This window comes from Haliotis rubra, unplaced genomic scaffold, assembly GCF_003918875.1.
Source record: "Haliotis rubra isolate DU_JTF1 unplaced genomic scaffold, ASM391887v1 Scf1060, whole genome shotgun sequence".
NCBI lineage: Eukaryota > Metazoa > Mollusca > Gastropoda > Lepetellida > Haliotidae > Haliotis > Haliotis rubra.
Genome location: NW_025764960.1, coordinates 234,167 through 306,255, shown reverse-complemented (window position 1 = coordinate 306,255; position 72,089 = coordinate 234,167). Strand labels below are relative to the sequence as shown.

Here is a 72,089-nt window from a genome sequence, read left to right as displayed (position 1 = left end):
GAGTATGGTCTATATGCTTTGTCAAAAACTTTCATTTCAAGTGGGTTATCACTGATTATTTTCTTTAAAATATTTATCTTATCAACGTGGTATGTATTGAATCCCGGTCTTCGTGATAAGAACTAACTTACATGCACCTAGACATTTTATGTGTGGATTCGTTTTGTAAGTACAGCTTTGCATTGTGGTAATTTTGTGGTTAATCAAACCTTCTCAGTAACAGACATACTTGCAACTTCCCCATGTATATGTATATAAACACATATGTTAGAGTATTTGGAATCCGTCCAATTATACAGAGTGCAAATGCTGGATATAACGTAACCATTATCTTAAATGAATATAACAACAGGACCCTGATACTAAACTGTAGCGTTCCTTTGTAATTAAGTGCACAAGATGAATTACACATTAATGGACATTCTGTCGACTTAATAGAGTAGAAACAAATAGCCTTGCACATAATACTTGTGAGTTGACAAGCCGATGTCTCACTCAACCTTTTATACAGTGTAATAATAAGGCACATTCATCCGTAACATGATAAAATGTGAATCGGTTTTATTAAGAAATCCGAATACAGTTTCCATTATGGAAAAAATAATATGAAAATAAATCTCCTTTATACGAATACAAGCTGCTACCATTCAAACATCCCTCTGTAATTCGAAAGGATATTTAGTGCCAGGTTGTTAAACAACAATCACTTCCAGCCAGACTGTAGATTTGGTTTGCGACATCTCGTTGACAAACATGTAGTTGTTTCTTGTGATGGTTCTGAGTAAGTACTAAGACTTTTGCATATATGTGTACAGTGCAGTGCCTAGTACAATGGTATCATTGTGCGATACGCATATATTTGATTTAGTCTGTTGGCCTTTGCAGCAGATTTGAGGGGCGGTGGGTAGCCTAATGGTTAAAGCGTTGGTTCGTCACGCCGAAAGACCCGGGTTCGAATCCCACATGGGTACAATGTGTGAAGCCCCATTTCTGGTGTCCCCTGCCGTGATGTTGCTTGGAATATTGCTAAAAGCGGCGTAAAACCAAACTCAGTCAGTCAGTCAGTCAGTCAGTGCAGCAGATTTGAGCATGTCATGACAATAGAAATTATCCGTCATAGGGTCCAAACCGAACAACTGAAGGAAGCAACTGATTTAACAAAAAATCAATTTCACATTCTCAAATCAAACGTTTGCAGATGCTACTGTTGATCATGATCACGATGGTTAATGCCTTATATCTCTATCTCCTCGTAGGTGTATATATTCTCTGTTTAGTGCCAGCCATTTGCGATTCCATGCCGCAAGATAAGGGGAAGTGTACACGAAAAAATAACTCCTTTTCCTGTGTGAAAACAAAGGGAATTTTAAAATTACATGTAATTACTATCAATGTTAGAAGCTATACACTGACATGTTGAAATACGCTGACGTGTTGAAATGTTATGCCATTATGAAGCTTTTGCTTTCAGAGCTAAAAAGGTCAGAGTTACCCAACTTAGATTATGACGTAATTGGTCCCAAATGATTCAGATTGGTCTCGTGCCTAGTTCCAATGCCAGAGAAATACATAGTGAAACTAATAGCATGAAAATATGTGTAAAATAGAGCTTTGAATCGATATAATGTAGAAACTAAATTTGTTACTTATGATATCTATACTCTTTTGGCTTTGAACCCACGAAAAGAATGCTTTTACTGTTGACAAAATGAAGTCAAAATGGTATATGTTCGTGTAAACTTGCCCTTTAAAATGTAAACCCCACTCAGACACACAGAGACTTTTTATACTCCAAGGCGTCCCCTTCTCTTGTTTCACAGAGTTAAATGAACGCAAGGTACTCGGAAACACTAGGGCACTATTGCTGAATTTACAGCCAAGCCCAACATCCGTGGCACACGCATTTGCAATGGATGATCACTTCGTGTGCAACCCCGTGAGCACGCGTATCACATACGTTTTCATGCGTTCTCAACACGTGCATGGTAACTTTAAGGCAGTAGTATACTAGGTGTATTTGGGTGTAACGTGATTGACAGAAGCGGCCGTGACACAGGCGCTTAGTATTGAACTGCAGTATTTAGTATCGCTTATAGGCTTGATATTGTTCAATTTCAGTCGGCCTGTTGACCGCTCAATCTGTCACTGCACGAGGGAGACATGGCAGAACGGAACGGCCTGGTAAGCGACACTGAAAATCTCTGGCTAATAAGGCTAGCATCGTTCACTTCTTCCCAATCGTCGGATTGGCCCATCCTCTGATAGAATTCCCAACCATCTGTTTAAGATTTCCACAGCCACTATCAAACATTTCTCAAGCGCTTCCACTCCCAGTATCTCCTAACATCTGTCTAGCCCTGCCACTACTGTTAACCCTTCCACTTTATGTATTACGAATCACCTGTCTCTGCCCTTCCACTACCAGTATTCCAAACTGTCTCTAACCCTTCCGGTACCTGTATTTCAAATCATCTGTCAACCCTTCCACTACCAGTATTCTAGTCATCATCTGTCAACCCTTCCACTACCAGTATTCTGTCATCATCTGTCTAGCCCTTCCACTACCAGTATATTCTGTCATCATCTGTCAACCCTTCCACTACCAGTATTCTGTCATCATCTGTCTAGCCCTTCCACTACCAGTATTCTGTCATCATCTGTCTAGCCCCTTCCACTACCAGTATTCTGTCATCATCTGTCAACCCTTCCACTACCAGTATTCTGTCAACCCCTTCCACTACCAGTATTCCTCCTGTCAACCCCTTCCACTACCAGTATTCTGTCATCATCTGTCAACCCCTTCCACTACCAGTATTCTGTCATCATCTGTCAACCCTTCCACTACCAGTATTCTGTCATCATCTGTCAACCCTTCCACTACCAGTATTCTGTCATCATGTCTAGCTCCTTCCACTACCAGTATTCTGTCATCATCTGTCTAGCCCTTCCACTACCAGTAGTATTCTGTCATCATCTGTCTAACCCTTCCACTACCAGTATTCTGTCATCATCTGTCTAGCCCTTCCACTACCAGTATTCTGTCATCATCTGTCTAACCCTTCCACTACAAGTATTCTTGTCATCATCTGTCTAGCTCCTTTCCACTACCAGTATTCTGTCATCATCTGTCTAGCCCTTCCACTACCAGTATTCTGTCATCATCTGTCTAACCCTTCCACTACCAGTATTCTGTCATCATCTGTCTAGCTCCCTTCCACTACCAGTATTCTGTCATCATCTGTCTAGCCCCTTCCACTACCAGTATTCTGTCATCATCTGTCTAACCTCTTCCACTACCAGTATTCTGTCATCATCTGTCTAGCCCTTCCACTACCAGTATTCTTGTCATCATCTGTCTAGCCCTTCCACTACCAGTATTCTGTCATCATCTGTCTAACCCTGCCACTACCAGTATTCCGTCATCATCTGTCTAGCTCCTTCCACTACCAGTATTCTGTCATCATCTGTCTAACCCTTCCACTACCAGTATTCTGTCATCATCTGTCTAACCCTTCCACTACCAGTATTCTGTCATCATCTGTCTAGCCTCCTTCCACTACCAGTATTCTGGTCATCATCTGTCTTAGCCCCTTCCACTACCAGTGTTTCCATGGTCATCATCTGTCTAGCCCTTCCACTACCAGTATTCCTGTCATCATCCGTCTAACCCTTCCACTACCAGTATTTACATCATCTGTCAATCAGTTCCACTTCTTAATCAGCTTGTGCCATTACGTTTGGTTGACGTTGTGTACCCTTTGTGTAATGGCTAATTTTTCAGCATTTTTCAAACAATCTAACCTGGTGCAATGGCAACGGCCAAATTGGCCAGTGAACAATTTTAACATGTCTGACTACTTCTACCAGATAAATTCTGTAATCTTTACCTATCCGGATGGCATACGTTTGCGTCCTTCCAACGGCGCCTGTTCATGACGGAAATCTAAATAAAGTCCGAATGACGAATCGACGTCTGTGAACGGTCAGGAATGTCGCAGCGTCAATGTCGGCGTTCAATACGCGCATGAAAATGCGTTCCAACGTTTTCGCAAGGGCGCAGGATCACAGCCAGATTCCAGTTCGGAAATCGAATATTATGTCGCGAAGATCCTTCCGCTTTCGCGATGGTTAACGGATATTTTATCTCCGGTTCCCGCAGTTCCATCGTATTCGTCTTTCCTTCTGCCCATTTCGGCGATGCATATGGCGCACGAGCAGCGAACACGCAGGTATCCGGATGGTTACGGTATTACGCGGTGCTTCCGTGTCGGCGACGTACCGAGAACCATCCGAGCGACGCACGCGTCCAGTTTGAAGTATCCATGTCTTAGTCGGTATCCAGATGCATTAAATCATAGGCCCATAGTTTCTAATGTAGCACCACGGCTTGTTCATTGAATATCAGCGTCTATTCAATCTGAGCGCAACATGGAAAATATTCTATCATTATCTCCATCTACAACTTTGATGACCCATGTTTGTTGTCGGCCCATACCATCCGGCCTTGTCATCGTCTTCAGGCATTCCCAACATGAATGGAATAAGAAATATATTATTCCCGGCATCGAGTTCTCAGTCACCCAATGAGCAAGATACTTTCATGCTGTCTTATCGCTCCATTCTTATCACTGTTGTTGAGAAGGAAAAATGGGAGGAGCTGTACTTGCATGAAAGGGAATGATGAGAAGACGGCGAGAGAAACATGCGCAGAACAACAGATCGTCTAATTCAAATGTAAAAGCAAATACAATGTGGGAATAAATCCTTTTCTCTTCTGCTAGCCTGGTTGTGATACTCGGCTAAAACACTTAATTGATTACACAATGCCATTTTGAAAGTCATCAAATGTAAAATCTGTTACAGATTATAGTAATTTTGTTGGGTTGAGACCCATCCGGGATTCGAACTCACACCCTCTGGCACCTAATCGCCAGCACACAAAGTCAGTCGCCTAACCCGTTCAGCTACAGCGACTTTTGCATTAAACAAAATGTTCCAGATGTTAAAACTGATGTTACCGTGAATAGAATCAATTTTACAATACTGAATACGTAAACGCGAGAGTGATATATGTAGATATAGTTGGAACCTGAAGAGCGTTATAAGTGGCCACCTATGTCATATCGGGATGTATATATATATATATATATATATATAGTTAATGTATATATTCATCTAGATAAAGTGGAAACAAGCAGGAGGGAAATCCGTGTCGTTGCCGCAATTTTGCGGGTTTGTGTAAATATTTTGTGTAAATACTACTACTACTACTACTACTACTACTACTACTACTACTACTACTACTACGTAAGAGGCGGCTAACGGGATCGGGTAGTCAGGCTCGATTACTAGATTGACACACGTCATCGTATCCCAGTTTCGTAGATCGATTCTTATGTTGTTGATCATTAGATTGTTTGGTCCAGACTCAATTACTTACAGACCGCCGCCATATAGCTGAAATATTGCGGAGTGCGGTATAAAACTAAACTCATTCACTCACTCACTCACTATGAAAACACTTGTCTGTGTTGGCGTGTAACGTGGAGCACGTGAAATTAATCCCTAACGGGTATTCGTCGCCCTTTGTGTATTTTTTCAAATTTGAATGTTTTAGTGACGCGATTGTAACGGTTGTCTTCACTGAATATTGCCTAGTGCAGGTACGCGCTCGCTCACTCACTCACTCACTCACCACTCACCACCACTCACCACTCACCACCACTCACTCACTCACTCACTCACTCACTCACTCACTCACTCACCTCACTCACTCACTCACCTCACTCACTCACTCACCACTCACTCACTCACTCACCTCACTCACTCACTCACTCACTCACTCACTCACCTCACTCACTCACTCACTCACCTCACTCACTCACTCACTCACTCACTCACTCACCACTCCCACTCACTCACCTTCACTCACTCACTCACGGCATACTCGTATATGGTGCTGCCCTGGAATCCAGATCCTCGTGAGTAACTAGCATTAACCTACAATGTAATGCTGTTTATGCATAGTTATTTTTGTACTCATGTGCAAAACAAAGCATACAGCATTGTCTACTTCACAAATAACATGTGACATAGTCACATTAGAAGGTGGAAAGGGTTTTGTCTCTATAAATGATTCTGATATAAATGATATAATCTCGCACCAATAAAGGGATTGATTGGGTGGGCGCCTCTTGAGATCCTCCCAGTCTCATCGGTATGCTATAAACGTCGTATGTAGCGAACCCTGATCTTTGTGATATAAGCCATGCTTCCTGCACAGCTGCTAGACAGTTTAGATTTCCCGTGTAAGTAAAGTCTTGTTTGTAAGTAGATTGTGGTAATTTGTTAATGTTACCTTCGAAATTTTAGAAACACTACGACTTCCCCATATAAATGTCGTTCCGAATCACAGATGTTAGAATATTTTGACTCCAATCATATAGACCGTAAATACTTGATACAACATGGTAACTAATCGTACATGAATATAACAAAAGGACCCTATTTCCTTCATCTGTTACGTCTTTGTAATTCCGTGAAGCCCACTTCTGATGTCCCCGCCGTGATGTTGCTGGAATATTGCTTAAAGCGGCGTAAAACCAAACTCAGTCAGTCAGTCAATCTTTGTAATTCCGTGCACTTGAATCGCACATTAATCGACTTGTCACACAAAAAGGCAGCCTTGCACGTATTGCTCGTGTTGTGATCCAATGTCTCACCCAACCTTATCATACACTGTAATCATAAAGGATATTTATTTTATGTAATATAATCAAATGCCATTTGTTTTATTAAGAAACCCGAATACATTTTTCATTATGGAAAAAATAATATGAAAATTAAACTCCTTTATATGAATACCAGCTGCTACCATTTAAACATCATCTGTAATTGGAAAGGATATTTAGTGCGTGCTTGTTAAACAACAATCACTTCCAGCCAGACTGTAGATTTGGCTTGCGACATCTCGTTGACAAGCATGAAGTTGTTTCTTGTGATGGTTCTTAGTAAGTACTAAGACATTTGTATATACATGTACAGTGTAGCGCTTAGTACAGTGGTATCATTGTACAATACGCATTCATTTCCTTTAGTCTGTGAGCCTTTGCACAGATTTGAAAATGTCGTGACATTTGAAGTAAATAGTAACAGCGTCCAAACTAAGCAACTGAATTAACACATTCGGTTCAAACATTCAATTTCACATTCTCAAATCAAACGTTTGCAGAGGCAACTGTTGATTAAGATCACAACGATAGTAAATGCTGTATATCCCATCTCTCGCAAATATATAGATTTTCTGTAAAATCTAGTGGAGGAGGATATGTGAAATAGATAATATCAATGCCAAAAACTTAGCACTCATTTTTCTCACATTGAAAGTAACACGCTCAATATAAGTGTTGAAACGTTATGCCATTATGAAGCCTTAGTTTTCAGAGCTAAACAGGCCGAAGTTACCCCTTAGATTATGACGTAATTAGTGCCAATTGATTCAGACTGTCCTCTGTCTAGTCCTAATGCCAGAGATATACATAGCGCGGTGAAATTAATCGCTTGAAAATGTGTCCCTAAAAATGAAAGATCCAAGAAGAAAGGTTTGATAGCGTGCATTTTCCTCAATAAACCACTCACCTCTTAATGAAAACACCAAATATACTCTCCCACGAAAACCCAAACGCATCATGAACAGAGCAAAATTTCATCACTAGCAAATGAATTAAAACGTGATTCATTTGATACAAAAGGTTTTGCTCTGTATATGAGTCCTATGGTGTTTATGTTTTGAAACTTTACACATCACAACAAAACGCACCATCCGTAAAATAAAATAATCCGAATTCAACAGCATGATTTTCAATTTCGGCGTGTAGTGTCACAGAATACACAATTCACACGCAATGCACGTGAAAGTTGGGGATCAGATAGTCTCAATGATGGGTATAAAAGGTTGATCGCTGTCTGTCGATTATTCACTGTATTTGGAATATTGTTGACGAACGCAAAATGCCACGTCTAAGTGAAGCCAACCGTCATATCGCCATTGGTTTGCTTGAAGCTGGCCAGTCTCAACGTGCAGTTGCCCGACGCATGAATGTTCACCAAAAAGCACCATTTCACGGCTCTGGGAGAGATATCGCCGGCAGAATGCGGTAGCAGATGCCCCTCGTAGTGGGCGACCTCGAGCGACCACTGCGGCGCAGCATCGCTACATCCGGGTACATCACCTGCGTCATCGAACAGCTACGGCGACCAGTACCGCTCGACAAATACCCGGATTGAGGAGGCTTTCTGCACAGACCGTCAGGAACAGGTTGAGAGGCTGGTTTACGTGCCAGAGGACCTTATTTTGGCCCTGTGCTTCGACAACAACATCGTCGACATCGAGTTCAATGGTGCACCAACGTTCAGGCCTGGAACCTACCGAATTGGCGTAGAATCTGGTTCAGTGATGAATCACGATTTCTATTGGAACGACGCGATGGAAGAATGCGGGTGTGCAGACGTCGACGTGAACGTCTCCCCGACGCTTGCGTTCCCCAGGTGGACAGATTCGGCCGGGACAGTGTTATGATGTGGGGAGCGATCACCTGCCGTAGGAGAAGTGATTTGGTGATGATCCAGGGCAACCTGACAGCTCAATGGTACTGTGACGAAATCCTACGCCCACACCTCCTTCCAATCATTGATCGCCAGAGGGAGTTGTTTCAACAGGACAATGCCAGGCCCCACACAGCACGTCACACTAGAGACTTCCTCCAGAACCACAACATCAATGTGCTCCCCTGGCCCTCAAGATCATCGGACTTAAACCCGATCGAACATCTGTGGGATGCCCTGGACAGACGGGTGCGACGCCGTAACCCTCAGCCCCAGACACTTCAGCAACTCGCACAGGCACTACAGGCAGAGTGGGCTGCGATTGGGCAACACTAGATTCTGACGTCACCACATCGTCTCCATGTGACACTCAAACTGACTTTCCCTCGAGTTGGTGCCAAAGATGTATAAGTCTGAATTCCCAACCATCTGTTCAGCTATCCACAATCACTATCAAACATTTCTCAAGCGCTTCCACACCCAGTATTCCCAAACAAATGTCTAATCCTACCGCTACCAGTATATACAATCATCTGTCTATCCCTTTCACTACTAGTATCACTAATCATCTGTCTCGCCCATTCACTATCAATATTCCCAGCCATATGTCTATCCTTTTCGCTACCATATTATTAAATCATCTGCCTATACCTCCCACTATCAGTATTACTAACCATCTGTGTACCCCTTCCAATATGAATGTTACTAACCATCTGTCTATCCTTCCGCTACCAGTATTACTAACCATTAGTCTATCCCTTCCACTATCAGTATTAATAATCATCTGTTTTCTACCCCTTCCGCTACCAGTATTACTAACAATCTGTCTACCCCTTCCGCTACCAGTATTATTAACCATCTGCCTATCCCTTCCACTATCAGTATTAATAACCATCTGTCTACCCCTTCCGCTATCAGTATTACTAACCATCTGTGTACCCCTTCCACTATGAGTGTAACCACCCATCTATCTATCCTTCCGCTACCAATATAACTAACCATCAGTCTATCCCTTCCACTATCAGTTTTAATAATCATCTGTTTTCTACCTCTTCCGCTACCAGTATTACTAACCATCCGCCTATCCCTTCCACTATCAGTTACTAACCATCTGCCTATCCCTTCCGCTACCAGTATTACAAACATCTGTCTCGCCCTTACACTACCAGTATTAGTATTCCTAATCATCTCTCGCGGCCCGTTATTACCAGTATTCCCAATCATCTGTCTCGACCTTTCTTTAGCAGTATTCCGAATCTCCTGTCAACCCCTTACTAAAGTAGTATTCGTGATTATCAGTCTATGCATTCCACTATCAGTATTACTAACCATCTGTCTTTCCCTTCCACTATCTGTATTACTAACCATCTGTCTACCCCTTCCACTATCAGTACTACTAACCATCTGCCTATCCCTTCCACTATCGGTATTACTAACCATCTGTCTACCCCTTTCACCATCAGCATTGCTAACCATCTGTTTACCTTTCCGACTATCAGTATTACTAACCATCTGTCTACCCCTTCAACAATCAGTATTACTAACCGTCTGTCTATCCCTTCCACTACCAGTATTACTAATCATCTGTCTACCCCTTTCACTATCAGCATTATTAACCATCTGTCTACCCCTTCCGCTACGAGTATAACTAGCCATCTGCCTATACCCCCCACTACCAGTATTACTAACCATCTGTCTACCCCTTCCACTATCAGTATTACTAACCATCTGTCTATCCCTTCAACTACCAGTATTACTAACCATCTGCCTATACCTCCCACTACCAGTATTACTAACCATCTGTCTACCCCTTCCACTATCAGTATTACTAACCATCTGCCTATACCTCCCACTACCAGTATTACTAACAATCTGTCTACCCCTTCCACTATCAGTATTACTAACCATCTGTCTACCCCTTCCGCTGCCAGTATTTACAAACATCTGTGTCGTCCTTACACTACCACTATTACTATTCCCAATCATCTCTCTAGGCCAGTCATTACCAGTATTCCCAATCATTTGTCTCGACCTTTCATTACCAGTATTCCCAATTCTCCTGTCAACCCCTTCCTAAAGTAGTATTCCTGATCATCTATTTAGCCCATCCACTATCAGTATTCAAAATTATCTGTCTCGCCCTTTACGGCCTGTTTATCTGTCATATGTGCAAGGGGTACTACTCCTCGCCTCATCACAATCCATGTCCATTCCTTAAAGCTATCTGCTGGCCTTGTTTCCTTTACGCCTAGCATCGTGTTGTGTTTAGAGAGTCTGCTCTTGGGAAAGGTGATGGACACAATTGGCATCACAGTTCCTGAGTATATATTGCACAACGTGAAAATAATAAAACAACGCAAGCACCATAAGCAGAATAATTCCTAGACATCACAAACACAACAGTTTCCATCTCAGACATGCATGTTGGCTCAATTTCCGGTCGTTTCCTTCAAGTACCGCATTCTGATCGGGGGAGCAACAGGCTATCTAAATACGTACAAAGGTACATTTTATATAGGTACACGTTCACCTTAAATATTCAAATGGCTCAATTAAGGGGTATGAATTAAGAACATACTGGATAAGAATTAAGCACAAGCATTGGATTGCGATCCCTTGCTCGTTAGCATATAATCAGGCCTGGGAATTTAATTTACAAGAAAAAGCTGTCACTGAAGAGAATTCATTTGAATCAAACCTAAATCATAGGACATAACATAAATATATCAACAGTTGGGAATATGTGTTCTGTTAATAAGGAAAGTAAAAAAGTCTTGAAGTCACACAGTTATATTTGTAGAGGTCAGTAGCATCCCGTGCCAGAGACTCCCTAGCCCAAAACATATATATTTCAATTCCTATTTGTGTACAAATGTTATTTACAATCATACAGGATTGATTCACAAAGTTGATTGATTTTGTTTCCCACGAACAAACTACACACGCACGAGTCTTCACGCATTCTAATGGTTACATTATTATATATTTTCAAATTACGGTACTCGTTTGCAGTTGTCATCAACACTTTACAGACATATATTCACAAATTTGTTTAAAACAACAAATTTGCACGAATAAACGTTCACTTAATCCATAATCTAGTTGGGTTCGACTAGGCACTTTACGGTGGTATATTCAAAATAAACATTTGCAAGTCCTTCCTGTCTGACGAAGACGAAACTCCAAAATCTATCATACAGGGTAAAATTTCTGAAATTTTATGCCGCTTCACACGCGTAGGAAAATGCCTCTTGTAGTTTTTCTTGCTTTGTATATATAATGTATTTATTATAATGTACATAAAGGGCGGATGTAAAAATCTTTTTAGCTTCTTATGTTTAAATTTGACTGTGGTTTTATTGTTGCCATGATCATGCACTAGTGGGTGGACACTGACACCTATGAAGATGGACATCGGATCAAAGCCACATGAAAGTAAAAAACCCGAACCAAGCATCATGTCAATGTACTGGCCTGTGCCAACGCTGGGCATCCGTTCTCGAGGTGTTGGACAGTCTCATTAAATTCATAACACAATCGGCAATTCATATTTACATTCTGACGTAAAATCACACACTGACGGTTATGAGTGGGAAGTGACTGGTCCTGAGCAGCAAGCAGAAAGCCTTCTGTTTCACTTTTCTTGAACTCGTGGAATTTCAGGACATGCAACCGTTTCCATGCCGGTTTCATTGAATCTTCCCATTTGTTAACCAGTTTTAATTACTCCTAATGTGACCATGAATGGATTCCGCATACACTGATCTGTATAAGTTGCCTAGTTGGTTGGTTTGTTGTTTAAAGCCGCACTCAGCAATATTCCAGCTGTATGGCGGCCGTTTGTAAATAATCGAATCTGGACCAGACAATCCAGTGATCAACAGCATGAGCATCGATCTACGCAATTGGGATACCATGGCATGTGTCAACCATCTCAGCAACCCTGACCACCCGATCCCGTTAGTCGGCTCTTACGACAAGCATGTGTTGCTGAATACCAATTCTAACCCGGATCTTCACAGATATGATCTGTATAAGACGTTGTGAATATGTTATATAGCGACTCTTTAATTCTATTTTGTATCATATTTAATCTGTTAAGCCAGATACTTTCATTGATGTCAACGTCTTATTCTAGTATGATCCAACAGCCATCATACGTAATGTTGCCTTCATTATTCTAAACCGGCAAGCAAAACGATTATATCTAATCTTTGGTTTATTATATAGTGCCGTTTCTTTCGGAATGTACCTAATTTAACAATGTTGTTATAGATGAAATCACTTTTGATGATGCATGACATGTAATTATGAAAAGTAATAATTTAGTCGCTTAACAGCTTACAGACTTTCATATTGCTTTTATATGACACACAGCAGGAATTAGAGGGTTACGAAGGTTATCAAGATCAAAGTTGGATTATCGGCCGCCGACGGGATTTGGTGGCGGTCTCTCACGGATGTTGTTAAAGAAAAATGGATGAGATGTAATCATATGACGGAATGATGAGGAGACGCCGAGAGAAACATGCGCACAACGACAGAACGTCTTTCTTATTCAAATGTGCAACAAACATGATGTGGGCAATAAATCTTTTACGCTCTGCTACCCTGGTAAAAATAACTATTTTGATTCAAACCTCTGTAAAAACACATAGTCCTTGAATATAATCGTACACACACATCAAATATGTCGTGAGTGAGTGAGTTTAGTTTTACGCCGCACTCAGCAATATTTTAGCTATATGGTGGCGGTCTGTAAAGAATCGAGTCTGGACCATGCAATCCAGTGATCAACAGCATGATCTGCGCAATTGGGAACCCATGACATGTGTCAACCAAGTCAGCGAGCCTGACCACCCGAACCCGTTATTCGCCTCTTACGACAAGCATAGTCGCCTTTTGTGGCAGGCATGTATTGCTGAAGACCTATTCTATCCCGGATCTTCACAGGCAAAATTTGTCGTGAAGGAACATGCGACTCGTGGAAGCCTGATTCTACTTGTGGAACATTGAATAACTAAAGCGAAAAAGCAAAAGCATCAGACTGAAAGGCACTGTTTGAAGTGCGATAAGCCACTATCAATCTAACCAATGTATCCATGCATAATCCCAGGAATGTGGAACATTTACCAATAAAACATGCTCCAATTTTAAATGCTGATGTTAACATGAACAGAACCATATCCCAATAGACAATGTAACAATAATGAAAACGTAATCGGCAGAGTCGTAACTTAAAACAGATATATGTACTAAATCTACAGAATTCATGGTATCGAAATGTAAACGTGAAAAATGTGGAATTTATTATGTATAGTTGGGGCCCGAAGAGCCCATGTGTGGCCGCCTATGTTATATCTGGACTCTCTCTCTCTATATATATAATATAGCTAATGTTTATGCACTTATATTCAGGGACATAAACTGGAAACAAGCAGGGGTACTATTGTGGGCTGCCCTCCCTCATTATAGCTTTTGGATGGTAGATACAAAGAAATATATGTTGAAACAGAATCACAAAATTATGTACACGTATATAATTCCACAAGCAGGAAGCATGCTTTAAACAACAATGAAACAAAACTCACTCATAGGTTACCATACCGGCTGAAGCAATCGTATAATGCCTTCTATAATTCAAAGTTAGAGCAAAGCCATTCACTTTGTAGCTTAACATTGAGTCCCTTTAAAAGTTAGAGATATTCGTTCAAACGCAACTGCTGTTACAATTACTGCCTTACATTTATGATCGCATGACACCTCTAAATGACCATAGACATTAGCGTCATTACTAACGTCAGAAGTGGTTTTATGATTACAAAAAAAACGTTCACACGTTAATCGCAGGTATACGACCGATGTCAAGGCAATAGTTGATAGCAGTCCTTGTTTTACACATTTATAACTTACAAGTTGCTGCTCATTTAATTTATTCATGCCTACAAATTTGATGGGCCCGTTTTATCACTAATGAAAATGCACAAGCATTTCTCTCCCGGCTGAACAGGACAAACAGCCCAAACACGAGGCACACATAAAAGAAGTTTGCTTGACATTGTCTCTAAGTAGATGACAGTGGGATGTCCATGTTAAACTGCGGCATGGGCTAGAACTGACATTGGTCGGGACAAGACCAAACATCCATGCAAATACGTTGACTGCTTGACTTTTCCCAGGACGACATGGGTCATCGGTAATAGAAAGAGATTATGTTTCATGTAAAACGTCACCAAATGCACGCAGACAACGCAGCATTGTAATTGTAACCAGCCATTCTTAAGCTTGGTCTAGATGTTCACCAGTTAGTGTACATTGGTACACAGACACACATTTGATAAGGAGGGGCAAAAATGTTAAATGATATAAGTTACTGGTAATCTGGTCGACGTCTTATGTACATTACAATAACTTGATGGCATGGAAATGTTCGAGTCTAGACCAGGCAGCCAGTGGTTGATGGCTGTCATTCATGCACATTGGCATAGAGATGCATAATCTGTCGCTGTAACCAGTTGTATCATGACTGATTCTGATTCTGAGTTTAGTTTTATGCTACAGTCAGCAATATTCCAGCTATATGGCTGCGGTCTGTAAATAACCGAGTCACAAAATGGCTTGATTCTGCTTCGTTAATGAAGTAAACCTTTCCTCGCTGATGCGTCTATAAAATTTAACCTTTTCGCACAAAACAGGACCGAGGAAGTGGCGATCTTTGGACAACCTACATAACGGTGGATATGACAGTTGGTGCCGATAACCCATCAGAATGTTGGATACATTCTAAAGAAACGCTTACAGAAAACGCACAGAAAAATGAAATAAAATGAATTGAATAACTTCTATCTCAGTCATAATACAACAGCTGACTACATAATTTCATGTTAACGAACAGTCGTGCAACGAGTGCTGCGGTGAATCCATTTTTGACGAGCGTTTTGTAGACACAAACCCATCCCATGTGCGTCTTTATAAAATTACAATCTGGACAGACTGAGTGGGTCTTATCTCGCACATCGTGAGAAAGGTTTCTTGCACACCCATGGGATCAAACATTCGTGAGATCAATTTCTCATGCAGTCATTGCCTACTCCAAGGTGATGACCTAGGGTCAGGTTATTTGGGACTACTTCCTTGATTAAAATTGATTGATAGGTTACTCGTGCTTCAAACGATCAGAAACCTGTTACTAGTGCAACACCTTAACACCTACCTGTTATTTTCGCAATTGCAATATAAACAGGTATTTATACAATAAAACACAATCAGAATAAATATGGCACGAATGTAGTTATTTTCGTGTAATTCCGTGTGTTAGTCCGTGTGTCGAACCACACAACAGCCAGCCTTTATATATACTGACACAGATTCTCGAACTTTCCAGCAAAGCATGGCTGTATCATTAACCACTTTCTCAAAATCGCTTGGAGACTCTGCAACATGACGATGTCAACACATAAACATCCGGTCAAGGGAGGTAACTAGTGGAGGGTCACCTTGGGGATGAATACTGATTACGAAGCCAAGTAATTCATAAACGTTGGATTGCGTATTATTGCGCAGCTACGATGAGACGATATGGAAATTATATCTATTCGATCATAAAATGGTGCGACTTTATTGTGTGTAAGAAACAGATTACTATACTCGAAACGGTCAGATACCATGTATGTTACAAGTCGTTGTTTCAAAACGTATTTAACAAGCTTTCACTCATTAAATATATTTTGAAACAACTCGGGTAATATGAGTGGTATCTGACAGAAACTCGTTTAGTAATGTCTATGTATACAACTGAACGTCATTCAACAAACGTCCTTTCACAGGTTCAGTGCAGTTGTTAAATTTTATGGCTTTCTACTGAAAGGATACCACTACTGAAAAAACCACTATCGTTATCGGGAGTGTTTTCATTGCGCAAGAGCTTTGTCCTAGCTGTAACGCTGAACACACAGACGACATTATAACAGTCTCGTACTTGACGGATTCTCATTATGCAAAGGCTTCGTGCTAGCTATAACACGGAACACAACACGCCACAATCGTGTACTTGACGGATTCTCATTGTGCAAAGGCTTTGTGCTAGCTATAACACGGATCACATCACGTCACAATCATGTATTTGACGGATTCCCTGGGAACACCTTCTCCGGAAGAATATGCTCGTATGTCACCACCACCAGCGCCGACTATATGTGAATATGGGACGTTAGTACAAACGTATGATATAACATAGACACTCCCATTCCCCGAGAATACATTCTTCTCCCGAAGGCTATATCCACCAAAAGAAATAAGGAGGTGTTTTGTGGTTCGTTGGGCAAAACAACAATTTAACATGAGGAGCGAATTTCGTCTTATGAAACATTATTGCTGTAGTTATGCAAACAAACTGAGATATAAAATAGTACGATTTGAATCGACCTACAAATAAATGCTTGAGCTAACAATATAGGAACAAAAGACCTGTAGGTACCTATTTTCAGATATCTATTCAAATATAAACGTTAAGTAAAATCGGTATGCACTGAGTGTTTATTGAATACAGATCAGTATCCATGATGACATTGCCACGACCACAGCTTAAAATTAAAGTTATTGGATGACGAAGGCCTTTGTAATTAACAATGTTTTCAGTGAGAATCTTGTCAGTGAGATGACTTCACGTCAGATGTGTCGCACCTAAGCCCATGCTTGCTTGTAATGCGGGATCTCGGGAACATAGCTTATTGTTAAAAAATGATACTTTTCAAAGGTGTTCAGACTAATTTAATATCATATTATATCATGGAATATACACACCAGAATCAAAACTATCAGTAACTGTGTTTGAAACTTAAACATTTTTAGTTAAGAACCAAAAGGAACATGTGGACAATAATTTAATTATTCTTGTGTTGAATTCAGCACATGAGGATGATAGAAGGGTTATGCACAAGGACATTACTTTCGTTGACATGAACTTTAAAGAATTATTCAAAAAGTCGAAACGGGAAACGCCTTCTGTGTTCAGAAGGAAATGATATCAAATGTGAGGGCACACAAACTGTGACGCTTTGACATTTTTAACTGTTTATTGGCTTATGTGTTTCATAAAATATTTATAAGAGGACGTTTTTCAATACATTAATATTATGAAGTAGTAAACATGGAGATAGTCATGTTGGTAATATGACTAAAGTCAGCAGGAAATTTGAAACAGTCTCTTGAAAATAAAAGTGTCTTTGGATACATAATTTGTCATAGATTCGTCAGTCATACAGAGTCTTCCCGTTCACGTAGTGCAGGAGCTGACCAATCGATTCTTCTCGATAAATTGCTACATTTGCTCTTCCTCTTCCTATAAAATTGATGTATAAACATTGTAGTGGGGGGATATGATATTATAGTTGTATCATAACTGTATATGTGTCATGTTAGTGAACGTTTGCACATATTGTTTCAAATAAACCCCACACGGTTGTATTAAATAGAAGTTGAAAATGCTATTAGTCCTGAAGGTTTTGTATGACATGCCGACCCTTCATAATGGCCAGGTATGGAAATAGCACATTAAAGTAACGCGGTGCAAAATAACAAATCCAGGATGTATACTGACCAGCGAAAGAAAAGGGATTCAAGAAATCAGAACAATTGTGTTGAAGTATCAAATCCAAACTCATGCTGAAATATATAATTTTCATGAATTCTGAGTTGCGTTTTTATTGCTTGTAAGTATAATATTTGATTGCGAAAGTGCTGTATATATTTTCAGCATGCATCAAAGTACCTCTTCATAAGAGAGTGAGTGTGATCTAACGCCACTTTTGGCAACATTCCAGCAGCATCACGGAAGCGACACAAGAAATGGGCGTCATACATTGTACCCATTAATGTTGGGAATCGATGAAGAGCCTTTGTCTTTACGAGGGAATCACTGAACTACCGCGCCCACAGTCATGCACCACCATCAAGAATACATGTGTTCACACAGATGAAAACAACAAGATAAAACGACTGCACAATGCAATCCCAGAGATACCCGTTTCACACCACTCAAACACAACTGAGACTGTCCTATGACTGTCCTGTAAACACTTGTTTATGGATACACTTGCTAACATATTGTATCATTAATACCTACCTGTAGCTGGAATCGTACAAAAGACTCTTTAAGCTCATACCTTTGATGTTTATGAAAAGAATGTGAATATGTGATTTTCAATCTGTTGAAAGCTTTGAATTACTTTGATGCAAAGAAACAAGTTTCTTTGAACCGTCATTTTTTACTGCTGGTTGTTTGGTCATATCCATTGCACATGATCTCTTAAACATTATTCGGCCCATGTTTGACTTCATTCAGACACTCATGGGCGCACATGCACGATAGAGTCATTATTATCACTTATACTGGGATCCGATTGTAGGCTGATATGCTTGGGCAAACTACATAGTTACTATATGTGGTAACGCGTTCTCTGTGGTAGTTCAACACGACTCCATGTCCGGGTCGTCTTGTTCCCTATTCACACCAATTGATATGTTAAAAATGCTTTACCTTTGTACCCCAAAACATTCTAAGCCGGAGGACCGTATATGGCTAAATCGGGACAAATGGTGAAAAGTTCTATTGAATAAAAAATCCAGTTGAAATTTTATTAAGGCTTCGAATTCGATTCAGTGCTATTGGAGCTATTGATTTGGAACTATTTTTTCAGTGGTTGAACCGCCAGACATGCATATTTTCCTATGCATGTTTAACATCAATAATGCATGGTTTTCCTGGATTTCAACAATGAAACCGATAACATTTAACTTTTTTGTTAGACGAACCTGACTCAAATTCAGTTATTACCGGGAGCATACTCCTTGTTTGAAATGTAAAAGTACTTCACATGGTTGAGTTTAGATATTCGTATTATAATTTCATTTGATTTAATAATACCCACTTCAAATATGTACAGTGGCGCTAAGGACAAAGTAGTATCCCTGATAATCCAAGTTGCCTTTGAAGACACTCCGTATACAATTGAGAAGGGCTCTGAGAGGTCACTACTGAGTCTGACTAGACCACGCGGACGATGGATGACCATGCTGAGGAACTTAGGGACAGCCGAGATGTTCCATGATTTTCCACAGGCCTTGTCAGATCACAGTGTCGAACGTTTTGGACAGGACACGTTACATACAGTCCTTTGTTCTGCTCCCGGCACTTCTCTTAAAGCTGCCTGAGGACGAACACCATGTCTATAGTGCCCCTGTGCGCTTTGAAACCACGCTGGCTCTCTGGGAGGTGGTCTCAAGCGATGGTTGGTACATTATGTTCAGGAGCACCCGTGCAAGGATTTTTCCTGCGATAGAGAACAGGGTTATCCCCTAGCAGTTGGAGCATTTCGACTTTGCGACTGTGTTCTGTACAAGGTTACGATGACTGCACCACAGAGATCGTGAAAAAATGCTAACATTATTGAAAATCATTGCAAGAGGGAAACGAAGTAGGACTTTTACGTGGGCGCGTTCCCAGCACAGCTGTCACAACGCGCTGTTTATGTCTTTCTATTGACCAGAGAGTTACATTATCGACGTGAGCACCTTTTCATTGCTCAGGGATATGTCCTATTTGAATGTGTATTCGTCGCCATTTGTGAATGTCTTCCAATTTTAATTTTATGTCTTTACTTCCAGAGTATTGCATTACCTTAAGCAACACTCGAACACATGAACAAACATGCCATATTACACATGTACACACACACGCACGCACGCACACACCAAAACACACACACGATAATACACACACTATGAAACTATGCAGATGAGAAACAGTGATTACGTTCAGCCCATCCACGTCGACTGACCCACGAGGAAACCGACCACCCCTCTCATTGTTATCGATTGCGTGTATTATGCGGATCCAAGGTTTCATATGTCAGGGTATAACGCCAGCAGTTTAATGCCTACAGTCACGTTTGACAGCACACACATTTCCCGGGAACACATACTTCTCTCCCGAGGAATACACGCACCAGAAGAAATGCTGAGGTGCTTTGGTTCATTGACAACACTTAAACATCAGGGCCGAATATGCCTTCTTACAACGCGAGGTTTATAACACTAACTACACTACTGCGTTTGTGACTTTAGGGGACCAAAAGAATCTATCTTCACTGAAAACACTTGTCTGTGTTGTCGGGTAACATTGGAACACCCGATACTACTTGACGTACTTCATCGCCCTTTGGGTATTTGTTCAAATGTGAATGTTTTAGTAACGCAAAATTGTCTTTAATGTCAATGTATTACATTAACAAGGACAAACGATCAAAGTAAGGGATGTGAAGAAGAAATGTCTGTAACTAACATTGTTTTCAATGGGAATGGTTTATATAGGATGGTATTACCTCTGGTTTCACACACACAAAACAAATGCTTGCTTGGTATACGAGATGTTGCGAAAATATCGTATTGTAAAGCAATAAAATACTCTTATCTCTTATTATTCACATGGAATAAATACATCATATGCAATAGTCATAGTCTGCTTACATGCTCAATCAATATTTGTGTGTTTGAAACTAAAACTGCAGTTATAAACCAAAAGGAAATTGTGTGAAGACCTAAATTATTTGAATACTCTACACCATGCTTAATTCAACACTGAGGGACGAAATATAGCACAAGGAAACTGATTAGTGTCCCTGAACTTTAAACAAATATTAACAAAGGGAAACGGGAAACAAATTTCGGCGTTAAGATGGAAATTATATCAAATGTGAGGGCACACAAACCTTGACCTTTGTAACTGTTTACTAGCTGATATATGTTCATTAAACGTTTATGAGCGGATGTTTCTAGCACATTAACTGATATTATAAAGAAGAAACTTCTATATGCATTTATCTGAGAACGCAAGTTAGACAAGTTGACAGACAATAATTTACATGCACATCCAATTTTCATACTTCTATATACAAATATGCATAATAACCTTGACTTGCTCAAATCACAGAAGTATAGTATGGTGGTTACAAACATCGAAAGGTTGACTTGTATTTCGTACACTTTTCAAATGGACATATTTTGTAAAACTTATGAGTGATAGAGTCGGTTTTGGTATCTATTACAGAACGGACATAATTGCCGGCATAGATTTATTATACCATATCTGCTGAAATGAGTTTCATTTTCCGAAAATAATTTGTGCACTTTCGGGTAAGACATGCATATATTGACGCAAGTATTTATCAGTGATTCGCTCTTAGTCATTTTCAATTGTTAGTTTCAAGGCAAGACCAGAGGCTGAACTTTCGGTATTATGTGTTAACTATTTCTTTTCCCTCTATCACCACTTTAGTCAGGAGGAAACGGGAAATAGTTTCTAGGAAATAACAGTGTTTTTGGATTCGAATTTGCTATATATTCACCAGTCCAACAGTTTCATGAGCTTTCCGATCACGTGGCACTGCAGTGACGTATCGATTCTGCTCCTTATAAATTGAATATTACTGCTACATTAGCTGTGCACATCTGTTCCTTTAGATACCATTTTATATTTTTTTTGTATTTTCAAGGTTTACATGAATGAAACTGAACGTTTACATATGGTATTTCAAATCGACGTAGCAAGATTGTATTAATTAACACTCGAATAAGCTATCAATCATTCAGGGGTTTTGGTATGGGAATACCACAGAAAAGTAACATGACTTAAAATAAACAAAACCAATGTATATTGTATGAGTTGCCGAGCTGGAGTATAGGTTTTATGCAAAAGCACAGTACGACTTCATGAGAGAATGAAGTTTTAGCAATATCCAGCCACATCACGGCAGGGACACCAGAAACGGGCGTCATACATTGCACCCATCAATGTCGGGAATCGAACACGAGCCATTGGCTTGACGAGGGAAAACTTTTATCACTGTTTCTACCGCACCCAAAGTCAAGCAACACCGCCAAGAATACATGTATTCACAAAGATGAAAACAACGATAATATAAAACGCTTGCACAACGTGATTCGAGTGATACCTGAAAACCTCTTCTGCGAACTGACCCGTGAAGATACGGGTTAGAATTGATCTTCAGTAACCCGTGCTTGTCGTAAGAGGGACCGGATGGTCAGGCTTATTGACTTGGCTAACATATGCCATCGTATCCCGTAGATCGATGATCATGCTGTTAATCACTGGGATATCTGGTCCAGGCGCGATTATTTACAGACCTCCGCCGTATAGCTAGAATACTGCTGAGTGCGGCGTAAAACTTAACTCATTTACTCACTCTTCTGCAGACTGTTCCTAACCCCCAAAACACATTTGAGGCTGTTCCACAAATACACTTGTTTATAGTTACGCTTGCCAACACCTTGTGTCATCAATACTTGACATTGATTCGTAAACACATACTTGTAGCTGGAATACGGGAATGAAAAAGCAGATACCCGTGATGGTTATGGAAAGATTTTGTCATTTAAATTTGTGAAGTTTAAGGCTGAATTACTTTTTCCTTTTTTCCTGAGATTTCCTTTGAACCCTCATTTTGTATTGTGCATGATGTCTTAAATATTAATCCGGCGATATTATTAATTTTGTTTCGCCTTTTCCAGAGCTGAATGACTTCACATTTACGTTTACGCCTAGATGTGTTGGTATAATGGGACCTGACTGCAGGCTGACATACTTAGCTTGTGAGCTATATTTACGCAAGGTTGTCACATGTGCGTTTGTGTTCGTACAATACGACTTCATGTTTTATTCGGTCGTATTGCTCCCTATTCACACACTGAGTTGTGTTACGAACAGCATTAACTTTTTATTCATATCCACTCTAAACGCGTCCATCGAATATTGTTGTGAACTTTGTATATAATTTCAAGAGCTGTGTTTGTATAATGGCTTTGAATTCGAGTTTATTCTTTTGTGGCCATTCGTTTGTAACGACACGCCTTGATCGTTTATATGCATACTCGTCTTTACTACATTGATTGGTCTTTGCATCAGATATACACATTGAGATACACTGCCAACACCGGCATGTATGTATGTCTGTCTGTCTGTATGTATGTCTGTGTGTGTGTGCGTGTGTTTGTATTTGTGTGTGAGTTAAGATTTAAAGTCACCTCGGCAATATTTCAGCCATATCGAGACTAGAAACAAGTAACAATTTTAGCATAAATAAAGGAAAATTTAGAAAAAAACCGTCAGCGAAAGACAGTTGTGAGTGAGTGAGTTAAAATTAAACGTCACTTCGACTAAACAGAAAAACGACATAATTACATTAAATGTATTTACGAGTGTTAATTTCCACACAGGCATTTATCATAGCTCCGTCATTAAAAGCAAAGTCCACAAGTCTGATGTCGTCCGGACTACACATATTCATGACACACAAATCATTGTCAATAAAGCAGACAGGTGGTTCAACAGCCAGTAGCACATCATGTAAACAGTGATATTGAACACAGCTACAGTGCAACCATTGCATTATAGAGATAAAGGTTCACAAATACTCGTTTCAGAAAATAATAATAATGGCAGGAAAGTTGCCACAGCAATTTTTATTCATTCTCAATAATTATTTATTTGTTGTAAGCCCATTCGTCAGTATTTAGGTTGTGACTAATAAGAACGACACTCATGCTTAGTCTCACGCGAAATACGAGGTAGATTAACCTGGATAACCGAATTAGTTTGCTGACAATGCTGACAAAACAACAATTATGCCCTTTTAATGCAAAACGACAATAACATGATTTGTGGTAATTCTGTAATCACTGTTTAACTGTTGACGGGATAATATCGAAATCTGTATGATTTGACTCTAGGCATCGTGACACTCCCTTGAAGAGATGTGATGTCAAAAGTCCGTTCACCAATTCAGTAACGTTGGTGTCCACCATTGGCGTTGATGCAGGATTGACAATGACGGCGCATATACGACACAAAGTGATTGAAGAAAACTTCGGGAATATTGTTGCAGACGGTTCCGTACATTCCTGGAACTGACTGGACGTAAGCCAGAAATGGTCCGAACAGTCAAAGTGGCAGCCTGGAATCGACCCCTTAGGTGAACCAGCCGAATGTGGTTGTGCTGCTGACGTGACGTCACGCGTGGACGGCCTGTCCGAGGCAAATCTCTCGTGTTCCGATTATGTTGAAACGTCTCCACAGAGATGAGATGTGTTTCCGTGGACATCAAAATGTCTGGCCATATTGGGTCATTTGAGTCTCCAGCATACCCACGTTCGCGCAGTTTAGGTCGAAATTGACGTGTTTTCCACAATATTCAGGGCCTAGAAAAAAAAATCAGCCGTTCTTGAACTTTCAATATCATGTGTTTGTACTTCAGGTGTCACAAAAGCATGCAAAAGATGAGAAAGGTCCCTGTGCACAAAGTGCACATGCCATGCGCGATACGTGATATCATGATTTTCATACAGCAATAAGTGTTATATTTCGAACTTTTCAAATAACTGTATCTTATGCAATTTTATGTTATTCACAGTTACTTTTTTTCCGTTAGTATATCAACAATACTATTTCCTGTGATCAATTCTAAGAATCACATATACTCGGACATTGTACGCCATAATACCCATCATTATGTCGGCCACAGTATAGATAAGAGCGATTTTCTTTTGTCGGTTATATTTTCAAAACCTGGCTGCTCTCGTGTTGCAGTAAAGAACTATGCTTTTTAAATTCCCTTAACATTCGTCGGAGATGCCTAATAACAACTGGATTCTCCCACGCTTGTGACCGACTTGTATTATCTACATCGAAACGTCGTATCTATTGCAATAAAGGACGTGTCAGTCTAATAAATAAATCTGTTCCGATTCAAAAAGTATCTTTCCGTAAAAGATATTTATGCACATGCTCTGGAGTACATAAGCGAGAGATTCACAACTGAATTATCGAACCGAGTTAATTGTTGTACAGCTGGGTACAGAGGCAGGGAAACAACAACTAACACCTTTTACTATCTCCTGGTACACGATCTATTCCCTAAACCACTGAGGCGTGCTGCACCATAGGACAGTACTCGATCAAATCTTATTCCTACTGTTCCCGATGAAGCACTGCTACTGTCTTAGAAAAGTCAAATAACACATCAGCGTGCGTATATGCTTAACGCTTCGCGCAAACGGCACTTCAACTTTCAACAAATACACATTCTTGTCCATACATTGTGGAAGTTTGAAGTCACCGCACTGAAGCGGAAGCATTTCTGAAAACATCTGAAATGGGGGTTAAGGTTTTGTTCCGATTTTGTTCTTTTTCGCCAGAAATTTTTTCACTTGAATATTTACGAACAGCTCGTAATGAATACGAAATAACAGGACATTATTCGCAAACACTTTCAGCTTCCCAGCGAAGAGGAAAATGTCTTACGAAGTATGAAAGTCTTTGGTGACCTAAGTGTAGCAACAGCCTCCCAAAATAACATTATTAGCAACAAAAAACGTGTATTGCTGTTTAGACATGTATTACTCAGAACACTGTTCTCCCCTTATTACTGTAGTGCGTCTAATATTATTCACAGCAGAGCACATCATCTTAAATCCTTCAATAAATGTGTTGTATTCATTAACTTATAATTTGTTATGTTCGTCAAAAAAGAAAAGAACTGCACGGGCTTTAGTTTTAGTGAAAAATACTGCAAAAGGACAATAGTGATTAGTACAGTGACATTTACGATGAAGTTGTTGTAGTTAACTGTACCAAAATGAATGGGGCACACTTTCGTCCCACACTGGCGGCTGGTTATAGAGGAATCTATTTGCAGCATGACGTGTGAAGGACAGCTTCAGTAAGGGAACACAATATGAAACTTGCACGGCACAAATATCCATTTTTGACTGCCTAATATTTAACATATGTTATATTTGGGATTGCACTTTCTTTTTGTTCCATTTTTATTTCAGTACACCAGGGTTCGTACAGCAGTATACAAAATGATATGTTGTATATGACGTGTTCGTACAGTAGCTGACAAGTTCATACAGTTCCTATAAGGTAATTATACCGACGGACAGAGTGCAGTGTGTATTTTAGTAAAGAACATGGTCATACAGTAGTATATAAAGCAAACACTGTATATGGCACAGTAGCATACAAGTTCATACGGTTCATACCGGGTAGTTTTACTAATGGACAGAGTGTAATGTTTGCTTTAATAAAGAACGTGTTAATACAATGCTTTAATAATGGCACATAAGTTCATACAATTCATACAAGGCAGCTATGCACTTCATACAAGGCAGTTGTACTGATGGGCTGTACTGATGGACAGGGGTGTAAATGTTTGCAAACTTACATAGGTTGATAGCAAGTCATAGTTCCAGTATTATTACAATTGTGCATATACATATTCCCGTTAAAATGCTTTTCCAATACAGAGGGAGAAAGCATTCACGAGCAATACAAATTTAGGTGTCAGGGAGTGATATATCAATTTCTAGGAGAAATGATACCGTTGTGCCATTACGAAGTACATTCATGTTACTTTGTAGATACAAAGAGAAGGATTAGTCACATTGAAAAAAAATATCACACATGACAAGTAATCAATAGTTTCAAAAGTTAACTATTAATGGTTAACTGATGAATTTATAGTATTTTTCAAGTGCAAGAGAAGAAGGTCAGATTGTAGCAAACATCTCATAAGACAATCAGAGGCAGCTGGTGTACCAGTGTTTATCAAAAGATCATGCAATAATACTATTACCCAGTACATGGTACAGATATCACGTTATGGTAAATATCATATTCACAAACTGTTTAGTTGCATGATTCTAGTATGCATTGTGACCATATGGGTTATCTGACATGGGCAGGCAAGATTAATCATTTATTGAAGATGATTCACAAAATTTGATTTTTCCACAGCTGAGAGGTTATGTAGCACTATGCAGATATGTTACACATTGTACACATCTGATTTGTAGTGTTAAGATTTTAAGTCACATCAGCAATATTTCAACCATATCGTGACTACAAACAAGTTATGATGTTACAATAAATAAATGTAAATTATATAAACCTGTCAGCGAAGGACAGTAACACAACTAGGTTATCACCGATTTCAATTTGAAACTAGTATTTAACACTAAAACATTTAAACTATAGATGACAATACAGAGTAAAAACAGGCTATAGATTGAAGGTAGATCACCATACTAGGGACCACGGGCACTTACAGTACATGTGCTTCCTGCATGGACCCTAGCTGGATTTAAACCATCCCTTCAGCTGTCAGCAAGTTTAGACAATTTCGCCATAAATTAAAATAACATATTCTACGGTTAGAATCTGATTTGTAAATTGATTATTGGTACCTTTGTGAAGCTCATGTTCAGACCTTTATTTTGTAATTCTCACTTATTGCTGTAATCGTTAGTTTGCAACTCATGTTTTCCTGATTTTAAATAATTTAGTTCTTCGCTCATCAACTTGTACATTTGCTTTAGTTACAAATCGCTGCTAATAATAAAACCGTGAACTTTTACTGCGTTTTCTGTTATTACCATGTTTTTATTTAATGACAGCCTGATCCCAGGTGCAGAGGACGATGTTGATGCCAATTGGTGTTGACTGGATATTAGCTTTCTCTAAATAATTACAAGATCGACTCCAAGGGGTTAGACAGTTAATCGTCGCTGAATTCAAAGCAAATGCCAAGGCAGCTGTAGTATCTTGCAGTGATCAGTAATAGCACACAAACTTAATCAAATTTAGGATGTTACTAGAAACAAATTTAAATGTGAATATTTGCGTTCCTTTTTTCTATGTTGTTGTCGAAAGGTATGTTACAAAAATCGCACCACCCAACACTCTCTTTACCAAAGGCAATTGTACAATGACAATGGATGTTGCTTATTAGTTTAAGTTTCACCTTGAACTGCAATGTTCATTGTATGTTTTGCGATACAGAAATTGAATAATAAAAGTGAAGCACATAAATATGGTTGTGTTGTAACTCATACCTACCTATATTGTATATCAGTTGATGTTTGTTAAAAATCCCAGGTAAAATAGAATCCAGTGTCTGGTTAAAGAGAAAGGTAATCTGTTTGCAGCAAGAAGGAAGACCATGTGTGTATAGTCTGTTTGGCTTATCCTCTCTTTGTACACCTGGCTTATCTTCTCTTTGCACTCTTTCCTCGTAACAAATAGCGAACTGTGTCAACATTTTAATGATAGTTTGTTAAACAACATTTTATTTTCATGAGAGAAATTCTGCAAAAATCTCACAGAGTTATTCTGATGTTTTGATTATGATCAGCGTATCATTGAGTATTATATGTTTATCAGTTTTCCAGTTAGATTGCAATTCATCGGTCCGCTTCTGAGCCAACCGGACTATAACGAACGATTCAGAATCTTGTGCTGCACAATATCCATTTTCGACTACCTGAATGTGCGTTTACCCGTAGGATTCGAAAAGAAAGAACACAGAACGTCAAACCCGGCACTTACACTACGCGTGCAGCTTCTAATTATCCACTTGCCGTGAAAACTTTGGTCAATATATGATAACATTTATAGAGAAAGGCTTTGGGACGTGCAGGCGTCTTTGAACGTTTAAACCGAAACATGCCTTATGGTCTGCACGTGCCACAAGCAAACGACAAGGACTACATATTCGTAACGTGATTCCTTAAAATCGAACACAAAATCGAAATGCTGGTCCTGTGAGAATTTTGCAGAGTCACGAGTCACGATTTATTTTGCATATAATAATAACAATGGATATTTTTAGCGCGCCATTTTCCACCCACTGATACATGCTCAAGGCGCTACAAAAAAGCATACATACAATGCATACAGAGGATAAAATAGCAAAATAAGTATACATTGAAATTGATGACAGAAAGATGTATTTTAGGGATAGGCTTTGGAAAAAAAGAAAGTTTTCAACTTAATTTTGAAAGTTTCCAATGTGGGAGACTGCTTTATGTGGAGAGGGAGAGAATTCCACAGCGTGGGACCAGCGTACTGGAAAGACCTCTTGCCAAAAGAAGAAAGGAGAACTTTGGGAACGGAGAGAAGACATTGGTCTTGAGATCTGAGAGTTCTGGTAGGGGAGTACACAGTGAGGAGTTCAGAGAGATATGAAGGAGCTTGATTATGCAAACATTTATACACAATGCAAAGAAGTTTGAAGTCAATCCGGTACTTGATTGATATTTATTTATGATGGGGATGTCGTGTCTGGCGACGTTGAAATGAATATCAAGCTAATGATAACCCAAAACCCAGTGACAGATTTGGCGTTAGGTCGGTCATGTGTGGGGTGTCATCACTTGAACTCTGCAAAGCCCAATCCTTATTGTGCAACTAGGGTTCACTGGCCACTCGTTGTTGTGTGTGGATCGACGTTTTGTCCTTCATGACGTGCTCACCGTGGACAAATCGACAATGATCACTACGATTATATCATCCACAGAGGAATGAGTTCAGAGCGTTCTAAATTTGACTTTCACTAAAATAAACATTGAATATCGCACGGTAACAACATATTGATAAAATTTTTCCGAAATCCTAAATTTGGCATTGTAGTAATTATAATGGTAAAACAATGGCCGATTCTGCTGCTATGGCAGCACTCACCAAGTCTGCGACACAACTTCTCATACATTACACCGGTAATTTGCTGTAGCATCAGATACACAAGTAATTAAACCAACTATTTGTAACACTACACGTGTTTTCAGTCCAGATGTAAAGAAGTAATTATTTCAAATTTTCATCTATGTTGGATCATATTAATGATACTATTCTCATAAAACTGCTCTCATTTGATATTGCTTTTCAAAGGGGATTGAATTAACTGATACATTTTGAAGTACAGGGTATTTTATTTTGTATAATTGATAATACGATAATGAAGTAAGATTGATAGTTGTTTTCTTAGTTGGGGGTGAGGATATGTGAGCCCAAGCCATTACACAATATGGTTATTTAACCCCGTTGTTAATCATAGCACCGTTGTAAAGTGGCTACATGTCCGTACAATCAGACAGACAGACAGTTTATTTGCGTAATATCGGCCTAGTGGCCTATAATACAGTTATACAGTTGTATAAATCGATGTACAGTGGTCAAATGGATCCAGGTCTTGTTTGGAATACATTGTGCAGAAATAGAGCAGTGAAATATATTACCTGACTGTTTCTTGATTTGAAAATAGATTCTAAAGTTAGTGGACCTTTATACACTTTTCGAAGTTGTACCAAATACTTTTTCTCGCCAACATTCGTAATATTTACATTAAAAAAAGACATGATTCTCGTCTTCAACCTCCAATGCATTACATACAGTGCACAATTATCCTGTTATGGGGATATCTTTTTTACATCTAAATTTGTTTATCTTCAGATTGTTATGGGAAATTCGAAATTTCCAGTACGCACGTATTAAGTATTTGTTTTTCAATTCAGTGATGTACGGTTCCAAGTGAAGGTCATATTTAAATTGTGAATAGTGGATGAGAATAGTTGAGCTGCAAATATCATTATGCCAAGTCTGGTAGGCTATATCTTTGATGCGTTGTTCGAAGGTTAAGATGAATAGCTGCACATCGCCAACACCTTGGTTTAACCATACATGTGAAAATCCGTTTTTGAATAAAATAGATCTCACACTTAATTTTGCCCATATCATCAAAAGTTTTAAGCATCTTATAACACTGTATGCGATAACGTTGTTGATTCATGTGTAACAGTGTGAACCAAAACTTAATTACTTTGATCTGGCTGAAAACATACATTGGATAACGTTCAAGTTCACCGAAGATAGCCTTGTTAGAAGCAAATTTTCCAATTTTGAGAAATCTTTTAAAATACGTCATTTGAATCCTTCCAATTGAATCAGAATATTTGTGTCCCCAAATTTCAGCTCTGTAAAGTAGTATTGGTGCTATCTTCCTAATAAAAATAATCCGTGGCATAGAGAATGTAATTTTCTGGTTTTTTCTTAAAGATTCTAAACACTGAAAGACAGGCTTTGTTTGCTAGTTGTGCAAGAGTTTTACACGCCCTTTTCCATATTAATCTTGATGAAAACACGATACCAAGATATTTATAGTAAGTTACAACCTCCATAGGGTGATTACCGAAGAACCATTTCTCCGATTCCGCAAGAATTCCACCTTTTCGAAATACGATGATATTTGACTTTCTTAAATTCAATTCCAGTCCCCAATTTAAACAGAATGACTCCAGGAGCCTTAGACCAATAACACTAGTGGCAAAAAGAACGATGTCATCGGCAAACATTAGTAGCAGCAGATCTTGTATATCCTGGGTAACGAACACTCCACTGTTACAAAACATATACAGTTCAGTTGCAAATTCATTAATAAAAAGTATAAAAAAGTACGTGACTTAGGATACATCCTTGTCTTACTCCACGGGAGGTATCAAACGCTACTGTTCTTCAATTACCAACTTTAACACGGGCCTTTACTGATGCGTACATACTTTTAAGCAAGATAAGTAACTTTCCATGACATCCACGTTGCATTAATACATATAATAACTTATCCCTGTCCACAAAGTCAAATGCTTTTTTTAAAGTCAATGAATCCGCAGTAGAAACGACATTTTGTTTTACCAAAATATTTGGAACACAAAGCCTGTAGGGTAAATAAATGATCTGTAGTAGAATATTGGGGACGAAATCCTGAATCGGTAGCAACTGAAGGAATGGTATAAATCCTATTGGGGAACCGTGCAGGACGAACAAGGATTGTAAGTCCTCACTGTCCCTGGTAGGGTGGCCCAACTATGGTCGCTAACGAACTCTGACCCTTTTATATATTGTGCTGTTAATTGACTAAGTGCATTCATTTACAGACACTCACTTATTTTGGTCTAATATATGATGATCTAGTTATTACACAGTCCTTCGATACACTGTAAAATAGGTTGAAGTCACATCGGCAATATTTCAGCCATATCGTGACTAAAACTAGTAATGGATGTATACAGATATATAAAACCCTGTCAACGAAGGACAGTGAAATTACTAGATATCACAAAATAAGTTAAAACTAACATACATCTTTAAAAGTGTAAAAACCTTTTTTGGACAATACAGTGTAAACAATGGGCGATTTATCGCCAGTATCTGAAGGAAGATCACCATACTAGGGACCATGGGGACTTATAGTACATTTGCTTTCTGCATGGCCCCCAGCTGGATTTATATCATCCCTTCAGCCGCTGGCGATTGTAGTCGAATTTAGCCATAAATTAAAATCACGAAAATATTACGTTTAAAGAATCTGGTTACGTACCCTTCACGAAAATGTATTATATCTTAAAGCCGCATTATTGTCTTTGAATGTACAATGCAAATGATGCTATCCGTAGCACTGATATCAAAGAACGTGCTTTCAGAAACTGCACGACCGGCAAATCACAGCTGCGAATCTTAATCATTTAGGATAACAACTAGTACTAGTATTACTGAATGACAATTTAAGACATATAATACAAAAGGAAGATGAAACGCATCAATTACAGTATGATTTGGCTATCACGCGTTCGTTGAGGCCGAGATCATAGTTTCAATTTCCATGTACCTAAGGGAATATTATCCACACTCGCTTACACTGTCATTTGTGTGAGAGCTGTTACATGCGTGACATGTAAAACACACTGGCAAAGCCGCACAAGTGAGGTATACTTACATATTTTGTCAGTAGTTTCATAGAATCTGATCCAATACGTCTAAAATATTTGCTAGTTGGACATGTATTCTTTGCCCACTTTGAAGCTGATAATACTTTGCAGTAAATTATATTAATGCATAATCAACCAATTGTTTACGCCCATTGTAATTCTATCGCCAGTTAAAACCGCAGGCAGAAGGCTTCTTCTTCAGATGACTCATGATTATGTATTCGTATTACTCTGTTCACCGTTTATGTGTACGTATTATTACTTTTCAGAAAAAAATCATGTCACTTTTGGTATTCCTAACGTTTGCCTGTTTGATTCTTTCAACACCAGGTAAGGTAATTTGTCATTAGGTTTCACGAAACAATATATGGGTCCTATTTTTAAAGCCAAAAATGTAACTTAGCAATATTAATTAATTGTTTTACTACTCTGCACGGGCTTACAAGGATTGAACGATTAAGCACCATAGCTAGCAATGTGCTACTGATATTTTCCAGTTTTACCACTAACCACCGTGATGACAAATTTCGAAACCTTCAGTTATCAATATTGATGGTTTGTTTCTACACAGTGTACTGGCTTACTCCATCTATGATTGAAAACCTCTACTGATGTTCTCCTTTTCCCTTGTAATGACAGTTTTTAATGTAGATGAATTGTTTTATATCCTACATGAGAGTATTCCATGTATGATTACATATGCTAAAGGGCTACTGATGCTCTTCTATATTTCAGCTGACCAATGTCACAAAAGCCAGCACTGTTCAAACTGTGATCCGGCATCAGGAAACTGCATCACAGAATGCGAAACTGGATATTACGATCTAAAATGCGAGTCTGGTTGCAGCAAGAATTGCAAAGAGAAGAAATGCAAATTATTAGAAAATACCGGCATTGGATATTGCACAGAAGGTTGTGAACCCGGGTATCACGGTGTAAACTGCAAACTAGTTTGTTCAGTTCCAACACAAAACTGCTCCAAATGTCCAGGTGGATGTGACGGGGAACACTGTACCCAAGGCGATACATGTTTCTCCGACTGTCAAGATTCCTACTACGGCTTAGCTTGCAAGGATTGTTCCAAGAGATGTCAATCGTGCAATAGAATAACAGGAACATGTGACCAGTGCCATTCACATTATCATGGCAAAAACTGTGAGTACTCGTGTAATTACTGTTCGGGATCATGTGTCAGTGAATGTGAACGAGTATGTGCTCCTGGATTATACGGGACTGAATGTGCTGAAATGTGCAGTGCAAACTGTCTTCCTAACCCAGTGTTCTATTCTGAGGGCCAGTGTGTGGAAGAAGATGGAAACATTACAAACGAGTGTACACCAGAGTGCCACAACGAGAGTGGTCAGTGCATTCATGGATGTGTGGCTGGATGGTATGGCCCAATGTGTGAAGTCCAGTGTAACTCCAACTGTTTTAACAAACGATGTGACAACACAAGTGCGTGTGACGAAGGTTGTACAGCTGGTCATTTTGGAAAGGACTGCATACCATGTTCTGACATCTGCGCTAGTTACACTTGCAAATCAAACAACGGGTCTTGTTTGCACAACTGCAGCAGTGAGGTGTATGGACAATTCTGTAATATCACCAGTAAGACATGTATTGAGGACGTGTGTGCTCAGATTACTGACAAATGTATCATAGAATGCTCCATCACTGAGGAAGGATGTACGCGTAATTGTTCAACAGACATTCCAACAACCGAGTGCAGTGACGAATCTTGTGTCACAGGTAAATCATTTTAAAAGAAACCATTTTTGGTTTGTAATGCTTCCTGGGATAAACGACAATCCAAAATAGGTGGACGTTTGATTTCAAATATATATGGGTTAAAATCAAAGCATTTCATTTTGAAAAATCACGTTTAAATCCTTAAAAGTGTATATACTGACAACATTGAGGATATATATGGAACACTAATGTTACCTGAATATAAAATGGTGGTTCTTTGTCTGAAACAAAAACTGTATGGGACATTATGAGCCATTTCAGTAAATTATTATCCAACAATCAGACAGAATACAAAAATTTATACTTAATTTGAGGTACAATGATCGTCTTGACATTAGGATTGGTACAAATGTTTTGGTTGGTACACAAAAGATTGCAAATCCCGAGTAACAGACATCAGCATCAATGAGTGAGATGTTAACGACGACAAAAACGTAACTAATTTAATTTAATTTTGATTAGTGCTAAAGAACATTGTAATATTCTTAAGAGATACGTGTAAAATACAGTCACAAAAATATATGACCGAAAGGCTCTTGAAACATTCAGGGTTTAAGATCAAAGCAATTCAACGTATATTTTGCTAAAGAACATTGCAATACTCCTGACAGTTATGCGCGCACGACAATGACAAGATGAAACTACAAAATATAGTTTTCCTTGTATGTTAACTAGGTTTACCGAGAGTTATAACATGGTGTTTTTTTACATAGATTCAGTTATATGCGTTCTGTGACGATTAACAGTATATATTGTACATACAGTACAACCAGAAACAATTGAGAATTTAAAGATTGTAAATTTATTTCACTCATTACTCACGTATTAAATGTGAATATTAGCAGAACATAACTCCAGATTCAAAGACAGGTGAACATTTAGTATTTTGTCAAGTCACCATGGGCAGCAATGCAGGCTTCAATGCGGCGGGGTATACTACTGATCCAAGAATTTAGAAAGTCGTGGTCCATGCTGTCCCAATATCGGACCACCTCTTCTTTCCTTTCAGCAATATTTGTCAGAACTTTCTTATTGACACTTTCCTTCATAAGTCCCCAAACATTTTCTATTGGATTTAGGTCAGGGCTATAGCTTAGCCAATCTAATAATGTCATATTTTGGGTCCGAAACTAAAGGTTTTTCCGTTTGTTTGGTCCAGAATTTCAGTGTATTAGGAAACAGCCACAAAGAACTTTCATCTGAGAAAATCACATTGTCCCAGTTAAAATTTCTATGCTGAAAGCACCAGTTCAACCTTTGCTCGTTTTGTTCAGGTTTCATGATCGGTGATGGCATTCCTCGACTTTTCTGCAACCCATTGCATGCAGCTCAGTTCTAATTGTCTCCTTACAGACAGCCACAGTTCCTCTATCAATCATATCCAGCCTTAAGTTTTCTAAACTCCTTCGTTTGTTTTTAGAAACAAGAATACCAAGCCGCCTCCTGTCACTGACAGTCAATTTTCTGGGCCTTCTTGAGCCTCCCTGGTGCTCAATGCCATATCCATTTGCAATATTTTTCAAAACACGATAAACAGTGGACAAAGTGATGCCTGTTCTACCGGTACTTCAAATCACTTTAGCTGATCTGATGTCCTTGTTATAATACTCTAAAATCAACTTCCTCTTCTCTAAATCATCCATACTGAGGATCACTGAAAATGTCGTCTGCTAGCAAGTAAACAAAGGGGGATAACTCTTCACAAACTAATGAAAAAGGATTAAAGGAGTTGTCTCTCTTGAATGAAACCAAGCACTTGATAGCTGGTCAAGGTTGTTATACTAGAAATCCAATTAAACATATTCCTAAAATTCTCAATAATGTCTGGTCATACTATACATGATAAATCATTGAAAATTCATTATGCTCTTTAACAGAACCCTACGGTAAAATTGTGAAGATAATATTTCTTATAGTATCTTTTCAATTGCCTCTCAAGACAACATGTATGCAGTCCTTAATCACACCACCTCGTTATTCACTCCTAACATTACAAAGGGATACCATTATAAAACACGACCAGATTGTTTGATACTTAGGAATGTTTCTAGATATAATTTGCATTGACATTTTTTTTTCAGCTGACTCAGGTAAATCGGCGAGTGGCATAATCCTGTACGCAATATCACTGATAGCAGCACTGTTTGTGGCAGTAGCAGGATGTTGCATCTGTTACCGCAGGGGTCTCTCTACGACGAGGTCAGTGTGTGCATGTGGCACGTGTAATTAGGAAATATAGCAGATTATTCCGCAATGAACGTATATGGCCTACAAGTGTAACATTGTATCCAAGCATACTCACAGTTTGCCATTGTAAATGAGTGTTATTGAATGAGTGAGTGAGTTAAGATATTAAGTCGCATCGGCAATATTTCAACCATATCGTGACAAAAACAAGGTATAGATTTATAATGATTAAAAATTAAATTATAAACACCTGTCAACGAAGGACAGTTAAACAACTAGATTAGCACAAATATATATTTAAAACTAGCAAGTAAATCTAAAACAGCTTAACTATAGAGGACGATACAACTGAGTGTTATGGAAACCTATCAACTGGGGAATCTGAAATCCAAAAATAACGTCGATGCATTTGTTTACCTGATGACTATATCGTTCTACTATTCAGGAATAATCAGCAGGGTGAGAGTGAACATGGAGCAGAAACACCACAGGAAGAAAGAGGAGAGTACGAGGCCTTACATCGGTATTGTGAAATTAGAGAAACAGACATGGACATGGAGTCTGAGACATCCAACAGCCAAGAAATCGGGCAAGAGATGGCCGCCGCCTTTCCTGTTTTAGCGGTTTGTTCTTTCCAAACAAGAGGCACTGGTCTTGCTGACGGATATGAAAACATAACAGGAATTTCGTCTGGAGCAACAGAAACGCACACAGCTATAGATGCACAATCGCCAGTTGCTGATGATTAGATTTTAACCTGATTGTAGTGAGTCGGTGAGTTGGTATAGTCGTACGCTGATTTTAGCAATGTTTAAGAAATATCACGGCGGGGACAGTAGAAATGGGTTTCACAGATTTTACCCATGTGGGGAATCGACCCACCGTGACGAGTGGGCGCTTTAACCATTAGTTTACACTCACCACCCCTAACCTTATTGTAAGCAGTAACAAGATCAATAGAATGTATGACATTGGACTCTTATTCGTCCCTGAATTTACATATCAATTGTTAAAGGTGTTTGTCTATTTTGATCAGGACCATATAGCTTCGTTGTAGGGGATTGCCAGACTTGAAATCTAACTACATTTAGGACTTTGTCAGAATTCCTTTGTAATCGTTTTAATGTTTATACATTTTCCCATATAGCATCATGCTGTCAAAGTTATACTATCATCGATAAATATTTGTAAATGAGCACATTTGGAACATCACACGGTGCTTTGGGGGAACTGCAAGGGTCACGTTTGGAGAATATCACCGGGTAACAAAAAAAGCCCTTCATCATCCTGTGGTTCCTTAGTATGGTGATCAACCTTCAGTTGCTGCTGATCTATAGTCCGTTCTTATATTGTACTATTCTCTCGTGATATATTTTTATGATAGCGTACTAGTTTTAAATGAAGAGCTGTGATATTCGATGTCCTTCAATGACAGGTTTTTCCGTTGTACATTTATTGATTTGAATATTGCTATAAACTGTTCTCGTCACGATATGGCTGCAATATTGCCGATGTGACGTTAAGTTTTCACTCACTCACTCATCATCCTGTGGTCGTAGGACCATCCATATTCATGGCTGACCGAAAATTAGCACAGCTTGACATCGTGACAATCATTTGGGATAAGAGATTTTGCTGTGCATAGATTTTATTCACAAACTGTTTAATCGCATGATTCTATTATGCATTGTGATCATATGGGTTATCTGACATGGGCAGGCAAGATTAATCATGTATCGAAGATGATTTACAAAATTTGATTTTTACACAGCTGAGAGGTTATGTAGTACTATGCAGATATTTTACACATTGTACACATCTGATTTGTGGGATTAAGATTTTAAGCCACATCAGCAATATTTCAGCCATATCGTGACTACAAACAAGTTATAATTTTACAATAAATAAAGGTAAATTATAAAAACCTGTCAGCGAAGAACAGTAAAACAACTAGGTTATCACAGATTTCAAATTAAAACTAGTAATTAACACTAAAACATTTGAACTATACATGGCAATACAGTGTAAAAACAGGCTATAGATTGAAGGTAGATCACCATACTAGGGACCGCGGGCACTTACAGTGCATTTGCTTCCTGCATGGACCCTAGCTGGATTTACACCATCCCTTCAGCTGTCAGCAAGTTTAGACAATTTAGCCATAAATTAAAATAACATATTCTACGGTTAGAATCTGATTTGTAAATTGATTATTGGTACCTTTGTGAAGCTCATGTTCAGACCTTTATTTTGTAATTCTCACTTATTGCTGTAATCGTTAGTTTGCAACTCATGTTTTCCTGATTTTAAATAATTTAGTTCTTCGCTCATCAACTTGTACATTTGCTTAGTTACAAATCGCTGCTAATAATAAAACCGTGAACTTTTACTGCGTTTTCTGTTATTCCCATGTTTTTATTTAATGACAGCCTGATCCCAGGTGCAGAGGACGATGTTGATGCCAATTGGTGTTGACTGGATATTAGCTTTCTCTAAATAATTACAAGATCGACTCCAAGGGGTTAGACAGTTAATCGTCGCTGAATTCAAAGCAAATGCCAAGGCAGCTGTAATATCTTGCAGTGATCAGTAATAGCACACAAACTTAATCAAATTTAGGATGTTATTAGAAACATGTTTAAATGTGAATATATTTTTTCTACATTTCTATGTTGTTGTCGAAAGGTATGTTTCAAAAACGCACCGCCCAACACTCTCTTTACAAAAGGCAATTTTACAATGACAATGGATGTTGCGTATTAGTTTAAGTATCACCTTGAACTGCAATGTTCATTGTAAGATTTGCGATACAGAAATTGAATAATAAAAGTGAAGCACATAATTATGGTTGTGTTGTAACTCATACCTACCTATATTGTATATCAGTTGATGTTTGTTAAAAATCCCAGGTAAAATAGAATCCAGTGTCTGGTTAAAGAGAAAGGTAATCTGTTTGCAGCAAGAAGGAAGACCATGTGTGTATAGTCCGTTTGGCTTATCCTCTCTTTGTACACCTGGCTTATCTTCTCTTTGCACTCCTTCCTCGTAACAAATAGTGAACTAAATTCTGCAAAAAACCTCACAGAGTGGGTCTGATGTTTTGACTGTGATCAGCGTTTCATTGAGTATTATATGTTTATCAGTTTTGCAGTTAAATTGCAATTCATTGGTCCGCTTCTGAGCCAACCGGACTATAACGAACGATTCAGAATCTTGTACTGCAAAATATCCATTTTCGACTACCTGAGTGTGCGTTTACCCGTAGGATTCGAAAAGTAAGAACACAGAACGTCAAACCCAGCACTTACACTACGCGTGCAGCTTCTAATTATCCACTTGCCTTGAAAACTTTGGTCATAATGTGATAACATTTATAGAGAAAGGCTGTGGGACGTGCAGGCGTCTTTGAAAGTTTATACCGAAACATGCCTTATGGTTTGCACGTGCCACAAGCAAACGACAAGGACTCCCCTTGAAATCGAACACAAAATCGAAATGCTGGTCTTGTGAGAATTTGTGAGAGTCACGAGTCATGATTTATTTTGCATATTTATGATGGGGATATCGTGTCTGGCGACGTTGAAATGAATATCAAGCTAATGATAAACCAAAACCCAGTGACAGATTTGGCGGTGGGTCGGTCATGTGTGGGGTGTCATCACTTGAACTCTGCAAAGCCCAATCCTTATTGTGCAACTAGGGTTCACTGGCCACTCGTTGTTGTGTGCGGATCGACGTTTTGTCCTTCATGACGTGCTCACCGTGGACAAATCGACAATGATCACTAAGATTATATCATCCACAGAGGAATGAGTCGAGAGCGTTTTAAATTTGATTTCCAATAATATAAACATTGAATATCTTACGGTAACAGGATATTGACAAAATTCTTCCGAAATCCTAAATTTGGCATAGTAGTAATTACAATGGTAAAACAATGGCCCATTCTGTTGCTATGGCAGCACTCACCAAGTCTGCGACACAACTTCTCATACATTACACCGGTAATTTGCTGAAACATCAGATATCTAATCGAAAGAAACAGGCGCATGTAGGTATCAAAAAGACACAGGTAATTACTCAAGTAATTAAACCAACTATTTGTAACACTACACGTGTTTTCAGTCCAGATGTAAAGAAGTAATTATTTCAAATTTTCATCTATGTTTGATCATGTTAATAATACTATTCTCATATTCTCATAATACTGCTCTAATTTAATATTGCTTTTTAAAGGGGATTGAATTAACTGATACATTTTGAAGTACAGGGTATTGTATTTTGTATAATTGATAATACAATAATGAAGTAAGATTGATAGTTGTTTTCTTAGTTGGGGATGAGGATATGTGAGCCCACGCCATTGCACAATATGTATCTTTAACCCCGTTGTTAATCATACCACAGTTGTAAAGTGGCTACATGTCCGTACAATCGGTAGCAACTGAAGGAATGGTATAACTCCGATTGGGGAACCGTGCAGGACGAAGAAGAATTGTAAGTCTTCACTGTCCCTTGTATGGTGGCCCAACTATGGTCGCTAACGAACTCTGACCCCTTTTTATATTGTGCTGTTGATTGACTAAGTGTATTCATTTACATACTCTCACATATATTTTGGTCTAATATATGATAACCTAGTTATAACACAGTCCTTCGATACACTCTTAAATGGTTAACCAACACATTTATGCTGAAAACAATATAACCAATACTTTTTTCAATCCATAAGTTGTTACACATCTACATCTCACATTATACTTCTATGTGATTACATCATGTACATACGTGACTTTGATAAACACAGTATCGCCACTGTGAACGAGTGCATTAACCTAGTCAGGCGTGAACCTGCAACAAACTGTCATGCAGTCACCTCTTATGACTGTCGTTACTTATCTGTTTAGAAAAGATTAAACCTCAAAAACTAACATCTGACAGGGAATATATGGATTCAGTAGATCAAGGAACTAATTTGCCAAGAACTGTCTTAAAAACCTAAGAATGCATATGTGTTGTGTTCTATTATTCAATATTAAATCCGACAGACGCTTAGAATAGTATTGAATTTAAACCAGAACCTTGTAAACAAATTACAATGACCAAAACAAACAAAACAAGTTGCGTTTTGAAGAAAGCAAAATACTCACTAATTAACACGTTTACATCTTTCACTATTATGTTTGGTTCAAATGCTTTTAGCTCCCCTCCTGAGTTTGTTGACACCGTTGGAATCCCATGGAATAAGCTCGTGCGGCTATTTAGGTTCTCCCTCACATTATTGTGACGACGTTTCCAGCACATTTTCTGAATTTGGGGGCTTGGAGATATACAAATGAATAACTAACACCATGATAAGGTGTGAAATACTTGTATCATCCAAAACTGTGTTCCACGTGAGATATCGCTTGTGTTAGATCATATGATATCTCATAGGATATATCGTTTTGACGGTAGATTTTGTACAAGGCCCTGACAATGCTATGACGTCAGAACTAATGGTAGTACAGTGTTGAGAGATGTACATTTTTCATTGAAAAACTTATGAAGGCATTTTACAGAACTATTGGAAAGACATTAAAGGCGTTTGCTGCCTCGTGACAAAAGTCGATCGTCTCTGAGGCTCGTCCAGCGTAAAAAAACAATTACGTCAGTGCAAAAAAATAACAATCTTGCCTATCATAAGAAGTAGATTCATTAAAATGCAAAATAATTGAAAATCAGTGATTGAACCAGGTGTTCACGAAAATGTGAGTGAGTGAGTTAAGATTTGAAATCACATCGGCAATGTTTTAGCCATATCGTGACTAAAACTAGTTATGAATGTTTACAGACATATGATATATAAAACCCTGTCAACGAAGGACAGTGAAATTACTAGATTATCACAAAATGAGTTAAAACTAACATACATCTTTAAAAGTAGATAACCATACTAGGGACCATGGGGACTTACAGTACATTTGCTTCTTGCATGGCCCCTAGGTGGATTTATATTATCCCTTCAGACGCTGGCGATTGTAGTCGAATTTAGCCATAAATTAAAATCACGAAAATACTACGTTTAAAGAATCTGGTTACGTACCCTTCATGCAAATGTATTATATCTTGAAGCGGCATTACTGTCTTTGAATGTACAATGCAAATGATTTTCAATTGATGCTATTTGTAGCACTGATATCAAAGAACGTGCTTTCAGAAACTGCACGATCGGCAAATCACAGCTGCGAATCTTAATCATTTAGGACAACAACTAGTACTAGTATTACTGAATGACAATTTAAGACATACAAAAGGAAGATGAAACGCATCAATTATAGTATGATTTGGCTATCACGCGTTCGTTGAGGCCGAGATCATAGTTTCAATTTCCATGTATCTCAGGGAATATTTTCCACATTCGCCTACACTTGTGTGAGAGCTGTTACATGCGTGACATGTAAAACACACTGGCAAAGCCGCACAAGTGAGGTATACTTACATATTTTGTCAGTAGTTTCATAGAATCTGATCCAATACGTCTAAAATATTTGCTAGTTGGACATGTAATCTTTGCCCACTTTGAAGCTGATAATACTTTGCAGTAAATTATATTAATGCATAATCTACCAATTGTTTACGCACACTGTAATTCTATCGCCAGTAAAAATGCAGGCAGAAGGCTTCTTCTTCTGATGACTCATGATTATGTATTACTCTGTTCACCGTTTATGTGTACGTATTATTATTTTTCAGAAAAAAATCATGTCATTTTTGGTATTCCTAACGTTTGCCTGTTTGATTCTTTCAACACCAGGTAAGGTAATTTGTCAAATAGTTTCACGTAACAATATATGGGTCCTATTTTTAAAACCAAAAATGTAACTTAGCATTACTAATTATTTGTTTTACTACTAGCACCATAGCTAGCAATGTGCTACTGATATTTTCCAGTTTTACCACTAACCACCGTGATGACAAATTTCGAAACCTTCAGTTATCAATATTGATGGTTTGTTTCTACACAGTGTTCTGGCTTACTCCATCTATGATTGAAAAGGGCTACTGAGGTTCTCCTTTTCCCTTGTAATGACAGTTTTTAATGTAGATGAATTGTTTTATATCCTACATGAGAATATTCCATGTATGATTAAATATGCTAAAGGGCTACTGATGCTCTTCTATATTTCAGCTGACCAATGTCACAAAAGCCAACACTGTTCAAACTGTGATCCGGCATCAGGAAACTGCATCACAGAATGCGAAACTGGATATTACGATCTAAAATGCGAGTCTGGTTGCAGCAAGAATTGCAAAGAGAAGAAATGCAAATTATTAGAAAATACCGGCATTGGATATTGCACAGAAGGTTGTGAACCCGGGTATCACGGTGTAAACTGCAAACTAGTTTGTTCAGTTCCAACACAAAACTGCTCCAAATGTCCAGGTGGATGTGACGGGGAACACTGTACCCAAGGCGATACATGTTTCTCCGACTGTCAAGATTCCTACTACGGCTTAGCTTGCAAGGATTGTTCCAAGAGATGTCAATCGTGCAATAGAATAACAGGAACATGTGACCAGTGCCATTCACATTATCATGGCAAAAACTGTGAGTACTCGTGTAATTACTGTTCGGGATCATGTGTCAGTGAATGTGAACGAGTATGTGCTCCTGGATTATACGGGACTGAATGTGCTGAAATGTGCAGTGCAAACTGTCTTCCTAACCCAGTGTTCTATTCTGAGGGCCAGTGTGTGGAAGAAGATGGAAACATTACAAACGAGTGTACACCAGAGTGCCACAACGAGAGTGGTCAGTGCATTCATGGATGTGTGGCTGGATGGTATGGCCCAATGTGTGAAGTCCAGTGTAACTCCAACTGTTTTAACAAACGATGTGACAACACAAGTGCGTGTGACGAAGGTTGTACAGCTGGTCATTTTGGAAAGGACTGCATACCATGTTCTGACATCTGCGCTAGTTACACTTGCAAATCAAACAACGGGTCTTGTTTACACAACTGCAGCAGCGAGGTGTTTGAACAATTCTGTAATATCACCAGTAAGACATGTATTGAGGACGTGTGTGCTCAGATTACTGACAAATGTATCATAGAATGCTCCATCACTGAGGAAGGATGTACGCGTAATTGTTCAACAGACATTCCATCAACCGACTGCAGTGACGAATCTTGTGTCACAGGTAAATCATTTGAAAAGCAACCATTTTCGGTTTCATTTTGCAACATTGTCAGACTTCCCCGAGTAAACGACAATCCAAGATGAAAATGCATAGATGGGTTTACTTTTAATTTCAACCATACTGAGGTTGAAATCAAAGTCTCTCTTTTTGAGAATCATGTTTGAATCGATGGATTTGTACAGATTTATTGCAGTGGGGATATTTACGGAATATTAATGTTACCGAATATATAATCACGGTTCTTTAAATTAAACAAACCGGAACGGGAAATTGTAAGCAATTTCAGTATTTTAATGGAACCATTAGATAATGCAAGAGAAACTTAATTTGAGATATTATGTAAATTGCTTAATGAGAATATTGGGACAAATCTATCATGTCGTGATATCTTGCTTACATGATACAATGATCGTCTTGAATTTAGGATTGATCAAGGGGTTTGGTTGAACACTTTTGATACATTATATTGCGATATTGTGTCCTGATACTAGCAGAACTGAGCATTTATTACTGACATTTTAACGCCACAAAAGTTCACATTGCCTCCATATACATGGCGAAAGTTGACTATTGTGTTTCACTTGTCATTTTCAGTCTTACAATGACAACTGAAAATGTATGAACATGACATTACACCATATTTTATTACTGCAACTGTTCCCTGCCGATAATAGTCCATTGTAAAATAATACCAGTAAATTCACAATTCACAAATCACTATATATTGTCCGTATTTACAAGAAAATAAAAAAAGAGACGCGTTTTATATAATCTTATATGCCGTTTCGACGCAGAAACATGTGTCAGCATGCCACAAAAAAATCTTCCATGTTGTTTATTAGTAGTATGGTTGATATACATGGATACCCTTCCCCGTTACTTAAATATAAATAGTGATAATTTATGTAGCAATGGTATTCATGCTGATTATTTTGTTATCACAGTGAAAAAATGTCGTTATAGTGTAAATGAGGATGACGAAACATGCTTTCCTGAATATGATAAATATTTACGCAGCTGCATGATGTATACTATTTAATAAATATAACTTAAAGGATATCGCGTATCTTTACAAAATCACTACAAATGAAACTACCTCAATGTTTGCGTAAAGGTGATACATTTGTAAGTGCTTTAATTATGTTCATCTGTTTTCAATATTCTATAGGTATAATTTTGTATTGAGTAGTTTTGCAAGAAAGGTTATTATGGCCCAAGCATCTTACAAATGTCAGGAAGCAGCAGATTCCACTCCAAAATCACTAGAGCAGTTTTTCAACACATGCCAAGGCAAGATGTTTGGCCTTCCACAAAGGTGGGACAAAATCTATAACATGATACACCATCACTCCAGCAGACAAGGTCGCTTCTGCACTGAAGGAAATCTTACAGAGCCCGTCCAAATGCACTTTCAGCCCCCACTTGTACTTACCCCCACCATCATCTAAAGAGGTACATCAGGAAATAAAATCTGCCTCGGAATCTTATTGACATCCCAAACAGACCTCTTTGTTTATTGATTGTTGGATGATCAAGAGGCGGGGCCCGCAGATCAAAGAAGGCTCCACGGTGGGCTCCAAAAGTTCGAGTTTCTAATGCCATTTTGTCTCTGGAATCGCAAGTCAACCATCTTTTACAAGAACTGTCACTATTATCTGCGAACAATCAGTTCCATTAGAAATCTCATCACAACAGAATGTGCTCATTCTTTGGTTCGATCCATTATACTTTCTCGACTCGACTATTGCAACAGTCTGCACTTTGGCATCAGTTCAACTCAGTTTCATAAACTTCAAAAATTACAGAACTCAGCAGCTCGCATCGTCTGGCGCAAGTCCAAGAAAGATCATATCACACCTTCACTGATGTCTCTACACTGGTTGCCTGTCAAATTCCGGATTGACTTCAAAATTCTCTGTATCACTTTCAAAGCTCTACATGGACAAACACCTGAATACCTCTCCAGTCTTCTGTGTCAGTACATCTCAACCGGACCATTACGATCCCAGAATCACCAGCTACTTGTCATTCCTAAAGTTCGACTCTCATCCTATGGGAAAAGATCATTCCAACACGCAGCCCCCAGTCTCTGGAACAACTTGCCCACTCACATCAAGAATGCTGAATCTTTGGACACATTTAAATCGTCTCTAAAACCCACTTTTTTCTTCTTGCCTATTACTAGACTTTCTATGTTCAATTGTCTCTCTGTAAATAGTTTTAACTAATTTTTTTCTCAATAGTATTGTAGCGCCATGAGCATGTATTAGTGCCTGGATGTAGCGCTATATAAATACCGACATTATTGTTATTGTTAATAACACCCGTAATCTTTGTGCCCATAGACCATCTTGGAATCTAAGCTTCAGCCAGACGATATTAACCTGATCACAGAACTTCCATCACTAACAGTGTCAAAACTCCAAACAGGAGGTATGCTGGCCCAAGTACAACAGGTTGCAAAATACCAGCCCTAAGAATCATCATGGGTATTGTAACCTCTTGGAAGACTCTCATCAATATATCCATGATGGAGTATCATGTGGATCTCAAACTACGCCATGTAAGTGCATTAAGGCTCTATCTTCAGGATACTAAGAACCAAGAGCATCATAGCAGACTGTTCTTTCCGTGTTCTGGAAACCATAGATGTATCCAGAAACATGATGGTTTTTTTATGCATCAATCCTGCACACTTACGCAAACCTGACGAAAAAATAGTGCTTGTTTCTACCTCGACTTTACACAGCAGATACACATTTAGAGCCATCATCGAACGGTGTTTTAGTACACCAGATATGGTCTTCGACTCGTACTAAATTAATGTCAAAAAGAAACTTGATAAAACAGATAAATTAAAATTTAATTGTTCAAAAAGGCAGATACTTTCACCTAGTCTTAACCAAGCTAAATCCAATCCTCGAACCCCGCAGAAAAGAAAATCCGTGTAATGACAGGCCAAGAACAGGCAGACCAAAGGCGACCATGCTCCCTGAAGGTCGCTGCCAACACACCCTGCACCTGGGTAATAGATTCAGGCCTGTGATGTCATCGGTGTCGAATGCATTGAATCGTGTCATCAGCCGACATCAAAACAACCAAGAGCCTAAAGACCCAGTAGTATAGGAATGGCGGTACGATATCAGGTCCCTAATAACGATTATTTTGCGAACTGCCGCCCTGACAGAGAAAAAATATGGGTGAATGATGGCGGCCCATCATTCGACGTCCATGCAAAATTATAAGCGAAAAACGTATAAGATATTGTTAGAATTATAACGAAAATGAATCGGGAAGAAAAATAGGAGAGCAGTGTCTTGATGATGTTGACGAAGCGTTAAATGATTTTCCAGTACGGCATATTCAGAAAATGTCACACAGAACAGGACAAACAATGCGCATATTTGGTTGGAGTAAGCGAGTTTTGGTTAAAAACAGAGGGTCATTTGGGCAAAAAACGTCTGGATAGAACGTTAAAAGTGAATTCTCACTTCGCTGTAACATCAGTGATTGGGAGAGACACAATTAAGTGCGTAGTAAGAGACGAAGGTGATTCAAATGCTGGTTTTGAAGTTCCTGTGGAGAAAGATGAAATATTCTGGAATGATAAAGGCGAACCAATAATAACTTACTGTCCAACCACGTTGACGGTCTTACCTAACACCATAAGACAATCGGATTACGATTACGAGTGAATTACGACTTGTAAATCCTCTAGCACGAATATATGAGATAATGCAGATTGGGTTCGTCGTCTTTAATATCGACTCGGTCGATATTGTACATTTTCATCGACCATTTCGGATCGGTAGCACGTTTTCTACGATCTCCCTCGTGTTCACCCGGCTGGTACAAATACCTAAAAATGACTGGGTCTGGTAATTTGTGCGATGTGGTACAGACGATTCGGCAGTAATAGATTTCATTTTGATGGCTTCGACGGGTCTCCTACCAACGAGTCTAGTGACTTCGTTATCCCATTCGGTAGATCGTTTCTCTGGAGTGATCAAATCTTGTGCATATTGATGTTGCACCAACCGCTTGGCTAAGGTGTGGTTGAATCTATCGACTATGGCTTGACTGCGGTGCGCTGCCGCCATGCCTCGTCTGACCTGGACTTTGTGCTTCGCCAGTAGCTGCGACACGGCTTCCATAAACTCGCGTCCAGGATCAACTTGCAGCTCGGCAGGCCAGGTTAAGCGACTGCGTTTGTATATGTGTTCGAGTGCTTTGGCAACTTCGGTCGAATCTTTCGTCATCAATGGTTTGGTCTCTTTGTAGCGACTGGCGACATCCACGACTGTCAGGGCATACTTGTACATTTTACATCTCACCCTATCGTGCGGTTGAAACAAGAGGTCAGCTTGATGCACTTGATTTGGTATCGAAACATCAAATTTTATTCTCGAGATGCACCGGGGCGCCGGCAGGTAGACTTGCCACAAAGCTTGTTTGTTAAGCCATCTTCGGAAACAGTGGTGGCTTTGGGATGGCACCCGCGCCTTTCCAGTATCCTCGTGCACTGTAGTAAATTTTCTCCATGATGTATTGGATTATTTTTTCATGTATGTTTAATACCTTGGTGTCCGTAAGCGTAAGTCGTGACGCCATCGTCGGCAAGAGAGAGCGACGTCTTGTTGATTCTCAGACCGTATATCATGTGCTTGTCGCTTTTCAGCATGTTCATTGAACGTCCGTTTCTCGAAAAGGGCCTCTTTGAATCGATCGTGCCTGATATGTTTTTTCACCACGTATTTTTTTCAAGGCTTTCGCCTTTCTGATATCGTCATTGTTTTCTTTGTTTATCGAACACATTTTGGGTCTCAAGCCGACGTATTTCGACGTATTGTTGACATGGGTGTGCATCGGATGCTCCTTGGGATAGTCGCTCGTGTCTTACAGGTGCATGCGTTTCGCAATGTCCTCGTACACGTCCTCGGTACGAATTTCCATCAGCAGCGAATCTGTGTCCGTGTACAGCACCTCGCATCGATGCCCTACTGTGTTTTGAGTGAGTTGTAATAAAAGTCGCACATCAAGTGTTTGGATAAGTCCAGGATGCTCATTCCCATGTAAACAGGCCGGTTGAATTTGATGTGGCTCTTGTCAATTTACAGTGCCGCCAAGTCGCCAGAGAATATCTTGCTTCGGTTGAATGCCGGGCTAGCTAGCAGTTTCCTGATTTTTTCTTCCTCGTGTGCTCGGACTAACTTCACGTCGACTCGCTTTCGCAAATTTCCCATAGTTTTGCCGAACACCGAGTTGTTTATGAGTTTGTAGAGACGTGTTTCTGACAATATCTCAAAAGCACATGTTCACCTGTTGTGAAGGCGGCAAGCACATAGGGGTAAACATTTCATAATTGGTGTAAACAGTAACCCTTTCTTAATTGTTTTATAAGTACACAGTACAAGAACTAACTTTTCGCGAAATGGAAAGATGTAGACTTTCAGAAAATACACGATGGCAAGTCATTGGTATGCATGACGCAGTGATCTCCTATCTCAACATTAACCACATGGTTTCTTGTCGATCCTAGACTTGGAAGACAGCGGAGATCAATCAAAAGAACTGCAAGGTCATTGGCGGGTGGGAGTGGGACTCTCCACACTACCATCGGATAAGGCTGTGGGCTGCTGATCTGAATAAACGTTGCCGATTCAAACGTCCCTTCCTCACAGACAGATATAGGCACTAACGTCTGCTATTGCAACACTCGTCCAGCCAAGTGGTAGTGTCATCATGGATTTGAATGTTGTAGCAGATTTGGAAGTTAGTGATTCTCATTACGGTATGTCAGACAGAACGAGATCTTGGTATAATGAAAGGGTAGAGAGGAAAGCTTCGTCTCGAACATACACTTGATAATGTGATGGTCAATGACAAAAACTTGAAGACAGTTGAAGACGTAAATAAATACACAAACAACTTAGTGGAGGATACAGACTTGTCTTCGTTCTCACATAATGAGCCGTGATGAAGGTTTGTACTTGTACAGTGACCACTGTATTTCCCGTTAGCCCCAAACGGTTCCATTACCGCTAAAATGATGACTGTTTTTCTTCAAACGGTGCTATTGAAGCATTTACGGTGTTGTTCTGTAAAACAAATATTATTGTGTACGTTTTCATTGACATGTAGATAAAATAATCTGCAAATTAATGTGTCAAAATTAATTGTTTATGTGATGTCCGTTTACGTTCCTTGCAAAGCTGAAATCTCTATGTATGATCCCTACAACGAGTGAAATGATTTTTTTGCAAAAGACATTTTCCGTTTGTTTTAGATGATGACTCGAAGAACAATGTAGTCAGTCTATGGGCTGTTACACTGGCAGCATTATTGTTTGTAGCAGTAGCTGGGTGTTACATTTGCTACAACAAGGGTCTATCCACCTCAAGGTCAGTGTGAAAATTTTGTCTTGATTTTTGGTTTCTTGCAGAGACAGTCATGATCGCTGAGTAACAAATGAGCCTAGACAATTGGGTGTGGTTGTCTTTTATGGGTTCTTTTCAGTAAATGTTCTAAACTGTGTTACCTTAGGGTCAATATATGCTCAAATCTGTTACCTGTACGTTTTAATACCTGATATGACCGCTTCCGACTTCAGCCTTTAGTGCCCACAAATTTACACACTGGATTGAGAGAGAATCTTTGTGCTCAGCACGTATAAATCTCATTTAAATAAGATAAAGTTCAAATTTCAATAATAATAAATAAACAAAAACTCAAAGGATTTGCTTACACAATCCCAGACATGAATCGAGGTCCGTTCTGTCAAAACATTTGATTTTTCAACACTGTATACCACTATCCCACATGACAAACGTATGAGAAAGCTTCATTAGTTGATTCAGACAGACAGACATTTTATTCAGTAATAGGCCACTCGCCCAAAATACATTCATAAATATAATAATAAGTTACATGCGTATTACCAGGGAGACTATATAATGTTGTAAATTATCCCTGGTTTTACATAAAAACATCAGAATCTCTTATTTTCCCAACATTATATTAAAATAGGCAAAAAATATTTATAACATTTATATATGTAAATGCTGGTCTTCCTCATTGATAACATCTTTGTGAAATTTGGGGGTAACTCATTTCGCCAATTATATAGATACATAGGCATCCGCATGTGCTCCCCTCCTAGCGGGACTGTTCCTTTATGCATATGAGTCAGATTTTTTTCTGCTTGGGTTGGCATAATCAAAACAAGGTAATTGTGGACAAGACTTTTAACTTAATCTTCGGGTACATGGATGATTTGATATCGTTCAATAATAATCAAATAGCCAATTCCTTTCCACTGATTTACCCACCTGAACGTGGAATTAAGGAGAAAAGTGAGACCGCCTAAACCGCATTCATATTTTGATCTATGCTTAAAGATTCAAAGTAACAAAAACTATCCAAAAGGCTGTATGACAAAGTAGATGATTTCAACTTTCCAATAGTCAGCTTCCTTTTCACGATGAGCAATATTTCAACAGCTCTGGCCTTTGGTGTTTACATTTCACAACTTTTGAGGTACAATCGTGCGAGCTCTTTTATCAGGATTTCAAAGAGCTTGATACCTTTCTTGCTCAGAAGTTGTTTGATAAAGGTTATGGCATTCAAGGCCCCAGTAAAGCTTTCAAGAGGTTTTATGGTAGACACGTGGAGGAAATTTCCAAATTTGATGTATCAGTGACAAAAAAATGATGTCCAATGCAATTCCCTGTTTTGACTACTACCATACGTTCCCGAATTATTTCAGGTGAACAATTGACTAGACTTAACATGGCATGTTTATGACGCGTGCCATCGGTGGGGCAGGATGCACTCACCTTTTCGCGAATACCTGGTATCATCACCATGTCATACTGAGTCAATAAGCACTTGCTCAGTCATCATATCACATGGTGTCAATCACCGGATTGCCTGATCTGTATACAAACAACATCTTACAGCTGTAATACTGCTGAAACAAATATATACGCATGATATATATTCACAATTTTACGATCGACTGTTTTTAGCATGTGGAAAGGGCTTTGTTGCTTCTCTTTCCTAAAGCCAGAGTAAGGATAAAATCAGTCCCTCACTCTAATACAACCTTATAACTACAGTGGAAGCTGTCAAAACCTGCAGCTGTTCAATCGGGCCAGTTATCAGCTCCGGCATAAAATGTCAGTCCCGTCCGTGGCATCATTTATTACATTTTAAAAGCGATGTAATCCGAAAGCTGCCTTATTATGTGTATATACAGGAATCAGCGCTACCTAATCCGGCGTTTGGCGAGGAGTCACCCGGATGTGTATTGTCACCAATTAATCCTGAGTTGAAACTGCATGGTTGGCGACAAAGATAATTGAATCTTACCACAATATGTAACATATGTTATATTTAGGAATACACTTTCTTAGTAAAGTACAAACTCACACCCTCAGAGTCAGGCACCTAATCGCAAGCACACAATTTTTTGTGGAAGTCGCGGTAGCTGAATAGGTTAGGCGGCTGACTTTGTGTGCTGGCGATTAGGTGCCTGACTCTGAGGGTGTGAGTTCGAATCCCGGATGGGGCTCAACTCAAAAAGTACTAGAATTTGTACTTTACTAAGAAAGTGTAATCCCAAATATAACATATGTTACATTTGACCACTTTCTAAATGGCATTGTGTAATCATAACTTTCGGTCGTGGGAACCGTGCCAATTAACACCTATCAGAGGGGTACACAAAGCCCGCAGTCTAGACTACCAGTTGTCCGACTTCCATTTTTGTGGAAGTCGCGGTAGCTGAATAGGTTAGGCGGCTGACTTTGTGTGCTGGCGATTAGGTGCCTGACTCTGAGGGTGTGAGTTCGAATCCCGGATGGGGCTCAACTCAAAAAGGTACTAGAATTTGTACTTTACTAAGAAAGTGTAATCCCAAATATAACATATGTTACATTTGACCACTTTCTAAATGGCATTGTGTAATCATATCTCACCACAATATGGGTATACCTGTGCATGTAACTAGTTAGTTAACACATTTTATTGTGATACACCAATGTATATGATTATTTCTTCAGTCCCGACGAGTGCCGGTTGAGACAGTTTCAACTTTAATAGGTTACAATTGTGTTAACATAACTTTTGGGGGATTTCTGAAAACAAATTGGATGTTTCATTATAGATCCTTCAACCACCAAGAAGCAATTTGTTCTCCAGAGAAGGCTGAAGAAGAAGAAGAGGAAAACTTGCGAAAACAACGCAACTCTGAACATATCTACCATGACATCGATACAAATGAAATGGGACCAGTAATTGTGTTTCTCTAGATTTTGGTCATTTAGTATGGGTTTTATTATATACCCATGTAAACTTAGGATAGTAGTACAGGGGTGCAATACGGATGACGGTTGCAATTCGGATGATGGGGACAAATTCCGTATTGCACCCCAGATTCCGTATTGAACCCCTGCCGATTCTACTGATTTGTTTTATTAAGTAACAGTGAGTGAGTGAGTGAATGAGTGAGTTACTATTTAAGGTCACATTGGCAATATTGCAGCCATATCGTGACGGGAACATATTTGACATTGAAATGGAATATATGTATATTGTAAAAACCTGTCGACGAAGGACAGTAAAACAACTAGAATATCACAATTAAAATTAAGACTAGCGTGGAAAGTTAAAACTAATAGCACTATTTTGACAAGACAATATAAAAACAGGCTATAGATCGCCAACAACTGAAGGTGGATCACCATACTAGGGACCATGAGAACTAACAGTACCTTTGCTACCTGCATGGACCCTAGCTGGATTTACACCATCCCTTGTGCTGCTGGCGATTGTAAGAAATGTGAGCCAAAATTAAAATAACAAGAATACTACGTTTAAATACCTACTTACACACACACACGCACGCACACACAAACTGGACAGATGGTAGTCGATATTAACATTGTGCACGCCCCTGACAAGTAACCGCGAAGTACTTTGTACTCACACAACAACCGCGTGTGGTAATAAATAGCTATCACTGGATATGGGATATGGATTGGGACGGGAGCGACAGCAGTTGTACTAAAGTGGATGTGTCTGCGCAGTTGTGACATGGTAACTATACATCTTAACTTCAACTTTAAAGTCCTGTGGCCGTTAGAATGTGTTGTACATAGATATATATTTTATCATTAATGGTTAAATTTGCAACTTAGATTGTTAGTGGCGGTATCCTCAAGGGAGGTTGAAGTACCATAAACTTATTGTCCTCCTGAGAGGATACATTTGAAATAAATTCAATCTTCTTTTTTTACTCTTAGTATTATTGTCATTTTAATTTGTGTCTAAATTTTCCTACAATCGCCAGCAGCTGAAGGGATGGTGTAAATCCAGCTAGGGTCCATGCAGGTAGCAAAGGAACTGTAAGTCCCCATGGTCCCTAGTATGGTCATCTACCTTCAGTTGTTGGCGCTCAAAAGCCCATTTTTACATTGTATTGTTTAAAATAGTTTTCAATTTTTAAAGATACTTGCTAGCTAGTTTTATTATTTTGTGATACTGTAGTTATTTTTCAGTCCGTCGATGACTGATTAAGTAACTACTTGTATTTATTGTGTATGAACATTTCTCCTCCCTCTCTCTCTCTCTCTCTCTCCAGTGTTTTATACTGTATTGTCCTCTTTAATTGGAATGTTTTAGCTTTGCTCGCTAGCATTATTCATATCTGTGATTCTGTAGTATTTTTACTGTCCATCGTCAACAGGTTTTAATCTTCAAAACGTCTTCTCTTTATATTGTATAAATTGTTTTCGTCACGATATGGCTGAGGTATTGCCGATCTGACGTTAAATATTAACTACTTGTATTCATTGTGTATGAATTTCTCTCTCTCTCTCTCTCTCTCTCTCTCTCTCTCTCTCTCTCTCTCTCTCTCTCTCTCTCTCTCTCTCTCTCTCTCTCTCTCTCTCTCTCTCTCTCTCTCTCTCTCTCTCTCTCTCTCCCTCTCTCTTGGAATATTTGTACTTTACCACGATATGTGTATTCTTCGGGAGAAGAATGTGCTCTCCGGGAATCCGCATGTAATCAAAAGCCGACCAAGGACTTCAGCGCAATCGCTATGGTGTAATCAAGTGAATATCCATACTGACACTTGAAACCATGCATCTATAAATAATACGCGCAGTCGATAACAGCAATAGGGCTGGCCAGTCACACAGTGTGTGTATGTGTGTGTATGCTTGTTTGCATAGGTGTATGCTTGCTAGTTTGCATGTTTGCTTACTTGCATGCATGCATACGTTCATAAGTGAATGAGTTTAGGTTTAAGCCGCTTTTAGCAATATTCCAGCAATATCACGGCGAGGGACACCAGAAATGGGCTTCACGCATTGTACCCATAAGGGGAATCGAACCCGGATCTTTGGCGTAAAGAGCGAACGCTTTAACAATTAGGCTACCCCACTGCCCCCATACGTCCATGAATGTATGTTTCTATGTATATTGTTACAACAGCAGATGTGCTTGAAAAGTATCATGGGTCTCTTATTGAGACCTGGACGGTTTAGCTGAGAAATGACGCTATTGACTACATCCCACAGCTTTCATAGGAATATTTATGTTAAAAACCTGTTGAGACTTTGATTTTAGGACCTAACATTTGTGATATGTCACGTGCTTATAGTTACGAACACGGTGACCCATGCAATTCACCGTTGTGAGATAAGCCAAGTGTCCTCGTGGAAATGTTTTCGGGTACACAATGAGTTTGCTGTGTGTCACACCGGTAGGGCAGGGTGACCTCGACTTTGCTCAAGTAGCTGTGTGATCATTGTTTGCTATCGTGCAGTCTGGTAGACATCTATTGTCGCTTTGAGATATTGTCATTATAGTAATAGCCATGTGACACCAAACCTTTGACATTGACGAACAGTTGAGTCACGCTCTATGGTTATTTTTAGGTGTGCACTTTGGTACAACACAATTATGACGAGAGAGGCGGTAGGCACAGACTAGTGAGCTTATGATCATTTTAGAAAATAAGATTACACTTCTCACTGAGACTATTGTTGTGATCCTTATCAATACGGTTCAGACTCAAGACTACAAAGATTACTCTTGATTTTATGCAGCTAGCTTGCAGTCAGGCACTGTGTGAAAATGAAATTAATGAAAGCTGCGGTTGTTTCTTGGCTTCAACAATTCACATTCAGCCGTGCTAGTAATCCAGTTAAAATAGGGTGCAACTTGCAGTAGTGTTGAAGATTAATGTATGCACTAAATCGATTGAGTGTGTACAGCAGAATGCTCACCACGATTAAATCAGAATACTTAATAGAACAATTCGAAAACTGTAGATCCTAGTTATCCTTGTATTATAATTATAATTATAAGTTATACTTTAGAAACAGAAGATAAATCCTTCATGAACTTTCTGTAAATTCTGAGGTCATCCATATGTGCATATGCTGTTACTCCTAACTTGATAAAGGGAATTTCTTGTGAGTGTGATTGAAGCAAGGAGTTTGTAACTGAAGACATCAATACTTGCTCAACTATTTTAGCTTTGACATATATCGCATATATTCTTTTCTTCGTTACATTCTGGATCTATATAACAGCGAAGTCAGGATGGATAATCGGGTCCTGATTCATGAATACAAGAAGACAAGGTCTTCCGCGAACAGTTTCTGTTGCCTTTACCCCGTTTGTCAAAGTCGAGAGTAACGTGTATGCGTAAACCGAATCGCTGACTGTGATAAGTAATATGTTGGGTACAGTTGGGTACTTCCTTTATAGTTATTTGGGTTATTTGCATCACTAAGCTTATGAATTGATACCAATTAATAATATTAAATAGTAGTTCTGATATCATGTCATCAAATCCTGGTGATTTATTTGCTTTAAGATTGTAAATACTTTCTATCATCGCTTCTCTAGTGATTGGTGAATCAAGTATAGTTTCAGTAAGTTCTGAATTTCAACACCACAAAGTATGAATATAACGTTTTCTGTTACTTTGGACCAATTCGTGTAATCATAGAACTGTTTCTTTATCAATACTACGATACCCCCGGAAGATCTGCCCTTATTAGATCTCTTTCGTGCATTGTTTACAATCATCTTAAAATCACTGAATCTATTTTCCAGATCTACGTCAAGCGACCAAGTTTCAGTAATACCAATGATATCAAGTAATTTGATATAACCTACAAAACAAGCGTCTGTAAAGTTTTGCATGATACCGGAAATGTTCCCAAAATTTTCACAAACACTTTCGCAGTCGTCAGTCTCATTCCTAGCAATTCGATGCGTCGACGGACGTCTCACATGATCCTGGCCCTGGCCACTTCCCTAACGGGTGGGTCTCGATGACGATCACAAAGTCCGTCTCGTGTCCCCGAGGTTTCGGTATCCGCAAGTATCAGATCTGTGTTGGCTCCGAGTGTCCCAAGATCTACTCTGGTCTTCCTTAGGGTCCTGAATTATCTTGCTCCCCTTGTAGTAGAAGCGGGTATCAGGGTGGAGTCTCTCAAATGCAGGAGATCAAATCTTCCTTGCACTGCTGCGTGTGGTAGCAGGAGGTCTGGTGACGAGGAAAGTTGTTTCAATGACAATTCTAATGTGTAGTAAAGTTTATTGATGAAGTGTCATGGATCAAAGTCAAGTCACAATGATGCGTATTTAAATAAGCTGTGAATATTATGAGATGTTTCATTTAAACCTGTTTATGGTTGTGTTGACCAAATTATTAAGCATGACATGGGAAATTGGAATTCTCATGTATATGGAATTCCAGTGTGAATAGATTTAACATTTTTGTATGTTTAAACTGATATATTGTGTTGAGAATTGTTTGTTGAAGTTTCATTGATTATCCGTATTGTTTTCTTCTGAAACGATTAAAACTGTTCAGGGAGATTAAGTAGTTGCAATTGTGTATCATTATAACTTTGATAATGTTTGTTTCCCCAAAGTATCAATACCGTCAATGTAACAATGACGTAAACAACACAAAATCAGCTTATTATTGCAGCCATGTTAACCACACAAAATGACTGTATTACCCAAATTTACTAACGTTAGAAAATATACGTTTCATTCGGCTGCCATATGAACAAAGTTTGAAATCTACGTACCATCTGGCTGTCAGATTTACACACGTTTAAAGGGGTGTTAAAATAAACGAACACTCAACTCTGTATTTACATGTATTTCACAGTTGTTTAAACCTGGCCATTGTTTTCATGTGTTTTCTAGCATGTGTAGCATATGTAAATGCTGTGATTGCAGGACATGCATTTCAGTACCTTTGAAATCTCGAATGATCAGGGTTAGGTTTGTTTTAGTACACGCGTAAATGTTTGGTAATTTGGTCGATTGACACTTCTTTAACATGTATTTCAATGGTTCTGTAATATAACTGTCACATCGGGTTCGTTAGCGCGTCCGACCATGCCATAATGTACTGAGATAATTAGAAACACATGCCGAAGTGATACCCATGACTGAGCACCAGTATTAACGTGCGTGTCTTTCTTGACATACAAATGATGTCTGTTGAAAAGGTTTAAATATCGGGTCTGTGGGCCAGAGCGATGTGTATGTTAGGGAGTGTGTGTGTGTGTGTGTGAGAGAGAGAGTGAGAGAGAGAGAATGTGTGTGAATGTGTGTGAGATGGAGAGGGTGTGGGATGGGGTAGGCCTAGGGTGGGGTGGTGGCGGTGAGTCGGTGTTAGGGTACTGCTAAGCCTTTCTGATCAGTAGGTAATATCGTTTATACTTTTTTGTAATGGAAATTACATTAGAGTTTAAATAACTGACCTTTGATACACTTCTTTATATATGCCATACGGGGAGACACTGCTTATTACAAGAAAACACAGACAGATGTGTTCACACACATAATGAACCGGTAGGTCCCTAATTTTAGTGCACACTTGTATGATTTATCAGACTGATCATAGCTACACACACATTTTATTTCTTATACTTTCAAAAAAGATGATTACAATGTAATAATGATACCCGGTGTAAATTACTGTTGTAAATGTGTAAACATGCACACACTTGTTATGACCTCTTTTTTATTCGGAATACAGATATTATCCCATTCGGAGGTATTCTCAAATTTCAGTTACCCGACGGAATATACTGTACACCTAGTTCCATCTCTTGGGTGGATTACAGAAAATTTCTAGTGATTGCAATTAGTTCATAAACTTAGATAACTAAGCAGTTTCGATATTTATAGAAAGCTTACTACCTGGCAGCATTTCTGTTGCTCATGCCTTTTCAGTTTGGTTTTTGGTGTTTGATTTGTTATACATTATATAATTATGTTAATCATTTTGGCATCCCAATATCATGGAATATAATGTGCACTTATTAATCTATCAAAGTACCGAAACTTATTGTCTCTATGCTACTATTATTGGGTGAAACTGTTCTATGTACCTTCGTACAAAATTTCCAGGAAATAGAAACTGAAAATTGCTAAATAAATGGAAAACTAAATTGGGTAAAGAATGCAAATAATCATTATTTATATATACCTGTTTTAAATTAATCAGTGTGCAGATCATGTCACTAACATAACAACTGAAGGATATATGGTGACAAAACAGGGTTCAGTCTTGAATGTATAATAAATGTACTAATGTATATTTCTTTAAGAGTATCAAGGAATGATCGGGTACGCTCGTGGTTAAAGTGTTCGCTTGTCAGGTCAAATGTCGGTGTTTAATTCCCGACATAGGCACAATAAGACTGACGCTTAGTGTCTTGAAAATATATTATTTTAATAAAAGGCAAAGAACTTAATTTCAATTGAAAAAAAGACAAAGGAATTTGGAAGATTCACAGACTAACAATATCTATATTGGGGCTACAGGTGCAGGAATCATCTTCAATCACATTCCACAAACATCGGATAAAGGTTTAAACGACAAGCATATTTATTCGTATCTTGCAAAGCTATGTCCTCTCTCAACGCAGTGTAACCAGAATGCTGCGGTCACTACTTCAGGTAACCAAATTCAGCCATCCCATTTCTTTAAAGTATTTTCTAATAGACATATATATAAGATTGATCTTTACGGGTGTGGAAAGACTGGGGGAAAATACGTGCAAAGTATCTGAGTCAGCTGAGATTATCCTTCAAACTATCATATGTACATTTAACAATCACTTATCACTAAGTGCAACCAAAGCTTTACAAAAAAGCCATATTTCCAGACAGCATAGCATCGCCTCTGGCCGGAGTTCCAAATATTTGACACCGAAAGAGCCTGTCAGTTAACGCAAAGGAAATAACCCCTGTGTTTTACAATGATGCCTAGTAGTATACACAATGGGTCTACGGGACCAGGTCCCTCCCAAGAGCTCAATTTAAATTTGTTTTTTAAATTGAGCCCTTGGGAAGTCCCTAATCCCGTAGCCCCATTGTGGATACTACTACTGAGGCGCATGCAAAATTTGACGAAAATCGGTCAAATAGTTTCTGAAATATTTGACTTTTAAGTTAGCATGGGGTCGGTTGGGAAAAAGACTCAGTGTACGGGTGGCTGACTGGCTGGCTACATTAAGCAGAAAAATAGGCATGCAAGACTGATAAAAAATCATGACGAGAAACTATCATCACACGGTGGGTGATGTGTAAGGTACTGTGTCGTGAGGTACTATCATCATCTCCTCTCTGACAAATGCTCTTGGCGGTCCGTCTTTCAAGTAGTACAAGTTCGGTTCGCCCTCTTTGATGTCGACAAGGTCTATGTTGTACGTTTTCATGGACCATATCGGATCGGTGGCGCGTTTTCTGCTGTCTCCCTCGTATTCTCCTGGCTGGTACAAGTACCTAACGCTGACCCGGTCCTGTAATGTTTCCTCTGTTTTTTTCGTGACGTGCTGCTGCCGACGACGATTCGACAGATATCGTTTTGATGGCTTCGACGGGTCTCTTGCCCACGAGTCTGGTGACTTTGTTGTTGATGACATACACCACTGGCGGTAAGCATACGACCCATTCCGTGTTTCTGTTTCCGGGATCCATTTAATCCTGCGAGTATTGGTGTGAGAACAGACATTCGGCTAAGGTGCAATTGAATCTCTCGACTATGGCTTGGCTATGGTGAGCTCCTGCCACACCTCGTCTCACTTGGACTTTGTGCTTGGCCAGCAGCTGTGACACGGCTCCCATGAACTCGCGTTCGGGATGGATTTGCAATACGGCAGGCCATGTCAAGCGACTGCATTTGTATATGCGTTCTAAGGCTTTGGCGACTTCGTTCGAATCTTTGGTCATCAACGATTTGGCTTCCTTGTAGTGACTGGGGACATCGACGACTGTCAGGGCATACTTGTAGGTTTATCGCCTCACCTTGTCATGAGGGAGAAACAGGAGGTCGGCTTGGTGGACGCGATTCGGCGTTGAAATGTCGAATTTTCTTCTTGGGATGTATCGAGGCGCCGGCAGGTAGACATGCCAGATGGCTTGTTTTTAAAGCCAAGCTTTGGCGACGTCTTCCGAGACTCGAGCAGCTTTTGGCGATTTTTGGGGTGGCGTCCGCGCCTTTCCTGTACCCGCGTGGGCTGTAATAAATTTTTTCCATGATGTATGTACACATGTGTGTGTAAGCATTCAATTATTCGATACGCGTCTGTGCCCGTACGCATAAGTGGTGACTCCGTTGATGGCGATCCATCGTTTCATGTCCATGGGAGACAGCGAGGTCTTGTTGATTCTCAGTCCGTATATCCTGTGTCCGTCGCTTCTCAGCATGTTCATTTGGTGTTTGAACGTTTTATTCTTGAACAGGGCTACCTTGAATCTGGCGTGTTTGATGTGTTTTTTCACCACGTTTTTTCACGCCTTTGGCCTTTCGGATTGTATTGTCGTGGGCTTTCTTCATGGAATACATCTTGGGTCTCAAGTCGACATACTCGGCGATCAGCATGCCCGTGGATTCGTCCATCATCTTGCTGAGCACTTTTTTGTTGACTTGGCTGTGCACAGGGTGATCTTTAGGGTAGTCTCTGTTGTTGTACAGGTGCATGTGTTTCTTCATGTCCTCGTACACATCCTCGGTGTGAATTTCCATCAGCAGGGAATCTGTGTCCGTGTACAGCACTTCGCACCTGTCGCCGTACTGCTGTTTCAGTTCGTTGTAGTAGAAATCATACATCAAGTGTTTGGATAAGTCAAGGATGCTCATCCCCACGTAAACGGGTCGGTTGAATTTGATGTGGCTTTTGTTCATGTGCAGTGCTGCCAAGTTGTCGTCGAATATCTTTCTTTGGTTGAACACAAGGCTGGCTATGAGTTTCCTGAGTTTTTCTTCCTCGATGTCTCTGACTAATTTCACGTTATTGTGTTTTAGCAAATTCTCCATCGTCTTGCCAAACACCGAGTTGTTCATGACCTTGTTCAAGTTTTTTCGAAGTCGCTCGTGGCTTGTTTTTGCAGATTCATGTTCAACCGAATGTAAGGTTTAATCCATGGACTTTGATCGAACTGGAGCGCCCTGTGTATTTTCGTGAGTTTCATTCCCAGCGACAAGTACAGCTGCAGATTGCGATGGTGAACAACGTATTTTGACTTGTTCATCAAGTTAGGCACAAGTTTTTCGGCGTTAGCCAGCTTGTTGTCTCCCAGCAAGTTTCGTCGATATTCGGACATCCAGTCTGGGTTCACCGGCAATCGTTCAGGAGCTAACGGATAGTTGTTGTATAATTCGTGTAGTCCTGCGGGATAGTCCAAGTCCACTTCGAGCATGTAGCCTTTGTTCGAATCCGATGTGATGCTATTCACGTCAATCATCTCGGGCGAGGAGACCCATTCGAATCCCCCAGTGGGGAGATACTGACCCATGGCCCAGCCGTACAGGTTGTTGCCATTGAGATAGAGTATGTGTTTGGTTGGTTTGGTCGTGACCAGGAACATACTTGTTGTTGGCTTTGGCGTATCGTTTGGAGGTCATGGAAATCCCACCTCGCAAACCTTTTTCCACGAACAGGTGCATGTTGTAATCCGTCAGTAGTTTCAGCTCCACGCCGGTCTTTTTCATTAAGGCGTCCCAAGAGAGACCGGGGGATGAGAAATACCACGCGGGGTCCAGGTCGTACTTTTTTCGAGCAAGTTTTCCTGAATATCTTGAACACGTCAGCCAGCAGCACCACGTCTGTTTTCAAGTACAGGTCGTTGTAATCGCCCAAATTATTGCAGCCCAGTTTGTCCCACAAGTTAATCGCGTGCGCGTAATCGTCTTGAGAGATATTGGAATCGGTCAAGTTGCTGTAAAATTGGTCAATGGGAGGTAATTGTTTCTCATTGATCTTAGACCAATCGTCCATGTACTCGTAGGGGCAGACGCCCTTACTCAGCAGCAGAGGTCGAGTCTCGACGTCAGTGTATCTATTGGTGATGTTGAAGTCGTCCGTGTGGTTGGCGTTCACCAGACTGTCTAGAGACGACAGCAGGAACTGAAAGCTATGAATAAATCTCAGACCATCTAACGAGAACGAGATGTATTTTTCCATGTTGTTGGGGATGCACATTATGTTGCCATCAACCTTCGCGATGGCCTGCATGATCAGTTGAGAATCGTAACCGCGAAGATTGTGAAACACGACCTGGATTTTGATGGTCTTGGGATTGATTTTGAGCCTTAAGGTACACACGTTGTGAGCGGCAACTCTGTACTAGCCAGTGACTTGGCAGTGATCTTTTACGACATTCCCGTCCAGGGGGTCCGTCACACACATGACTTCGCCAGTCGTATTCGGTCACGCGGATGGGTACAATGGTGTACAACTGTTTCCTGATGATTTTCTCTTTGTTTTAAAAACACGTGAGAAATCGTTCGGCCGTGTCAGGACCTCGGTAGATCGTTTCCCCGTCGGATCGAACGACCACGTAACCGAACCTACAGGTTTTGTGTTCTTCTTTTTCGGGGATGACAGCGCGACAGTGTCGACAGTTTTGATGAGGGCTTCGAAGTCGGCGTAGATGACGTAGGGCTCGTGCATTTGATGTTTGTGGTTGAAAAATTTTAACGTGTGTTGACTAATGCACCACCGACCATCATGGTGATCGTAGCCATTTCTTTTTATTTAAAAAAAAAAAATATATTTTAATATTACTTCAAAATAGTTTCCAGTATAATTCCTTGTTTCACAAGGATTTCCTTGGTGGCCATCGCCAATCCATGACGAGCAAGTCCATGATGAGCATGCCCATGTCCTGCACGTTGAAATTGAGTTTGATTGTAGGCTGTTTGACCATTTTCGTTAAGCGAGCATAACCTACGGTTAGTCCGGCGATATTCATCATTAACGAATGTTTTTCCTTCAGATGACATCGTGTGTGTATGTATAAAATATATATATTTGTGTGTGTTTTTATAAGATCACATGCAGATTTATTTCTAATTGTGACTGCGTCATCTGCCGCTGTTGTGTTCGTAGTAGTGGTTGCTTGTTATTATTATATAGCAGCGTAACGACGACGACGACCACGCTTAATCATGTTGATGCCACAGCGGCAACAATCCATGGAGTATTATTATTTTTGTGGTGCTTGGCTAAACCACCTTTTCTTTTTAGGATTCTTGGTGGTGGTGACTTGTCGTATTGGTGTCGTCGTTGCTTCCTCCTCCGTTGGTGTTGACGTTTTCTCCTCCTCTGGGTGCACATCCATTTGCATATTATTATCATTATTGTTTTTTTCTTCTTTAAATTGACAATGCTTCACGGTCATTGGAGCTAAAAAACATCCCGTATCTGTTGTACAGAAAGCAGCTGACCGCTCTCAAAGCATGGTCGATGAACGGATCTTTCTCGAGATCTTCCTACAGGTAAAGTCGACGTTCCAGCAGAATGGGATATAAGTACGACACTACCCCGGCGTGGACTTGCGTTATGACATACCCTATTGTTATTGTCATTTCGGCGCCGAGTCTGGCCTCGTATCTCACGTACAGCTTGTCGATTTCTTCGGTTGGTATTTTGTGAATTTTATCGGGGTGTGGTCGCCCCCACCACCCAAGTATTGTTTGTCTTTGCCGCTGACCGCGAGCACCACCAGTCTCCCTCGCTTGTCATTTTTATTATTATTATCATTGTCATCCAACATTTGTTTGAGCAGTTCATCACACTCCATGTTATAATGTAACACGCGACTTTTAAGTCTGATCAAATAAAATGTGATGCACGCAAAAAAACAGCGAGATGAACGTCAAGTTGCACACAATGATAGTTTCGAACCTGAGAATTTTGCTTGAGTTATGCTAGAATTTTGCTTGGATTTTGGTAGAATTTTGCTTAAAAGCTAGCAGACTTTATACACTACAGGTTGGTCAGTTTTCAACAAGAGTTTGGTGTGTTTCTTCACTCGTTCTCATTCTTGTTTGGTCAGGATCACGTCGTTTCTCGCAAGCAAGCCTCGAACGAATCGCTGACCTTTCAGTGAAACAGGGCGACCCATCGCGTCTGTTCCCGTAAATCTTTCAGCACCGAGTTGAATTTCTGCGTCAAAACCCAAATGCTGTGCTTTGTGTGTTGGCCCGAGAAGGCAAGGTACAACCATCTCCTTGTTGGCGCTGCAGTCATCAAGGATGAACAGCGTCGATTCTCCTTTCAGTTTGTAGTGGTAAGCACGCAACCAGTCTTGCAGACGAATTCCGGGATCGATTTTGTGCACGTCCGGGTCCGTCATCACCCGTGGTCTCTCCATGTACATCTTGTTCTCCCGTAAAGTCAGGCAGAGAATGACGATGTGGTCGAACAAGTCGCGATAGTATCCTTCAATGTCCACCACGAATGCTGTCTTGCAGTACCCTGTCTGAACGCACATGATGGCGCAGTGGGGATCGCGAGGTAAATCAATAAATGTCTTGCACGAATCTTCCATTTTGTGTATTGAGTTGCGTGTCCATAATCACTTAGAAATATAAATTTAACTTTCCGGACGGATTTTGAGCTTACTAGGTGATTTGGATGGTGATCCCCTCGCTGCCGTTGGCCATAACCTGTCTGCTGCCATGTAGTCTGTCGTTGCTCGTTGATCGCATGTCCAGCCACAGCGCGTAATGCTTATCAAGGTCCCTACTGAGCGTCATGTAGGTGAAACACAGGTCTTCCACTTTTTGTGATCTCTGGATGCCAAGTAAGTTTGCTGTCTCTTTGAAACGGCTAGTATTCCACCACGGGAATGATCAAGTACTTTTCCCGAGTACTTGGTGCGAATCTGCTGGGCCAAATTTGTGTTCGTGACCATGTCGAACTCCAGCGAGATGTTGTTGACGACGTAGCTGGCCTCGGTGCTGTCCAGCATGAAGATAACTTTGCCGTAGTCGTTGAACGTGAGTTCGTATTCCAGCCTGTTGCCCAGCATGGCCTGGTAAAACGGCATGTGCCCCTCGAGCAGCTTGAAGTTGTGCGGTATGAAAAACCGATTCCCGTACGCCTCTCGGCTTTTTCTCCTGCCATTTTGCCGAGCTCGTCTTGCGTGAAACCGTAGCCCCACACGGATTTCGTTCGCTACGTCGTTATTCTGACTAATTCCTTGATACACAATGTCATTGCGTTCTTCCGAGGTTCTCCAGAGGTCCACGTAACAGTAAAATACGTCGCTGTCGTCGATGCTCAGCAACTCGTTCCCACTGATTTTGATGGTGGTTTTCTTGTCGATAGCAGGATGCAGGTTGTTCACGATCCTGCGTTTGTCGTTCACGGACTCCAACGTTATGTGAAAAGACAGTCGAGTCGTGCCGGGGATGATGACGTCGTTCACGCCTAGGTTGAGAAATCGAAGCAGCAGCGTTTGGTTTTGATCAATCGTGCTCGGATTGTTTGTGATGGTCACTAACTGACGCATGGCTTTGACAGCGAGTGGATCTCTCAATCTTCTGAAAGGATCAAGCTTTCGTCAGTATTGTGACATTGCTTATATGGAAACTATGTATATTATAAGTTTAATATAAAAATGGTGGATGATATTCCCATGGACGATTTCGACTTACACCAGTTGAACGACTATGATAATGCAGCTGCAGCCATGGACACCTCGTTCATGGGGGAGACCGTGGGCAACGAGCTTTTAAAGCAGGCTGTGGATGAGTATTACGATGCTTGAAAGCGTGATAAAAATTACGTTGAACCATTGGGTCGTGGCTATTCGAAAATCGACAATGAAGGGATGCTGCAATTAAAAGCTTATTCGGAGGTCGATCACATGAAGAAACACATGAGAAAACGCTCGCCCTGTCAACGCTAGCCAGTCGCCGTGGTGGTAGTCAACTGATCCGCGATGAACTAAACCTGTGAGATTACAGCAGTGCACGACCAAAGCAACTTACACCGAAGGTCGTCCGAGATCTGCAAAACGAAAGGACCGAAAGGTACTTCGGGGTCTAGACAAAGCCTTGAAAAACGTGCACTGAGACCTCATGAACACCATTTGTAAACTGAACGAAATCGACGAGCACGTCGCTCGCGAAACAAGAAAACTCAGGATGGTGGACGATGATGAAGCAATTAAGAACATCATTGAGAAAAGATCTGGAAGATGAGACAGACCAGATTGGAAGCCGCTTCCTCCAAACGGGAAGCCCTCCGATCACAAGCCGTCACGTCCGCGAAAACCATCGACCGAGTCTTGAATGAGGACACCACGATCGCTGATAGATCCGAATTCTGTTTTGGGAACAATGAATCACCATCGTCAGCGTTCTCTCGGCTTTGGGCTTCATCATATCGGCCCTGGTCGTGTCGTTGACATTTGAAATCTTTCGGCGAAGCCCTGGCTAAACTGGCCGGCAAAGCTGCAGAAGCGCTGCCTGGCATCTTGGGCAGCATCGTTTCCTGGTTGATCGATCACGTGGCTTGGTCAAAACCTGTGGGCTTTTGTAGCCACCATGGCGGGTCTGGTGTATGTCGCAGCTAAGGAATTTTTAACCAAATGAGGCACAGTCCAACCGCGATCCCGCTGACCACCATCGGTGTCGGTGTCGGTGCCACGATGCCCGTTTCGTACATGACTCAACTCACGTTATTGACGTCCTGGTTCAAGCCCAACTTTCGATCAATGTCGTTGTGGTAGCCCACCACTCTGTTCACCCTCAGTTGCAAGTCACTCGGAGCCATGTACAGTCTCACGCTGAACACGTAGTCGACTTTCGACAGGGCGTATTCCAGCGTTTTTTCATAGAATTCGATGGCACTCGATAGATCGAACAGTCTAGCAATGGTATCCTCGACATTAGCCACAAACTGTTTCTGCGTGTCGTAAGCCGTTCCTTTACGACCCACAATGCTGGAACGCGTTTGCGTCTGAGCGCCCAGCACAGCCCACACGTACGTTCGAATCGAATCATTCAATCTGATGACACAGGCACGAGTAAACCCTTTCTAAGTGTCCAGCATGAACATTTTACAATCGTCCGTAGGTCCCTGCTCAAACCTCCAAACGCGGTAATCCTTGCTGTCATTGAAAGCCATGTAATCGTTGTTCCACTCGTTCGTCTTGCGTAATGATACGACTTGTAACCCCAATCTTTCACTAGCTGTTTGCTGGCTTCAACGAGAGATATGTTGTGAACAATGGGAATGCCCAAACCATTGTTCGGACCCGGCAAACGCCAATCGACCGTCTTCAGGTATAGTTCGAATTCACTGCAAACGAGTTTGTACGCACGTCGATCATATGGATTGTTTACGTCATTCCACGCCTGATTTATGATTTCTTTCAGGATATGTCTGATCTGGTAGTACACGTGAAACGAGAATACAGACCGACTCAGGTCATCATGACGAGTGTCGTTCAATGTCACACCACACCCGGTGGTCGCGTACCACACGGCGAAATTGAAGTGATTCTGCCAGAACTGCATCGGTTTGCAGAACCAAGCGCGTACCGTTTTCACATTCGTGACAGAAAACCCGTAATTTTTAAACATGTCGATGAACCGAACTATGAAATGTAAACCACCCTTTGCATCGACCACAATACTCGGTTGCGTGAGATAGGTAGCACTTATATTATCACTTTTAGAATAAAACACTCCCGGTTTGTAAATATTTTAATTGTAATATATTTTGTATACACATTTCAAAATGTACATGACGCTTCCGGGAATCACAATCGATGAGTCCGTTCAACTGCTGCACGCTATTGATAACACGTCTGGTCAGCTCGAAGTCGCACTCTGAGATATCGCATACTACCAACATCAACGGCAAAAACACCAGGCTGTTTGTCAATAACACCCGCAACCAAATAACGAACGGCTACTAGAGCATGTGCTCGCTCAATGAAAAATCTTCAAACCTGTGGGAGCCGAACTCAAAATGAACGACTCGAACGGCACGGTCATGTTAGCCAACAACGGAAAAAGCGACTTGAGACTCAGTCGGGCGTTGTCTAAAACGCTTGGGTTTACGGCGAACGACATACACCACCATGACAGGCACGAAATTACCCGATCTTGTTCCGCATCATGAACTGTGCATTCATCTAGATCAGCTGAGCACGATCTGAGAACGTTCAAGGCGAACGACCTTCCACACTGCTGAGAGCTGTGCCGGTGAAAACGGAAAAGTACAACGACGGCAGAACCGAATCGTTTTTGTTGCGGCATTACAAGAAATTAATCTGAGGCAACATCACATGCTGTCGAGCAAAACCGGGATGCAAATGTGGGATTGCAGATGGTGTCGAAACTCGACAGCGTGGTAGACGTCCTGGAAAATCTGCCAGCAAAATCGGTTCATGTATCGAATATTTTAATGTACAATAATCTAAACCTTATCAGCCTCAAATACATCGATCGGATATTAACGGAAATCCAATTAAATATTATTTTATAAAAAAATATATATACACCCACACACAGGATGGGACTGTCCCCATTCATGGATGAAGTAGCAATAGATGAAGAACGCGATACGCGGTCGGCATTACAGAAAAAATATCACAGGGCCGTCAATTCCGCTCTTGTTTCAGTCAGCATGGGATTAGGTGTAGCAGGTATCGGGTTATTATCCACCATCATGTCCGCACCCATGGTGCTAGGCATCGAAATAACAGCCAGAGTGGTAGGGTGATGGGACTGACCCTTAAGTTCATATCTTGCAGACTGCAACGTAAAGCATTGAAACACGACGAAATTAGAATTTTAGATGAAGGGAAGTTAAACATGATAGACGATCATATTTCCACCGCGCTAACGAACTCTAAAATCTCTGAGGAAGAGTTTTGTTTGGTGCTATCAGAAATCGCAAAATATCACAGCATGAAACAAGAGATTCGGACAAAGTCTCGTAAAAACGACGTCTCAGCGAAGACGAGAAAAGAAAATTCATAGAACAAGGGAAGCAACAAGCCCGACAAGTCTTCCTTACGAAATCCAAACAAATTATTATCGGAGAAGATTCATGATAAATTGCTTCGCGGACGTCAACATCACAGCCGAGTAGACAACCGAGGCTTAGTGAACACCCTTGATGATGTTAACGGTGTGAATATATGAGTAAACACAGTTCACTCAATTTTAACAATGTAATCAGTTAGATTATGTACATAAGTATCAAACAGCTTCATTTGCAATGGGGGATTCGATTCACAAATGGGTACATTCCACTAGGGTGAAGTAGAAAGATGAAGGTTGCGCAACTTCTCCCTAGGGGTCTTATGTGTCGGCTACCTTTCTCTCACC

General features: G+C 39.9%; 2 protein-coding genes and 1 long non-coding RNA gene across 3 annotated transcripts; all 3 read left to right on the top strand.

The window, feature by feature from the left end:
- Window positions 1-687: 687 nt before the first annotated feature.
- On the top strand, window positions 688-13,145 carry LOC124278289. The gene is made up of 3 exons (XR_006899049.1): window positions 688-781; window positions 2,119-2,181; window positions 12,982-13,145. It is a non-coding gene; the product is annotated as an uncharacterized LOC124278289 (long non-coding RNA).
- Window positions 13,146-30,167: 17,022 nt separating this feature from the next.
- On the top strand, window positions 30,168-39,010 carry LOC124278279 (cell death abnormality protein 1-like). Its single transcript, XM_046714008.1, has 4 exons — window positions 30,168-30,234; window positions 34,012-35,025; window positions 37,107-37,224; window positions 37,658-39,010. Exons 1-4 carry the CDS (start codon window positions 30,168-30,170, stop codon window positions 37,959-37,961), a joined length of 1,503 nt encoding a protein of 500 aa, XP_046569964.1. The 3' UTR covers window positions 37,962-39,010.
- Window positions 39,011-43,629: 4,619 nt separating this feature from the next.
- LOC124278273 (scavenger receptor class F member 1-like) lies at window positions 43,630-47,874 on the top strand. Its single transcript, XM_046713997.1, has 5 exons — window positions 43,630-43,683; window positions 43,948-44,008; window positions 44,384-45,397; window positions 46,752-46,849; window positions 47,743-47,874. The coding sequence occupies exons 2-5, from the start codon at window positions 43,957-43,959 to the stop codon at window positions 47,872-47,874; spliced, it is 1,296 nt and encodes a 431-aa protein (XP_046569953.1). The 5' UTR covers window positions 43,630-43,683; window positions 43,948-43,956.
- The last annotated feature ends 24,215 nt before the right edge of the window (window positions 47,875-72,089 follow it).

What these genes read in the sequence shown, in the direction of transcription:
- LOC124278279 (XM_046714008.1), top strand. Translation starts at nt 30,168, where the DNA reads ATGGCCGATTCTGCTGCTATGGCAGCACTCACCAAGTCTGCGACACAA. An exon ending in TGACGAATCTTGTGTCACAG is followed by an intron (nt 35,026 to 37,106) that starts GTAAATCATTTT and finishes TTTTTTTTTCAG; the next exon opens with CTGACTCAGGTAAATCGGCG. An exon ending in AGGGGTCTCTCTACGACGAG is followed by an intron (nt 37,225 to 37,657) that starts GTCAGTGTGTGC and finishes TCTACTATTCAG; the next exon opens with GAATAATCAGCAGGGTGAGA.
- LOC124278273 (XM_046713997.1), top strand. Translation starts at nt 43,957, where the DNA reads ATGTCATTTTTGGTATTCCTAACGTTTGCCTGTTTGATTCTTTCAACA. An exon ending in TTTGATTCTTTCAACACCAG is followed by an intron (nt 44,009 to 44,383) that starts GTAAGGTAATTT and finishes TCTATATTTCAG; the next exon opens with CTGACCAATGTCACAAAAGC. An exon ending in CCCCACCATCATCTAAAGAG is followed by an intron (nt 46,850 to 47,742) that starts GTACATCAGGAA and finishes TTGTGCCCATAG; the next exon opens with ACCATCTTGGAATCTAAGCT.